The sequence below is a fragment of the Talpa europaea genome, assembly GCF_964194135.1.
Source record: "Talpa europaea genome assembly, chromosome: 14".
NCBI lineage: Eukaryota > Metazoa > Chordata > Mammalia > Eulipotyphla > Talpidae > Talpa > Talpa europaea.
Window position 1 is genome coordinate 6,868,565 of NC_140082.1, and position 69,775 is coordinate 6,938,339.

Consider the following 69,775-nt stretch of genomic DNA (forward strand, 5'->3'; position numbering starts at 1 on the left):
GGTCGACCCCAGAGCCTCCAGGCAGTGCTGATTCTGTACTGCTAGTCGACCTGCTCATCCTCCAGGCAGAGCTGCGGTCGGCCTGCAGGTTGACCTCTCATGCTCCAAGCTGACCGGGGCTGGCCTGCAAGTTGACCCCTGAAACCCCAGGCAGGGCTGGGGTTTGATTTGAGGCTGCAGGTCGACCCCTAAGATCCCAGGAAGGGCTGAGGCCGGCCTGCTCATCTACCTGCTTATCTTCCAGGCAGCGCTAGGCCCATCCTGCAGGTGGACCCCTCAAACTCCAGGCTGGGCAGGGCGGGGCCGGCCTGCAGGTCAACACCTGAGCCTCCAGGCAGGGCTGAGGCCACTTTGCAGAACGACCCCTGTGCCCCCAGTAGGGTTGAGGCCAGCCTACAAATCAATGCCTCATATTCCAGGTAGGACTGATGCCGGCCTGCTGGTCAACCCCTCAGCCTCCAGGCTGCACACAGGCCAGCCTGCAGATCGGCCACCTCCGCCTCCAGCAGGGCTGGGCCCGGCCTGCTGGTCGACCCCATGATCCTCCAGAAAGAGGAGTGGCTGGCCTGTAGGTTGACCCTCAAACTGCATGCTGAGCAGGGTCAGCCTGCAAGTCAATCCCTGAGCCTCCAGGCAGGGCTGATTCTGTAACTGCTGGTCGACTCGCGCATCCTCCAGGCAGAGCTAGGGTGGCCTGCAGGATGACACCTCATGTTCCAAGCTGAGCAGGGCCAGCCGGTCGGTAGACCCCTGAGACCCCACAGGGCTGAGGCCGGTCTACCAGTATACCTGCTTATCCTCCAGGCAGAGCTAGGTGGACCACTGACACTACAGGTTTGGCACAGCCAGCCAGCTCATTGACCACTGAACCTGCAGGCAGGGCAGATTCTGGACTACTGGTCAACCTGCTAATCCTCCAAGCAGAGCTGGAGCCAACCTCCAGATCTACCCCTGGGAACCAGGGAGGACTGAGGCCGGCCTGCTGGTCAACCAGCTTATCCTCCAGGCAGAGCAAGGGCCGGCCTGCAGGTGGACTTCTCACAGGCCGGGGTGGGTGGGGCCAGCCTGTAGAGCAACCCCTGAGCCTCCAGGTAGGGCAGATTCCGTACTGCTGGTTGACCCGCTCATGCTCCAGGCAGAGCTGGGGCTGGCCTGCAAGCAGACCTATCACGCTCCAAACTGAGCGGGGCCTGCCAGCAGGTCAACAACTGAAAACCTAGGCAAGGCTGGGCAGGCCAGTGTGTCGACCCGCTGATCATACAGGAAAGGCGGGGCGGGCCTGCAGGTCAACCTCCTCAGCCCCCAGGCTGGGCTGGGGAAGGCCTGCAGGTCCACCTTCTCAGCCCCCATCCTGGGCTGGAGCCAGCCTGCTGGTCGACCTCCTCAGAACACCCCCCCACCACCACCACCAGGCTGGCCTGGGGCCGGCCTACAGGTAGACCTCCTCAGACCCCAGCCTGGGCTGGGACCAGCATGCAGGTCGACCCCCTCAGCCCCAGACTGTGCTGGGGCCAGCCTGCATGTCGATCTCCTCAGCCCCCAGGCTGTGTTTGGGAAGGCCTTCAGATCAACCTCCTCAGCCCCCTGGACAGGCTGGGTCCGGCTTGCTTGTTGACCTCCTCATCCCTCAGGGAGGGCTGTGGCCAGCCTGCAGGTCAAATTCCTCAGTTTACAGGCTGGGCTGGTGCCAGCCTCTAGGTTGACCTCCTCGGCCCCCAAGGTGGGCTGGGGCTGGCCTGCAGATCGATCTCCTCAGCCCCAGGCCTAGTCTGGGACCGGAGTTCAGGTCGACATCCTCAGCCCCCAGGCTGGGTAGTTGCGGGGCTGTTGGTCGACCTCATCAGCCCCCAAGGCTGCCCTGAGTCTAGCCTGCCTGTCGACCTCAGCCCCCAGACTGGGCTGGGACAGGCCTGCAGGTCGACCTCCTCATCAACTAGGCTGTCCTGAGGCCGGCCTGCTGGTCGACCTCCTCAGCCCCCTGGCTGGGCTGGAGCAAGCCTGCAGGTGGAACTCGTCAGGCCCCAGGCTGGGCTGGGGCCAGTCTGCAGGTCCAACTCCTTAGTCCCGAGTCTGGGCTGGGGCCAGCCTGCAGGTCGACCTCTTCAGCCCCAAGGGTGGGCTGGGGCCGGCCTGCAGGTCGACCTCCTCAGCCCCCAGGGTGGGCTGGGGCTGGCCTGCAGGAGGACCTCAACAGCCCCAAGGCTGGTGCAGGGCCAGCCTGCAAGTCGACCTCCTCAGACCCTAGGCTACACTGGGGCCGGCCTGCAGTTCAACCTCCTCAGCACCCATGCTAGCCTGGGGACGGCCTGCAGGTCGACCTCCTTAGTCCCCATGCAGGATCGGGGCCGGCCTGCAGATTGACCACTTCAGCCATGAGGCCGTCCTGAGGCCAGCCTGCTGGTCGACCTCCTCAGCCCACTGGCTGGGCAGTTGTGGGCCTGTTGGTCCACATCATCAGCCCCCAAAGCTGCGCTGGGTCTGGCCTGTCTGTCGACCTCAGCCCCCGGGAGGGCCTCCAGGCCGGGTTGGGGCCAGCCTGCAGGATGACCTCCTCAGCCCCCAGGCCGTGTTGGGGCCGGCCTGCATGTCAACCTCCTCAGCCCACAGGCTGGGCTGGAGCTGGCCTGCAGGTCGACATCCTCAAATCCCAGGTTGTATTTGGGAAGGCCTGCAGGTTGACCCCCTCAGCCCCCAGGCCGGGTTGGGGCCGGCCTGCAGGTCGACCTCCTTAGCCCCCCCCCCCCCCATCCTGGGCTGGAGCCAGCCTGCAGATCAACCACCTCCTGGGGCCGGCCTGCTGGTCGACCTCCTCAGCCCACCCCACCCCCCCTGCCCCTGGCTGGGCTGGGGCCGGCTTGCAGATGGACTCCTCAGCCCCCCAGACTGGGCAGTTGTGGGCCTGTTGGTAGACCTCATGAGCCCCCCCAAGTCTGCGCTGGGTCTGGCCTGCCTGTCAACCTCAGCTTAGGCTGGGCTGGAGCCAACTTGCAGGTTGACCTCCTCATCCCCTAGCAGGGCTGGGGGTCAGCCTGCAGGTCAACCTCCTTAGCCCCAGGCCGGGCTGGGTCTGGACTGCTGGTCGACCTCCTCATCCCCCAGGGTGGGCTGTGGCCGGCCTGCAGGTCAACCTCCATGGCCCCCAGGCTGGCCTGGGGCTGGCCTGTAGGTCGACCTCCTCAGCCCCCTGGCTGGGCTGGGGCTGGCTTGCAGTTTGACCTCCTTAGCCCCCAGGCTGGGCAGTTGCGGGCCTGTTGTAGACCTCATGAGCCCCCAAGTCTGCGCTGGGTCTGGCCTGCCTGTCGAACTCAGCTTAGGCTGGGCTGGGGCCAACCTGCAGGTCGACCTCCTCAGCCCCCAGGCTGGGCAGTTGTGGGCCTGGTGGTCGACCTCATCAGCCCCCAAAGCTGCGCTGGGTCTGGGGTGCCTGTCGACCTCAGCCCCCAGGCTGGGCTGGGGCAGGCCAGCAGGTCGAACTCCTTAACCCCCAGGCTGGGCTGGGGACAGCCTGCAGGTCGACCTCCTCAGCCCCCAGGCTGGGCAGTTGCGGGCCTGTTGCTCGTCCTCATCAGCCCCCAGGTCTGCGCTGGGTCTGGCTTGCCTGTCAACCTCAGCCCTCAGGCTGGGCTGGGGCCGGCCTGCAGGTCGACCTCTTTAGCCCCAGGCTGGACTGGGGCCTGCCTGCAAGTTGACCTCTTCAGCCCCCTGGCTGGGCTGGGTCCACCTTCCAGGTCGACCTCCTCAGCCCCCAGGCTGGGCAGTTGTGGGCCTGTTGGTCGACCTCATCAGCCCTCATGACTGCGCTGGGTCTGGCCTGCCTGTGGATGTCAGCCCCCCGCTGGGTTGAGGCCGGCCTACAGGTCGACCTCCTCAGCCCCTGGTTGGGGCTGGGGCTGGCCTGCAGGTTGACCTCCTCAGCCCCCAGGCTGTGTAGTTGTGGGCCTGTTGGTAGACCTCATCAGCCCCCAAGGCTGTCCTGGGTCTGGCCTGCAGGTTGACCTCCTCAGCCCCCAGGCTGCGTAGTTGTGGGCCTGTTGGTAGACCTCATCAGCCCCCAAGGCTGTGCTGGGTCTGGCCTGCCTGTCGATCTCAACCCCCAGGCTAGGCTGGTGCCAGCCTGCAGGTTGAACTCCTCATCCCCCAGAGGGTGGTATGGGGCCGGCCTGCAGGTAGACCTCCTCAGCCCCCAGGGTGGGCTGGGGCTGGCCTGCAGGTCGACCTCCTTAGCCCCCAGGATTTGCAGGGGCTAACCTGCAGGTCGACCTCCTCATCCCCCAGGCTGGGCTATGGCCGGGTTTCAGGTCGACTTCCTCAGCCCCTAGGCTGGTCTGGGGTCGACTATAGGTGTACCTCCTCAGCCTCCTGGCTGCTCTGGTGCCAGCCTGCCTGTGGACCTCCTCATCCTCTGGTCTGGTCTGGGACCGCCTGCATTTCGAACTCCTTAGCCTGCATGCTGGCTTTGGAGGTCTGATGTTAAACCTCTTCAGTTTCCAGACTGGGCAAAGGCCTGCATTTAAGTTCGAATTTCTAGGCCCCAGGATGGGCAGTGTCCTGGTTGTATTCAAATTCCTATGCTCACAGGCTGGGCTGGGGCGGTCCTTCAGGTCCACCTCCTCAGCCCCCAAATTGGGCTGGGACCAGCGTGCCTGTCAACCTGCTGATCCTCTAGGCAAAGGTGGGGCTTGCCTGCAGGTCAACCCTTCACACTGTAGGCTGAGCAAGTCTGGCCTGCTGGTTGACATGCTGATGCTCCAGGGAGAATTTGGGCCGGCCTGCAGGTGGAACCTTCACAATGCATGTTGACCCTTCACACAGCACAACTGTGGTTGTGCTAGCCTGCATGTCTATTCCCTCACCCTCAGTTCAGACTTGTGATGGCCTGTCTTTCACTTCGACCACTCAATTCTGTTTGGGCTGGTGCCCGGCTGCATGTTTCAGCCTCCAGACTGGGCTGATCCCAGCCTGCAGGTCGACCCCTCAGCCTCCATGTTGTGATGGGGCCATCCTGCTGGTCAACCCCCACAGCCTCTAGGCTGAGTGGGGCCGCATTGCTGGTTGACCCTTCAGCCCGCATGCTGAGGTGAGTTGGCATGCTGGTGGACCTCCTCAGCCTCCTGCTGAGCTATGGTTGGCTTTCATATTGACCCATCATCCTGCAGGCTTAGTATGGTATGGCCTTCTGGTCAACCCCTCAACCTCTAGGCTGAGCTGCGTAGACTGCCACTGGTACTTTTGATGGTGTGATGGATCAAATCAGCCGTGCTAGTACTGGGTTTGCTTCCTCATTTGGCCAAGAAGTGATTCTACCTCCCAACACTGCAGAGAGCCTTTTCACCACTTGCTGAGCTTCTCACCAACCCTCCTAACAGAGGCCCAGAGAGGTTAAGCTACACATCGGAAGTTACGCATTGGAGCCTGTCTGACCCTCCTCTCCTGCCTTGTTCACTTGTACTGAATTAACATGTGAGGCACAGTGCTTGAAAGGGAAACCCACATCCTCTTACTGGTTCTGCCTCAAAGATATGAATTTTCAATAATGAGGAGTCAGTCTCTCCTGTGAGCCCAGGCTCTCTCCTCTGGCCCTGCTACAGAGTCCTGGCCACCCCCATCACTCACATCCAGGGCCTGCCTGTGTCCCAGAACCTTCTTTTCCTCTTCTGTGTGATCAGAGAAAGCATCAAGCTGTCTCTTTGGAGACTGGCTGAGCGATGTGTGTTCTGCGCCTGCCCCTGCTCCCGGCGGGACTCTGGAAAAAAGATCCGGGAACCAGGGGGCATGGGTGTGACCCCTAATCTGCCCCTGGGCAGTTGTGCAGCCTAAGGGAAGTCTCTGTCACTCCTGGCCTCAATTTCCTCATCTTTATGATGGGAGTCCTGGCCCACCTTTTGAAGAGAGCATACACAGGCCCCTCATAAAACCAGTCACTGCCCCAGAACCCAGCTGCCCGAGGCACCAGAGATAAGCCAACAGAGATTAGCTAACAGCAATGAAGGACCCCTGCCCCTGGCAGTAAATAACTCCAGCAGACCCCCATCCAACAGAAAAAACTCTGGAAGTAGCTGGACCCTATAAAGACTCTCTCTTCCATTATGGGGTGCGACTCTTGGCCTACAGAGTAGTCATCTCACAGTCTTTCAATAAAGCCCTCTTTTGATTGATACTCTTGGCCTCCTTTCTTTTCTAACACCTTTTATTTCCTTAAAGCAGGTTCTGGGGGTGAGACTTGTTACTGTGGTTCATGGTCATTTGCATTCCTCAACTTTGTGGAAGCTCACCCTCCATGGAGGAAACTCATGCCAAGGGTCATGTTCCTGAGGGTGCTGGATCCTCATGGGATTGAGATGAGGGGTCTCTGGGCCATGGGATCCTTCATCTGCAAAGTGGGCTCCATGAGGATCTGTGTTTGGGGAGAACTCAATGAGCTGGCTTGTGCAAAGGGCCTGGGGCAGCTTAGCTGACAGAAAACCTCCTCTCTCAGGGATGTCAGGGAAGTGAGCAGGACTTTCACACAGTAGAATTGTTGGTGGGGGGAAGATGCCCTGAACAAATTCTACAAACACAGTTTTTATAGACCCCATTCCCACTCCAGACCAAAGAGATACAACTGAAGGAAGTGTTACAGGGCAGAGAAAGAGGCACCCCAGACCCCACAAACCTGCCTGCTCTAAATAGGTTCTGCCATCCGACGCATCAACACAAAACATGAGATTTTAATGGAAAGGAACTTTAATACAATTAAGAAACAACACAGGAAAGGCAAAGAATATAGCTTCTCAATCAAGTACCCAAAGTTACCCGTCCCCTCGTGGGTAAAAGTCCATCCAAGTAGGATTGGCCCAGAGCAAGTCCCCAAACCTGCCACAAGTCTAAAGCACCTTCCCGGGGAGACCCACAGAAAAGGATCAGAGTCTGGGAGGAAAAAAATCAAAATCAAAATCAAGACCAAAACCGCCATTGTCACCTCCCCACGAGTCTCACCCACATCTGTGTCACCCAGTGCACGACCCAAAGGCAAGCGCAGTTTCTTCACATTTCTCTTGGCTCCACGTGCCTCCTCCAGGTCTCCTGGCTCCACTCTGCTTCCTTCCTTCCTCAGTCTCCTCTGCAGCCTCTTCTCTCTCTGCTCAGCTCCACCCTCCTTTTGGGTGGGGCAGGAAACCCGGGGCCTCCCCCTTTCCTGGGCACCACCCTGTTACAGGAGGACTGCTGGGAACTGAGGGTGGAGTTAAGCAGCCAGCTTTGATATATTCCTAGACATGTGGGCTTTGGGGGTCTCTTGGCTCTTGCTTTTCACCAGCTCTCAGCGTGCTATTGGGGTTCCAGCTCAGCGGAACTGGTAGGACACATTCACCAACTAATCTTCCTTTCTCCCTGAGTTATTCATTTCTTCATTTCCCCCTCTGTTGTAAATAAACTCTTTATGTATGCATATAAGAGCTGGGGTGCCGGCGTCCAGCTCCGACTGGGGCCGGGTTTCCGCAAGGACGAGGCGGCGTAGGTGAAGTGGCGGGATGAGGGGAGGGGAAATGAGGAGACCCAGACCCTTGACAGGGTGCAAGTATCTCCTGCTGCGGGTCTCAGCGGGCCCTTATTTATACATCAGAAATTCTTTATGTGATCATTACATCATGCAAGCATGTGATTTCACTTCTGCGTTGTTTTAGAAATCATTAACAACGCACGGTCCTTTTTTCTAATTTTCCTAGTCTATGATTAACTTGGTCACTTGGTTACATTAACTTGGTTACATATTTCCCTAGGTGATGTATGTTCTTCAGAAAATAGAAACAGGTGCCACACTCAACGTGATTTATACATTCAGGCTAGGCAACTAAAGCAAAGCTAAGCAGGCATTGTAAAATCGAGGGCGGCTTCCTATTTCCCATATAGAACCAGGGGGTCCCGGTGCCCTGGGAACAATATGTGGTGTGTTTTTCTCGGACCCCTTTGCCTCCCAGGGCAACTCAGGGGCTTTCTCTTGTGGGGGGACTTTTGCCGGGCTCGATTCCAAGAGCTCTATCAAGCGTGGCTTGCTCAAGAACTCAATGTTACTCATAGTAACAGAATTATAAATTGGAGGACGTGGAGGAATATTGGAAACCGTTTCGCTATCAATCATGTTAGAAGGTGCTTTTCTCAAACGACTGAGGTGTGCCCTCCCGAAACTGGCATTGATGCCAACACTCGTTGTGTTAGCCTAAAACATAGAAAATTTCCATGGTTTCAATAACTGCCACAAATGAAAGGAAGCAGCACCAAGTTTTCTGACTTTTCAGAAATCTTCCCCATGCCCGGACCTTTGTCAGACGGCATGAGCAGCATGGCCCGCGCCATCGGGGTACAGGCCAGAGGTGCGGGGGGGTGAGAGGATTCACCAGAGACAAAGTGGGGAGCAGAACAGGTGGATCTACTGAAATACACTGCTGAGGGGAGCAGCGGGGAGACAGGAGAGGTCTGCTGCGCCCTGTGGGTCAGCTCCCTGGCCAGGGATCGAAATCGTGCTGTAATGGCTGGTGATAGCTTCATAGCACTGAGACTTAACCCCTTGCACCACCGGGGAAGCCCCAATAAACCCTTTGTTAACTTTTCGGTGTGTGCCTGCAGTTGAGTCTTATTATAAGTGCCTTTTAAGTGCGCGGATGAGGTTGCCCCGTAACAGAACGGAGACAGGAAATCTCCGTGTTTCCTTGGTGGGCGCAGATAGTGGAGGCAGCAGCCTCCAAGAGAGCCCCGCACTCCAATCAGTGCTGCCTGATTCCAGGTGTTCAGCTGGGGCAGCTCCTTCATGTTGCGCCAGAGCCAGATTGAGTACCAGGGGCAGAGCGCCTGCCCTGTGCCGTGTCTCTCTGCTCCTTCCTAGGCTCCCACCACTCACTCTGGGGGAAGCAGCTGCCACATCCTGGGGCTCTGAGACAGCCCAAGGAGGGGAGCGTGCAACCCAAGTCTTGGCCTACAGCCAGGAGGAAACCTACCTGTACCCTCCCCAGGAAGGAACCCGAAAGCTGACTCTCCCGCAGCTCCAGCTTAAGGAAAGCCTCAGGAGAGAACTGAAGCCAGAACCGCCCAGCCCAGCCCCTGCCGGATTCCGGACCCTCCCAGCTCAGATAACACGCATGTGTTGTTCTAAACTGCCCTGTTGGTGGTAATTTGTTAACAACAGTAAATAACTCATGTGGTTCCAGTGTGCATGTGTTATGAAATGTCAGGCTAACATTAAAAAGAACGAAGCAGGGCCTCCCCTGGTGGCGCAGCAGTTGAGCGCTGGGCTGCAAGGCTGCCCGCAGCCTCTGCAGTGCCAGTTTGATCCCCGGCCACCGGCAAGGGTCCCACATGGTACGCAGACCTTTCCTGTCGCACCTGTTGCTCCCCTCAGCAGTGTACTTCGTCAGTCTGCCTATTCTGCTCCCCGCTCTGGCTCTGGTGGATTCTCTCACCCTCCACGCTTCTGACTGTACCCAGTGCTTGTATAAATAAATAAATCTTAAAAAAAAAAAAAAAACAGAAACAGAAAGGAAACCTTTCAGAGCATGCACTGTGTGATAACTTTGTCCACAGATATGTGTGGTTAGCTCCAGGCAGAGGCGAGGATCTTCATGTCTGTGATGCTTGAAGTGTTTATGATATAGGGGTCTTAGTTTGGTTAATGAATAGGGGAGTACAATATTCCAATATTTGCCTAACATGAGCCTGGTAGAAAAAAAAATACATTGACTTCCATAACCGATAACCCTTGAAATCTCATTGTTTATCAGATTAACAGTTAATTTCTCTGTCTTGGGACTTTGATCAGCACCAGGAAGGGGTGGGTGGAGGGTTGTTTCTCCTTGGATGTGTCCAGGGTCAGGCTACTGGGGGGTGTTATTTCCCTTGTGGCTTCCCACACAGCCTTGGCCAGAGCAGTCAGCTGGTACCACGAGGGTCGGGGTGGGGAAGATGGCAGAGGATGCAGAGGCAGAGCTTCTTCATGGGTCAGGTCTGAAAATGATGCCCAGTCACTTCTGCCCATACTCCATTCATCAGGGACCCACCCCATCTAGCCACGGCTCCCACCAGGCCACTTATCCCTCAGCCCCCCAGGATGACAGGCCGCTGTGCTTGCTAATCCCAGAACCTCAGCTACAGAACATTAGCTCAGGACCCTCCTGCTGCCCCCAGATGCTGCCAGCCACCCAGAGGAAGGAAGAGCTGATGTGGCACATTCTAGAAGTATTAACCGAGGGTGGTCCAGCTTGTCCAGTGAGGCCTGTGTCAGGAACACAGCCTCTGACCTGGAACCCTCTCCTGCCTCCCCCTCTCAGGGGCAGGGCTCACTACTATAGGCAGGGCCACCTGAGGATGAACCCTGCCCAGGTCATGGAGCCCCAAGAGATGTCTGCAACTTGGATGTTCTCGCCCTCTAGTCTGCAAGTCGACAGTGCCAGACTCACTGAGGCCAAGAAGCATGATGGCTGCTGTGCCCTGTGCCTGCCCACGTACCCTGCACTGTGCTGAGGGCCCCAGAAGGGGAAACTGAGGCCTAGAGAAGTCACAAAGTCACAGTTCCTAAGGGGTAAGACAAGGAGACTGTGCAAGCAGGTCTGCCAGGTCCCATAGCCAGCGTTCCTAGCACCTATTCTGCTTGCTTCATTCATTCATTCGTTCATCCATTCATTCAGCAAGTGTTTATTGACCTTTAACCGTGAACCAAGCTCTGTGCTGAGCATAGAATAGTGAGCAAAAGCCAAAGTGGGCTTGGGTTCAGGGACAATGGGAGTCAGAATAGTAGAGTTAATAACAGCAAACATAATTGCAGCGGACGTGCCAGACGTAGGCTAGGCATTTTGTTTATTCTTATTTTTAAAAGATTTATTTTTATTTATGCATAAATAAAGGAACTGGGGTGAAAGGCTAAATAACCTGTTTGGGAGCAGGGCTAGGAGGTGATAGAGACAGGATTGCAAGCAGAGTCCAAGACTCTTAACCATCACACACAACTACCTGTCTGAGTAATGTAAAACCAAACTAAACACACACACACACGCACACACAAACTTCAGTTAGTGTTCAATGCTATGAGGAAATAGCACACAGGGGGCCAGGATGAGGCATGAAGGCCAGTCTCACCCAGTGGGTGACTTTTTTTTTTTATACAAGCACTGGGTACAGTCAGAAGCGCGGGAGGGTGAGAGAATTCACCAGAGCCAGAGCGGGGAACAGAACAGGCAGACTGATGAAATACACTGCTGAGGGGAGCAGCGGACACACCAGGAGAGGTCTGCACCCTCCCACGCATCTAGCCTGTACATCGGTTCCTGTATAAAAAATAAATAAATCTTTAAAAAATAAATAAATGAATAAAAGTAGCCCACTTTTTGTTAAGATTCAGTTACTAGAGACACATGCATAGCTGTGAAATCTTGTGGTTACATTGTTTAAGAAGAGTTCTTTGTGGGGGGCCTCCTCGTTGGCCTAGGGGTTAAGTTTCAGTACTGTCACCACCATGGCCTGAGTTCAATCCCCAGCCAAGGAACTGACCCACATGGCGCAGCAGACCTCTCCTGTCTCCCTGCTGCTCCCCTCAGCAGTGCGTTTCAGTAGATCCTCCTGTTCTGCTCCCCACTCTGTCTCCAGTGAATCCTCTCAGCCCCACACCTCCTGCCTACACTCTGGATCTTCTATGCAAAAAAAAATTTCTTTGTGGTCGAAAGGTAGAAATCCCATTGACAAAAGAAATACGTCCCGAGAGTATCATGGACTAGAACTGATAATATTGTGTCGCATATTTGATAGTTGCTAAGACAGCAAATCTTGAAAGTTCTCATTGCGCAAGAAAAAGAATGCTGTAACTGTGTGTGGTGATGGCTGAGGATTCTGTCTTTCCGTATGGTGCTGGGTCCCACCTAGACTCGCGGCGGTGGCTTTGCAAGAGACACGTGTGGAATCGTGATGCTGAAATGTATGTAATGAGCTGGCAGGGCCCTCAATTCAAAAGTGAAAAGTCAAAGGAAATAAGTAAATCTTACTAGAAAAAAAGGTCTGTAGTTTTCCCTGAAAGCACATGCTGAAATATTTACAGATGAAACAACACAGGAGGAAAACACACCAATCATTATCAGATAACAGCAATACGAGTAAGAGGAGAGAAGTTACATAGGCAGGGGTGTGCAACAGCTGCAAAGCTCCTTTCACAGTCCTCCATGCTTTCCTATCTTGAAAGTTTCCATAATCAAAGTTTTTAAAAAGTCTCGAGAGAGGTCTTTCTTGACTCTCCTTGCTAAAATAAACCCTCTCAAGTCAGGCCTGTAGGAAATGCTGTGACTCTGTCTCCCCAACCAAATATCAGCTCTTAGGAAGCAGGGCCCCCCTTCTGATATGTCATCCCTGGGTTCCCAAATTGGGAACTGCCTGGCATCTAATCAGTGCTCAATAAATGTTTTTTGAATGAATGAATGAATGAATGAATGATGAGTGAATTCTTCCACTTAGCACTCCGTATTGGCCATTTCTACATCCCCACCACTGTGGTCAGCCGCAGTTACAGAGTGAAAGGCCCTTAGTCCAAACCTTCTTGGCCAGATGGGGAAACTGAGGCTCAGAGAGGCATAGATCCACACCTGGAGTCTCATGGCCTGGCAGCCAGCTAGGGCCAAGCTGAGCGGTTTTTCACCTTCCTCTTCCTCTTCCTCATCCTGGTGAAGGGACTTGGCTGGAGCCGCCTGGGCTGCAACACCGTGTCCTCTTGCAGGTCGTCTGGGTGCTGTCGGAATGGAGGCCTCCATGAGTGAGCACTTCCACGTGGTCACACCGCTGCTGGAGAGCTGGGCGCTGTCCCAGGTGGCAGGTGTGCCTGTCTACCTCAAGTACGAGAATGTGCAGCCGGCTGGCTCCTTCAAGATCCGGGGCATCGGGCATTTCTGCCAGGAGGTGAGGATGTGTGGGCAGGAGGGGAGATGTGAGGTTGTATAGGAAAGGGGAGCGATAAGAGGTGCAGGCTGGATGGGATGAGGGCAGAGGGGGGTGCGAACTTGCACAGATGAGAGGAGGGAACTGGGCAGGATGAGGGAGAGGTGGAGAGAGATGGGGAGCAGCCATCTCCATCCCACACAGTCCTCCATGACTTCTTCTTGATTAACGCCCAGTGCCATTTCTTCTCGTCCCAGGTGGCCAAGAAGGGATGTAAACACCTCGTGTGCTCCTCAGGTGACCCTTTTACTTCATGAGGGATCTCAGGGCTGGGTGCGGGGGAGGAAGAGATGGCTGGAGCAGCAGTAGATGGCTAGGACCGGACCTCTCCTTAAAGATCCAGTCTCATTGAGGCCATGGTCAGATGGCCACTTTGTATGTCTTCTCCCAACCCTCTTTTCATCATGAGGACTTGTGGTACAAGTGACAGAACTTCAGTTCATACAGGTTTAGGCTACAGGTTCTAAGAATGGAAGATCCCTAGGATGTGGCTTTCAGGCACAGTTGGATCCAGCAGCTCTCCTCTGTAGCTCTCCTCTTGACTTTTCTTTCCTCTATAATAGATTTATTTTCATACTGGCATCATGACACAAGATGGTTGCCAGGAGCCCCAGGCTTGCCTCCTACTGTCCTACCAATCCTAGTGAAAGGGGAGCACCCCTTCCCTGGTGCTCCTCAGTGCATGCATAGATTTTTTGGACCCAGCTTGGGTCATGTACTCCTTTGTGAACCAATCGCGGGTCAGGCAATTCAGCTCTTTGATTGGCTCAATCGAGATCACATGTCCATCTCTGGGGCCAGGGGGAGGACACAGAGAAGGGGTACATGCATGTGGGGAAGGAGGGACTCCCATGGGGAACTGGAGGGGGAGGGGAAGGGTGTGTCCACTGGAAAATAACACTGCCCACTGCACCCCCTTCTCCTGCCTCCACAGGGGGCAATGCGGGCATCGCTGCTGCCTACTCTGCCCGGAAACTGGGCATCCCTGCCACCATCGTGCTCCCAGAAGGCCCCTCCCAGCAGGTGGTGAGGCGGCTGCAGGGGGAGGGAGCCGAGGTTCAGATGGCTGGAAAGGTAATGTCCCCAGGAAGGGGAAACCAGCTGGAAGGGCTGTTTCTCCTTCATCCCTACTTCACGCCAAAGACATTGTCTCCTTTTCCTTTTGCTGACCTTAGACGAGAACTCCACCTTCTCCAGGGTGGTGGAGCTGACAGGTGTGAGGAAGGGGAGGTGTGTGGAGGGCAAAGACCTCCTACTTTCCCTTCTCCACCCTGAAAAGAACTCCCTTGGGAGAAACAAGAAGTTGGGGGTACCAGGAGCGGGTCTGGCTCCCTGCACCCCACTATCCATCAGCACTGCCTTCTTCAACACTTTGCAACATCTTTTCCTCTAAAGGGAGAGGATGCAACCTCAGTCCTCATTCTGCGCCCCCACCTAGGACAGGGGCCCTGGTGGGGATGTTGCTCACCTTCGGCTCCTGAAGAAGCAGAGACGCAAATTCCTAGTTTGTTCCCCTCCTGGGAAGAGGAAAAAAAATCATCCCTGGAAAGCAGATTTTTAAAAACCATCAAAATTAAAACTAAAAGTCATCCCATGCCCATCGTACCCAAGAGCCGCCCCCGACACTTCATGTCTCTAGCGCCCCTCCCTCTCCCTCCCTTCCCCTCCCCCCTCCCCTCCCCCCCTCCCCCCTCCTGGGCGCCTGCCTTCTGTTACACAGAACTAGGAACACAGCGGAAATTAGACATGGACTTTACTCTCACGAAGCTCAGAGGACTGTTGGGGAGACACACTGATCTCTATGATGGGAGAACAGATGACCTGGGGAGCCCAGGGCCCCAGAGCAGAGCAGGGGAGCCTGTTTCACCCAGTGATGGTTCCCCGATGGTGCTGCCCAGCCAGCGGCCCCCATAGCTGGGCCTTCTAGACACGGGACCCGCTTGGTCCCGGCTTCCTGATGGCCCAGGGGCTCCGGGCTGGTGGCAGGCAGGGTTCCGGTCTGGCCCTCATCTCCCTTGTCCAAAGGCCTCCTGGGGTGCGATCTTCTCAGGGGGGACAAGGGGCTTCTATGCAGGGAACATGAGTGGGGGTGCATAGAGGTAGAGCCTGGGTCTTCTGAGGCTGCTGGTATCTCTTCAGATCTGGGACGAGGCCAACCTGAGGGCACAAGAGCTGGCCAAGAGGGACGGCTGGGTGAACGTGCCCCCCTTTGACCACCCCCTGATATGGTAAGGCCGGGCCCCCACCCCTGGGGCTCAGAGCCAGAGAATCAGCGTTCTCCCATTGAGTGTGGGGGACACAGGGGCCAGAGGAGGAGGGGCTTCCGGGCCAGAAACACTGGGGTTCAGACCCCACATCTGCCACTGGGGAGCCATGTGACTTGAGCACAGCATCTTACCCCCGCTGCCTCAGTTTCCAGGGTGTGAAATGGGAACGCTAGACACAAAGCCTCTTTCTTGAGTGTTGCTTTAGGTAACATGTAACCCACTGACTCTCCCCAAAGCCCTGGAGGTAGATGCTTTAAGCCCATTTTGCAGGCAAGGAAACTGAGCCACGGAGGGGACAAGCCACTTGCCCAAAATCACCCTGTCAACAGGTGCCAGAGACACAGGGTCCCAGAGGTCCTAGAGTCAGGCTGGCCCGTGGTATGTGGGTGACTTGCGGGTCCCCCGAGCCGCGTGTGCCAGCTGCTGTCTGCCGGAGCAGAGTACGTGGATAAAGTCTGAGAAAGCTCCTGGCGCTTGTGGAGGGAGGAATGGATGACAGCTGCAGGAACGAGCTGCTGGGGCCCCTCTCCCCTCACCCTGGCTTTTGGTGGGGGCTGAGCCTTTGGGCTACCCTGCTCCTCCCCTGCTCCCCTCTTCCCCTCGCTCCCTCCCTTCCAGGGAAGGCCACGCCAGCTTGGTGCAGGAGCTGAAGGCGGTGCTGCGGACCCCTCCAGGGGCCCTGGTGCTGGCGGTGGGGGGCGGGGGCCTCCTGGCTGGGGTGGCTGCCGGCCTGGCCCGGGTGGGCTGGCAGCACGTGCCCATCATCGCTATGGAGACCCGAGGGGCCAACTGTTTCAATGCGGCTGTTGAGGCGGGCAGGCTGGTCACGCTGCCGGACATCACCAGGTGGGCACAGGTGGGGACTTCGCGGGGCCTGGAGGGTGGGGGTGGTGCTGCTCTGGGGCCTCCCAGTCCTAACTGGTGGGGGCAGGGGCTGCCCAAGAAGGTCCCCTTCACCCCAGACTGCAGCCCCAGCACCCTGCTCTGCTTTGGGCTGGTTTCTCTCCTGCAGGCCTGTGCCAGGGAGGGTCCCTGCCCACGTCCTCCTCATGCAGGTGGTTATTTATTTCTTCCCTTGTTTCCTTATCTGCTGCTGCTTGTCCCCGAGACTGAGCTTTGTAGTAAGGAGATAATAATAACCACAGCCCACTTCGACTCCAGTCTAAGCATTTACAGTTTTAACTCAGTCAATCCCATGACAACCTCATGAGCCAAGTGCTGCCATTATCCCCATTTTTCAGGTGAGGAAATGGGATCAAAGAGGTGAAGTGACTTTCCTAAGGTCACACAGTGCGGAGCCAAGGTTTGAAACCACAGCCTGGTTCCAGACTGTGCTCCCTACTGGGCCTGGAACACTGCCCACCTCAGGGGGCTCCAGCACCGAGGTAAAGAGCACAGACCCGGTGCCAGACTGCCTGGGTTTGAATCCACACTCTGGTACTGACTGGCCGCATGTCCCTGAGTCAATTATTAACCTTTCTGAGCTCCAGTTTCCTCACCTGTAAAATGGAGCTCCTAGGTGTCTAGCTCAAAGGGCGAGTGTAAGGATTAAAACAGAAAATCCATGCATCCAGTGCCTGGTGAAGCTTCAATAAACACCAACTACAGTATAGACGTGCTAAATAGTTATTAATGAATAAAATGGAAAAAAAAAGTCTTTTTCTCTGTTTGGCTTTCTGGAATCTGCAGGAATGGCCCAATCAGGGTAGTAGAGTCTGAGGGATGATGCCCATTTGTCAATCATTCACAGATATGTGATTTCTGAAACCCCTCCCGGGCCAGGCTGTGTGCTAGGCTCTTGTAATGCTGAGCCCTGGCCCAGGCAGGATGGGGGAGGGGCCCCGGGTCTGTGTGGGCAGGACACCTGCTTCTTCCCTGCTCCCCTGCACTCACTCCCCTGCCTGCCGCTTCTCGCAGTGTGGCCAAGTGCCTGGGGGCCAAGACGGTGGCTGTGGGGGCCCTGGCGTGCGTGAAGGAGTTCAAGATCTTTTCTGAGGTGGTGGAGGATGTGGAGGCTGTGAACGCGGTGCAGCAGTTCCTAGGTGGGTGAGAACTGCCTCTGGCTGGGCTTGGAGGGCCCCCCCCCAATCTGATCCCCTAGGGAGAGCTTGTTCTTGCTTATTTGTGTCCTTGGCGCCTATCACAGAGCTGGGTGGCAGAAAATGCCCAGTAAGAGCACGCTGAGTAGCTGCGAGGGGTGGGGGTGAAGTACTGTGCTGTCTCTAGTCCCAGACTTCTGCATGCTCTTCCTTTCTCTGGCTGCCAGCCCTGGCCCTGCTCTCTGTCAGTTTCACATATTGGAGGGCTACTCAGCCATCATGGCACCTCCTCCAGGTAGCCTTCCCAGATCTCCACCTGGATTGGAGACTTCCTACACACCAGTCATGATCTAAATTGTGAACACTGTGAGGGTGGGGCTGATGTATCTTGTTCGCTATTGTGTCCCCAGGGTCTTCCTAGTACAGGGAGTTGGGTACCTAGCAAATGTGTATTGAATGAATAGATGAATGTATGAGTGAACGCAAAGGTGAACAATGGATGGATGGATGGGTAGGTAGATGGATAGATGGATGGACAGATGGGGCAATGGATTGATGACTAATATAGAAATGGATGGATGGGCACAATGATTAATGGACACATTGACGGATGGACAGAAAGACAGTCACATGATGGATGGGGGACGTATGGATGGCTGTGTGGATGAATGGATGCATGGCTAGATGGATGGATGGATCTGTTGATTGGCAGACACACTGATGGATGGACAGACAGACAATCCAATGATGGATAGAGGAAACTGAGGGATGAATAGATGGATGAAAGGCAGATGGATGGAGGGGTGGATGGTCAGATTGATGGATGGAGAGTCAGACAAATGATGGATGAGTGCATGGATGGATGGATGGATGGATGGATGGATGGATGGATGGATGGATGGTTGGTTGGATGGGTCAATGAATGGTTGGAGGATGGGTGGATGGATGGCTCAAAGCCTGTCCAGCACTAACTGGTTCCTTCTCCACCTCCATGCTCTTCTCCCCACAGATGATGAGCGGATGCTGGTGGAGCCTGCCTGTGGGGCAGCCTTGGCTGCCATCTACTCAGGCCTCCTGGGGACGCTCCAGGCTGAGGGTCGCCTGCCCCCCTCCCTGGCCTCAGTTGTGGTCATCGTGTGTGGGGGCAACAGCATTAACAGCCAAGAACTGCAGGCTCTGAAAGCCCAGCTGAGCCAGAACTAAGGGCTCCTGGTTGGGGAGTGCTGGCCTGACAACAAAAACTCCCACATGGCTCATGGACCCCCCTGTAGCTGTGGGGACTCTATGCTGTCCTGTGCTTTTGTGCTGACTGCCTCCTACAGGAAGCCCTCCTGAACTGCTCTCTTGGATCCCCTGCATTCTTGGCCAATAAACCCTTTTTGAGTTGAGTCAGTAACTCCAGTGGGTCTATGGTTTCCACCTCCATGAGCTCTTAGAGTGCACACAGCCACTCTCTGAAAGTCACACAGCTGGGACAACAGAGTCAAAGATTGAGAGCTCAGGTGTCTGAGGAGGTCCGGCCATGCTGAGCTTCTAACTGGGCTTCCTTTGCATGGGAACCTGCTCAGGAAGGAGCGGGGGAGGTGTTCTGTCCCTTCTCATGCTTGGGAGGGCGAGGCCAACATCTCCGGTCTTTATCAGGTGCAGTAATTCTTCTAGCCATTGTCTTCTTTAATGGGCATGAAGGCTCTGAGAAGCAGAAACCATCCCTCTTCAACATGTGGGGAAACTGAGGCCCAGAAAGTCTGCCTAATCTGCCTACGGTCATAGCTGCCAGGAGGCCCAAACTGATTTTTGATATGGCTCTGAGTGGAAGTTGGTGGTGGGGGGACTTTGGAGAAGGAGGTAGAGCCTCCCGGTGGGTCTGGACACACGGAGGGTGGTGGGAGGGTGGGTGCTGGTATCCTCTTGGCCCCCTCCAGCTCCCGGGAAAGTGCTCCCAGGAAGGTGCTCCCAGGAAGGTGCTCTCAGGAAGCTGGAGGGGAAATGAGCAATTTTTGCTGCCACCAGGGGGCAGCAAAGCGTCTCCATTGGGGAAGCCTGGCTCTGGGCTGGGGAAGTTCCCCGCTTTTCCCAACTGGGGGTTGCTGAGGTCCCCCGGATGGCTGGGGCCCTCAGGTGTTGGCATGGGGGGCCCGATCCAACCCCCGACAGCTCTGTAGGAAACAAGACTGAGCGTGGGGTACATCCAGCTCCATAGCCCTTGGCAGACCCAGCTCCCGGGGCCCCTGGAGCGCCCCTTTCCTGCCTGGCGAAGGGCAAGTGCGAAGGGCAAGTGCGCGCCCTCTCGGGGGCCCAGGGCGCACCTCTGCACTGGAGGCACCCATTGCCACTGCCCATTTCCACTCTTTGCCAGGGCTGTTCCCTCCGCCAGGCGGGAAGGGCTTTGAGAGCCGCGGTGACCTCTTTCTGCTTCTCCCGCTGCCTGGGCTCATTCTCTCTTTGACCCCAGACATAGCCCCCAGATTGTGGGGTTGCCTCCAGAGGCCACCAGGACCCAGCCCTGTTTCTTGGGAGTTACACTACCTGTACCCCAGAATAGGAGAGACACGAGGAGCCCGGAGTGGACTCAGCAGACTGCTCCCCATGACTAGCCGAGCCCAGGACCTCCAGCGCATGCAGTGCCCCCAGCACCTTCCTGTGCTTGTCTGTAAAATGGGTTGTCTGTGGCGGGCGTGTGTCATCTATCTAAGTGCTCCTTCTTACTCCCTCCTGAGCACCCCGCCCCCAGCTACCTGGAATGGGGAGGAACCAGTGCAGAGTCCTGCAGTGAGCACCTGCTGCATGCTGTGCGTCTCGGCGTCACTTCTTCTAATCTCATAATAACCCACATGGCCCCTGCTATGATTGCTTTCATTTTTGCAAGTGAGGAAACTGAGGCACAGACTAGTTTGAGCCACTAAGTCACACAACTGGACTGGAACCCAGGTATGTGGAAGTCAGAGCCTCTTGAGTTACACACATCCATTCCTCACTTAAGCTGTGTCTCCTGCCTGCTGTGCCCTCAACACTTTTAAAACCTGCACATTCTCCAAAGCCCAGCATAGGCAGCCTCCTCCTGGAAGCCTCCTAGGATTGTTTCAGCCAGCAGCAACCTTTCCCGCCCCTCGCCTCCAGGCGGGCGGTGGAGCCCACATACATCGCAGGTGCTTTCGCTCCCAGTCAGGCCTCTTCCCCCGGCTGTGCTCCTGGGAGACTTGTCAGCTGCTGTTTGTTCCTCTCCTGGTCTCCGCAAGCTGGAGATAAGGAACTGAGGGACCTGGCAACCCCATCCAGATAACGCATGTCAATTATCTTAGTTCAGTCCTTCCTGGTTGACACCCAAGGAACGCCAAGGGCAGAGAGGAGGCCCAGGGAGACAGCAGGACTTGGAGCGAAGCTGAGCCTGTGGACGAGACGTGGGGGGATGGGCATGGGGAAGAGAGTTTCTTGCTGCCTGTCTCACCCTTCTTGGCTCTCTCATGGGGGGGCCTGGGGAGCCTGCAGGGAGGTGCTGGAACAGGAGCTTCTCTGTTGGGACAGGGCTGCGGCAGGTAAATGGGGCTGCCAGGTGCGTGGACCTGCCAAGACATACCCAGTCTCCATCCCAGCCGAACCCCTCTCCAGGCAGGACCCCCCCTTGGCTCCCTGTGGGTCCTAGTGGCCGAGGCTCCTCCTTGCCCTCTATGGCTCCTCCTCTGCCCCCATCTAGGCCTCCAGCCTTCAGCCAGGGCGACATGGAAGCTGGGGGTCAGTCTTCCACAGCCAAAGGGGTGTTCTTGCTGCCCAGCTGGCCCCAGGCAAGGCAGTTGCTTGGGAAAGGCGACCAGGGTGATGCCTGCCGCTGCTCCCCCTCCCGGCCTGGGCAAGAGTCTGGTAGACAGCAGGTGTGTGCCCCAGTACCTGCAGAGGAGGATCTGGCCCTCATTTTGGGGATGTGATGGCTGTGCATTGAATGCACACATGCAAGTCTGTGTCACGTGTGCGTGTGGAAGTGCGCACATGCGCAGGTATTGAGGAGGAGGTGCTTGCAATGAATTTAGTGCTTCACATTTTTGTATCTGGGACTTAGAATGTAATCACTAGCCCAGCATCAAAGGCATCAATGTAGGTGTCTATAGCGAAGCAGGTTGGGACTAGACATTAGGGCTTGGTGGGGATTGGAGCAAAATGGAGAACTCATGCTCTGTAGAAAGGAGGTATCCTTGGCTTCGGCCCATCCGATTGCAGGCCCAGCTTGACAGATCTCTCAATTTCATACTGTTTGCTCAAATTCAAAGCAATTTGGGGAACTGCATGCTCTGTTTGTCCACACGGTCACGGTGAGATACTGATGGGTCCTGCAGGAAAGACACTTGCTGAATCCAAGCATTGCATTTCCTCTGGCTGTGGTGATGGGTTCAAGGATGGGCACAGGAGCCACGCTGGCCACTCAGAGTCCTCTTAGGAGGCCCCCATTCCTCCAGACCCCTCTGTGTGTGAGCCTGGGATTTCTGCCATTTGAAGCTGGAAGGCTCCTGACTAATGGCACAGGCACCGAAAACACCTTTCTTTCTCTCTCTCTCTCTCTTTCTCTCTCTCTTTCTCTCTTTCTTTCTTCTTTCTTAGAAAAACTGGGGTGTAGGCCAGAGGTGTGGAGGGTGAGAGGATCCACCAGAGACAGAGTGGGGAACAGAACAGGCAGACTGACTGAAGTACACTGCTGAGGGGAGCAGCGGGGAGACAGGAGAGGTCTGCTGCGCCATGTGGGTCACCTCCCTGGCTGGGGATCAAACTCAGACTGTGGCAGTGACGGTGCTGAGTCTTAGCCCCAAGACCACCAGGGAAGTTCAAGACACATCTCTTGACTTGAACGGACTTGCTCGGAGCCGCTAGGTCTGAGCCTCACCGGGTTGGCCCCTCAAATATGGGGGCAGTGGGGCGGTCTATTCTTCATTCCCTTGGCCTCTCTCAGGATCCACCTTTTGTTCTTGTCCCCGGCCTGAGAGGTCACGCCTTCTGCATTTACAAGAGCAAAACATAACCCAAACATAAGAGCAAAACATAAGGTGCCAGAACGGTTGAGCAGGGCAGTATTTCATGAAGTTGGAGGACCTTCTTCTAGAAGTGACTGCGGCTGGCACTGGGCAAATGCAGAGACCTGGGACACTTGAGCTCAAGTCCCCACAGAGGAGAGTGGCTTAATTTTCCACCCACTTGTAGGGGTCCAGGGCCAGCCTCGCCCTGATGTCGAGCCTCAGGCCCAGCCTTCCTGGAGGCCTGGCCGCTGTCACTGATGGTGATGGGGCTGCTGAGACCCAGCAAGGGGAAATGGCCTGTCCAGGGCAGGTGGGGTGAGGACCCGGCAGTGGGGTGCTTCTATCTCCTGAGGATACAGACCCCACCTATTGGAGACTTCGAGTCCTGCTCTCCCAGAACTCTCTAGGGCAGAGTGGGTGTCCACACAGAAGGGTTCAGAAGGATTCAGCTGCTGAGGCTATTGGTAATGGCCCCATTGTGTCCTTCTCCAACAACTTGACAATAAGCCCTGCTATGTGCCCCCAGGTGGCCTACAGCTCACGAGGTCACCCCGTGCAGTGTCCTTGCTAAATGAACAAGGCCTGTTCCCTCTGCCTGGCTAAATGAGCTCTTTGCTTCCTCCCAGGCCCCCATCCCAAATGTTCCCTCCTTTTAGATCTGCCAGATGGTCACCCAAGTCCCAAGCCTGGTGGCCATGCTCACCGCTGCCCCCCACTCCAAATCAAGGGGGTCGCCTCCGGGGGAGGCAGCTCTGTGGGACCATCCGCTGTTCCCCTGGGATCAGGCTGAAGCCAGACTCAACCCTCCCCTGTTCAGCTCTCACCCCCTTCTCCTTGCAGCCTCCCTTCATAAATCTCATGCCAAGATGGCCCCCTCAGGCGCTGCCTGCGGGAGGCCCAGCGAAAGGGGCCTCCCCCGCTCCCGTCCCATCGGCCTCGCCCTTCCCCACTGTTTGTGCTTTTTAAACTCCACCAAAAATGTCACGGCAGCTTCTCGCCTGGCTTCCACACTCACTGATAAATTCCACTGGCTGGGCAACCCCAGGAGAGGTTTTCTGGAGCAAGGAACCCCATAAATCACCCCGCTGCCACTCCGGCGTGGGCAATATCTTATGTAAAAAGGTGTTTCCTGGGAGCGCCACGGGCAGGAGAATCCTATTACAAGCCGCCCCATTAATTATAAAGAGTCAAGTCGACCCTTCGCTGCGATTTTTTATCTTAAGTCCGAAAACTGATTACCTTCACCAAGCCTTTCCCTTCCAAAAAAAAAGAAAAAAAAAGAAAAAACTTAAAGAATAAAATAAATGTTTGAAGAACAAATACCAAAGTTTCTCCTTTTAGGGGAGAACCAGCAGAGAGAGAGAGAAGTGGGTGGGAAAGAACCTTTTTCCTTCCTTTTAAGGTAAAAGTTGAGCGCCTAGCGGCCCATGGCCTACTGAATCTCCTTAACTCGGTGCAGGGAAGTGGGTGCTGTGATTGTCCCATATTACAGATGAGGGAAACTGAGGCTCACCTGAAGTCAAACGACCTAGCCCTTTCTTTGCAGATGGCAAAGTGGGCAGGAAATGGGCCATGCTGGGTATTTGAAGACCAGACCTCAAACCCCATCTCTGCTTCTTACTAGGGAGACCCTCCAGAGGGTGAGTTCACCTCTCTGGGCCTCAGTTTCCTCTCCTGCAAAATGAGGAATAAAGGCATCCCTGGAAGGCTTCCAGGGGGAAGACCTGCCATAGACAACCCAGAGAGCAGGCATGCCGCAGTCTCCTGCCCATAAGTCCCACCCCATAAACCCTTCCCCCATAAGCTCCAGCCCCTCGAGTCCCACCTCCCTCCCTTTAAACCATTTGGGTCCCAGGCTGCATTTAGGATGAAGAGCCCAGGCCTCACCCTGGGGCTCTGGCTTCAGTCACCCTTGGGTCTCAGCCCCTCCCCCTCTCTTTGGACTCCCTGCCACGCAGCTACACTGGATCCTCTTTCTAGAGCTCCCCAGCCTGACCCTGCCTTGGGGCTCCTGTCTGCTCTGTTCCCTTTGCCTAGGACATGCTTCCTGCAGATCCCACAGCTCCTCCTGGCTCAGGTCTTGGCTCCAGTGGCCTCCTCTGGGGACCCTCCTCAGCACAACGCACCCCCTGGGGTACTCACCTTGAGAGCAAAATGTAAGGGGGTGACCCAAACTCAGAAATCCAGGTAATATTGCAATTGAATATTTTTTTTAAAGTAAAATTAATGAAAAAGAAGCTCCCGGTGAATAAGCAGCAGCAGTTTAATGAAGCTGGGTCCCACCTTGTGCTTGCTTGTCTCACCTCACCTGGACCAGACCTGTCGGATTCTGATGCTGTTTCAAATGTTACCACTTATGGGGTACTCTGCTTTAATTTTGCGTTTTCAAAATACTAAAGTGTCATAGTTTTGATTGCTGAGTCTGGGGTACACCCCCTTAAACTTTGTACCCCGGGGTGAGTACCCTACTCACTCTGCCTGGCTTTTCCTAACACCTCTGAGGTGGTTGCTGAGTCGGGGTTGCTGTCTGTGTCCCCCAGGGGAGCATCAACTCCGTGGGGGCTGGGTGGGCACCCCAAACCCCTGGGGCTCTTCTTCCGGGCCTGAGATTCTGCCTTCTCTGCGGCTCTCAGGGGTCACGGCTCTGCTGGCCCGCCCCCCGACTCCGCTTTGAGCAGGAAGGGCTAGAAGATCTGAATTCTGCTCCCAACTTCCTCAGAAACTCTGTGGGAGTTGATGCTAGTCCCAACCTTCCCTGAACCCCACTTTCTCTCCCTGGTCAGTAGACCATTGTCCTCCATCTGGAACATCCTCTGAAGGGCAGAAGCGAAGAGCTGTGCCAGACAGCCCGGGGCCTCTGCCGGGTTAGGGATTTCCTCCGGAAGCCCCCAGGGGCCCCTCAGCAGGTGCTGGGGGGACAGGGAGGTGGGCTGAGCCCTGGCATGAAGGCGGCGAGGAGGCCAGAGGCGGAGCGGCCGGGAGAAGAGGCGTAGAGGTTTCCGTTCATCACAGAAATGGCCCATTTGCCATGATCGGTTGCCCAGGTGTTAATAACGCTAATGGCATAGGAAGGGTAAACTCGGTCACTTGGCTGAACAGGAGAAATATGCAGAGAAGCGCCCCGGTTTCCATAAATCAGCCGTGTGCGGCGCTACGAGGGAGGCAGGATTTAAAATTCCGGTCAGGAGATGGGTATTCTCATAATCCGAGCTGGAGAGGTAATTTATTCTGTTTATATCTTTTTACTGCACGACAAGGTTTGGGAGCAGGGACCCTCCGCAGCCATTCTGCATTTTAAGTATCAGTTCCAGGCACCGAGGGTCAGCGCTCCTGCTTGGGGGGTGTTTATTTGGGGACAGGTTTCAGGATGGGGGGAATAGGCCCCGGGGGGCCCTGGAAGATTGGGGTTTACTGTCGGGCTTGGGCCAGAATTAGGGGCAGCGAGGGGGAGATGCCCCCCATGCCCCAGAACTGGAGGGCGCGCCAGGGGCTGGTCAGCGCCTCACCCGGGTGCCTCCCTCCGGGTATTTCTTACTTCCTCTTGGAAGTCTCTTATTTTTCAATGATAATAAATACAGGCGAGAGGAGGTGGGAGACGAACAGACGGGCTAATGGAGAGAGGACAGGGAGGGGCGGGGCGAGGGGGGGCAGGGTCCAGGAGGGGCAGGAAGTGCCCTCGTCTTTTTGACCTTGGCAATTTTTACTGTGCCCTTTGCCCTTCCAGGGGCTTGGCCTTTCACGGGGGCCTTTCAGTAAAATCCAGGGAGGCCTCTGCCAGTGAGGGTTGGGATTCAGGGGTCTGCTTCTGCGAGAACGTCTTTCTGGCTGTGGGCAGGCACTCCCTGCCCTTCCCTCCTCCCATCCTGGCAGTGACTAGGCTGTCCTGGTGCTGGGTCCACGCGGTCCTTTCCTTTTTAAAAAAAAAAAAAGATTTATTTTATTTATCTATGTATACAAGAGCTGGAGTGCAGGCCGGAGGGGCGGGCTCGGGGGCAGGCGGAATGAGAGGAACCACCAGACAGAGTGGGGAGCAGAACAGGCAGACTGACTGAAATACACTGCTGAGGGGAGCAGCGGGTGAGACAGGAGAGGTCTGCCCCGCCATGTGGGTAGCTCCCTGCCCGGGGATCGAACTCGCGCTGCAGTGGCTGCGGACAGCTTCATAGGGCTGAGCCTTAACCCCTGTGCCACCAGGGAGGCCCCCGCGTGGTCCTTACAGGCAGAAGTTCTTACCCTGAAACCTGGCCCTGCCCCTCCCTAGCAGGGCGGTCCTGGCTTCCCCTTCTGGGCCTCAGTGTCCTCATCTGCAAAGTGGGGGTAGCGGCACTCACCCTGTAGGGGCACAGTGAGCTTGAATTATCAGGACAAGGGCTCCCGAGGCAGGACGGGCACTGGTCCTGCAAATTTAGGGGACATCCACATCCGCTGGGGAGCTTGACAGAGGGGAAGCCAGGGGGCCCTGTGCCAGGAGCACGCCCAGTGTGGCTGTGGGCTGGGATGAGCATCCGCCGTCAGCACCTGCACTATCACACCTGGACAAATGGCTGCCCAGGGACAGGTACCCCTGCAAGTCCCCCCTTTCTCCTCCTTAAGTGGAGGAGGAAAGTAGGAACTGCCTTCTTAAGTCGGTCACCCCGCACCGTGAATACACAGAGCCCTGGGGCTGGGGTGTGGATTTCCCCGACCTGGGTTCAGTGGGCACTTGGGGTGGTGACATGTGTCCAGTGGAACAGGGGGTGGATTGAGCTGATTTTGACAAGGCCCCGCTCTCTCCCCTTATCATTCTTCAAGGCAGCTGGTGTGCATGCGTGTGTGTGTGTGTGTGTGTGTGTGTGTGTGTCTGGGGAACAGAGGGGTGGGTGCTGAACCCCGACCTAGACTTCTCTGCCTTGACTGTGGGTTGAATGACATCTCGCCAATGTGGGTAAAGTGCCATCAAGGGCTCATTTCACAGTGGAGCCAGCTGAGGCTCAGGACAGGGATGCGGGAACGTCAGGCCGAGTCCTCACCCCTGCACCCTTGCTCTGTTCGGCCCCTGGGACTTCTGCTTCCATCACTCCTTGCTTGGAAATACACAGACCGTGGGGATGGACCGTGACCCCAGAGATCCACACCCCTCCTGGGACCTAGCTCTGAAGCCTCCCTCGGGGAACTGACAGGGCTCCCTGGGGTGTCCCAGCAGCCCCTGACCCAGGGCGGGCTTCTCCCACTCTTGGTGCGTCCAGGCTGAGCTGTGGGCATGCGCATGGCTCTGTAGACACACGCACACGCATGCGCACAGGCTATGACGAGGGTGGGGGTATGTGGCCACAGGGGCTAGCCAGGTGGGCTCAAAGCAGGTATGTTGACACGCATGTGTGCTTGTGTGCACGTGCATATCTGTGCCAGGGCATCCTGTGGCCAGTCCATGCATGTGTGAGTGCTAATGTGCATGTGTGTGCATGTGCCCAGCTGTGCACAGGAGGGTGGAGTGTGTCATTACGCACCGCCACCAGTGTGTGCAGGCGCAGGTGTGTCCATGTGGCTGATGAGTGTCCATGTGCCTGTGCACACGTCTGCACGGGCTGATGTTTCTGTGTGTGCATGTATTTGCATGTGTGAACATGCACGCGTGTGAGCACCTCTGTCTGCCTGTGTGAGTGTGTGCGCACCTGGAAGAGGGTGTTGGGGTGTAGCCTAGTGAGCTCTCCTCCTGCAGCCCCCCCACTGCCCCCATGACGCACGGAGTCCTGACACCTCTGGCTTTAAGCTTCTCTCCTGGGCAGGTGGCAGGGGGTGCTGAGCTGTGGGTGACCTGGTACACGGATGAGGGGGTTCTCCCATGTCTTTCATGTCCCCTCCTCCTTCTCCCAGTTCCCCTGCCTCCCTCCTCTCTTTCTTCCCCTCCTCCCCTCCCTCTGCTTCTCCCCCTGCTCCTGTCTGGGCTCCTGGGGGATCCTCCTTTCTTCCCTCCTCCTGGCCTCGCTCCAGGCCGTGTTCTAAGTGAGACTTTCTATAAAAATCACAAGTGCCCAGAAAACATTTGGGGACCTGGCAGAGACGGGCATCTGGCAAATTCTCTTCTGGCCTCTAACCCCTGATGGTCGGGGCTCCGTGGGGCCAGAACACACCCCGTACATCTGCAGGCTCCAGTCCCGGCTCTGCCAGCCCTCAGCTCAGCGACCTTGGGACAGTCCCTTGACCTCTGCGAACATCCTAACGGGGCACTAATACCCGCCCTGATACAAATCCAGGGGCTTAGCTGCAAGGTGGCCAAAGGCACAGCAGTAGATTGGTGAGAGAAGAAAACACCCAAAAGATGTCCCTCCAATCAAAGGAAACTTCAGCCATCAGCACCGCGGCTCGCAGCCCCGGCTCTGATCCATTCGCGAATCTGGAAGGTGCTGCGGAGTGAACCAGAACCAGTGCCCACAGGGGTTAGCGGGGGGGGGGAGGAAAGTCTGGAAGGAAATGCACCAACTACGCGAGCACAGTGCCTGAGATTCTGGGCGATGACGCCTTATTCCTTTTGTTTATCTGAAATTTCTACATTTTCCACAACGAGCAAGACACATTTGTCTGAGGAGGATAAATGTGCTGTAAGGGAGGAAAAAAATAAAGGCAAGCCACCTTGCGTCATTCTTGTGAAGTTCACACAAAAGAGGGACAGATGAGGAGACTCAGTGCGTGCCTTTCCACGGCGGGCTGCTCCCTCCTCTCAGCCTCCCCACCCCTCCTTCCCCTGTGAGCACTGAACTGGGCAAGCCCCCCCCCCAACTAAGCAGGGGTAAACAGGGGCTCAGCTGCATTCCAGGGGTTCTTCTATTTATTTTTATCTCCCACATCTGCTTTTCTAATCCAGATGCGACTGAGCTGGAAGAGCATGTAGGAGACAGACCCTTCAATTCTCACCTTTGTGAGTAGGGAACCTGAGGCAGCGAGGAGGCCCTATCTTCAGGTGGTGGCCTTAGGTCTCTGAAGGACCTGAGGGCTCTTGCCGGGTGCTGACTTACCCAGTGACAGCGAGCACCCCCTAAGGATTGCAGGGCACAGCAGCCCTGCTCCCCAGGGTACTTCCGCCCCAATACAGCCTCGCAGATATTAGCACAGCTTACTGGCCTGGGCTTCTTTTCTGATTTTTGCTACCTGGAACGTGATACAGAGAGAAGCTGTAATAGACCCCACCCCGACATACTGAGGACAAACAAATCACGCATCCATTCACTCATCTGATATCTTGAAGGCCTACTATGGGCCAGGAAGGCTGGGGCTAGATAGAGTTTTTACAGAATGAGTGACCCCTGCCATGGCCTGGGAGTAATCCAGAGAGCGCCCCCTCTTGAGAGGAGAGGTCTGTGCACCCATCAAGTCTGCCTCACATCAGAGACAAGAGCCAGGGGATGCTCAGCTCTTATTGCCAGAGAAATGTAAATCAAACCCACATCCAGGTGTCATCTGACTCCTGGGAGGATGGTTCATGTCAGGAAGACTGGAAATGAGTGTTGGTGAGGGAGTGGAGACAAAGCAACTCCTGTATGCTGTTGGTGAGCATATAAATGGATGCTGCCTCTATGGAAAATGGTATGGAGACTCCTAAAAAAACAGAAAAATGGAAATACCCTCTGATACAGCTATCCCATGTTGAGAACACGGGCACACTAGCATGAAAAGATTTGCACACCCCACGTTCACAGCAGCCTTATTAACAATGGCCAAGATGTGGAACCAACCTAAATGCCATTGACAGACACCTGGATAAAGAAATGGTGCTGTATATACTCTGTGGAATATTACTCAGCTGTTAAAAATGATAAATGGTACCTTTTGGGACAAAAATGGATGGATTTTGAGGTGATGATGTTCAGTGAAATGTCAGGAAGTGAAAGACCTTACAGGACGCTTTCACTCATATGTGGAACATAAATAACCAAAGAAAACAAACTGGTAAAACCAACAAAAATAACTCTTAGGCTCTGTGAATGCGATGGGGGTTCCGTGGGAAGGGAGGTGAACTGGGGAGTAAGGGGGTGGGGCGGTGGCCCTGGAGCTCTGGTGGGTGAGTGAAGCACGGGTCCATGTTAAGGTGTGAACCTGTACTCCCACAATGGTGTGCTCCCCCAATGGTGTGCTCCCCCAATGGTGTACTCCCCCAATGGTGTGCTTTTGTAAGAAGATGACCAATAAATAAAATCTCAATTAAAAAAAAGAGAGCTAAGAAAAAGTTTGTCCACCCTTGAGTGACTATGAAGGCAGGGACAAAAAATGAAACCACACAGCGCAGAGGGAAAAAGAATTTTTTTATTAATCTTTTCTTTTTTAAAAAAGTTGATTTTTTGTTTTTTGTTTTTTTTAGGTAAACCTCTTTCTGCCTCCCCCTCACTCTGCCCACCCACCTCTTAAAAATATAAAAATGTCCAACCCCAGATAACTAGAGTACAATAAATAAACAGTAAACACAAAAACATACTTTATTTGTTTCTTCTTTATACAAAATAAGGAAACTAGAAGCGTTCAACTTCCAAAAAAGTATAATACTGTACACCTGACTGCCTGGCGGCCAGGCCCAGGCCGGGAGTGGGATCTGGGGGACCAGAGCCCAGACACCTTGGCGCCTTGCCCGGGGGGGAGCAGGGTGGGCGAGTGTTCGAGTCTGGCCTGGATCCCCTAGCTCCAAGTAAATGTCAACGTAAGAAAGGGGGGTCTGGCCCTGGCCAAGTCCTGCAGGAACCCCTGTTCCTGGAAAAGCTGACCTTGAGCCTCAAGATTGGCCACCAGGGGGCGCCAACGCGCAGGTGGCTCCGTCCTCCCCGGGCCCCCTGGTGAAGCGTGTCCTGGGCGCGCTCCATCTTCTCTCCCCCACATCCTGCTCCCTCTCCTCGCTCCCCTTCAATCTGTTTTTCTTATCACCTTTTTCTTTTAAGATGGGGAAAGCAGAGTGGGAAATAAGATTACAAAATACCACTCGGATTGCAGAGAGGGGAGGAAAAAGATGGCCTTCCCCGCCCCCCTGGGCCTCCACCCTCTGTGGGTCCAAAGAGGGGGCGCTGGGCGGGGGGCTGGGGAAGTCTAGAGCGGGCTCGAAATTGCTTGACCCTCGGAGGATTGACTTTGGTCCCAATAAATTGCTCGCGGCGGCCGGGAGAGCGCGGGCCGCGGGCTGGGCGTCTGCAGAGCCTGCGGGTGGAGGTGGCGCGCGGGCCCCCTCCGTGCCCAGCCGAGGAGCCGCCGCCGGTTGAGTGCGGACCCGAGAGGGAACCCCTGAGGGAGCCCAGGGCCGCGTCCACCTCGGGCGTTTTGGTTTCGGGAGGCTGCGTCCAGGAGGCGGCCGGGCCGGGGCCTTACCACACGGCGGCCTCGTTGAGCTCGGGGTTGGGGTGCGCCAGGGGTCCGCTGTAGCCGCTGGAGCCGCCCATGGGGAAGGGCGGGCTGGGTCCGCCGCTGAACACCTCTCCGGGCAGGGGGTGCAGCGCGCCGGGCAGGCCCGGCTCGGGGCTCGGCGTGTCTGGGTGCGAGATCATGTCGGTGAAGCGCGGGTTGTCGGCGGCGTGCGGGCCGGCGAGCGGCGGCTCCAGCGCGCCCAGCGGCGTCGAGCCGGGCCCGGACGCCGCCAGGAAGCTCGAGTCGGCGGGGGACTGCGCCTGCGACGGCGGGCCGTGCGCGAAGAAGTCGTAGTTCCCTCCCGGCGCGTAGTAGTCGCCCTGGTAGTCTGCGGGAGGGCGGGGGGAGACGCACAGGTGAGCGGGGCGCGGCCGAGGGGCGCGCGGGGCTGGGGCGCGGCCCGGGGACCCGGGCCCGAGGGGCCGGCGCGGCCGGCGGGGCGCAGAGACCGCGCGGCGCCGGCCCGGCGACTCCAGGCCAGGGAGGGGCCCGGAGAGGCGGTCCCCCGAGCCGAGGGGTCTCCGCAGCGGTAGAGGGCGCGGGGCGCGTCGGGGAGCGAGACAATGAGGCGGGCGGACGCGGGAGAGACTCGGCCCCGGGCCCCGCGAGAGACAATAAGGGGCAGAGAAAGGTGCCAGGATGTCAGAGGCCGCCCGGGACAGAGGTGCGGCCGGGCAGGGACGCAGAGACACGGCGCCCCCGCGCCTGTGGGGGACGGAGAGCAGAGACCGCCCAACGGGGAGAGACCGGCCCGTGCGGGCGCAGCAGAAAACCGTCCAAGGGGCGTCCCCAGGCCGGGAGACACGCAGAGGAGGGACACCCTTGGCTGCGGGACAGACAGTCTGGGAGACGCGAGCAGAGCGCGCTGGGCGGCCGCGCCGGAGGACCCCGGGCCGGCCTGCGGGGGACCCGGGAAGGACGCAGGGAGGGCGACGCGCGCGGAGGCCGCCGGGTGAGGCCGAGGCCCGGCCAGAGCCCGCGAGCCGGACGCGCGCGACCAGACCCGGGCGCGGAGTGGGGAGCCCCGCGATCGCGCGCCGGAGGAGCCCGGCTCCCGCGCAGCCCCAGCGCAGGGAACGCGGCCGCGCGCGCAAGGTGGCCTCAGCGCCCACGCGCGCTCCCCGCCCCGCGGACACCAGCCGCGGCTCCCCGCTCCGCTGAGCGCAGCCGCGCGCCCCCCAGGGTGGAAGCCGGGGGTCCCGCCGCGGGTGCCGCCGCCCGCTGGGCTGCAACGGGTGAAGCTGAGCCCCAGCGACTGGGGCGTGCGGGAGGAGGTCCCCGACATCAGCAGGGGCGCGCCCCGAGTTCCACCGGCACGTCGGGGTCAAGGCTGATTCGCGGGTCTCACCGGGAAGGGAGGGGGGTTTGCCGGACCCTCCGGTTCTCAAGCATTTGGGTGCTTTGAACCTTTTTGAGAAATCCGGTGAAAGTTCCGGGGCTCTCCAGAGACAGGCACAGGCGCGCGTCCGGCCCACGAAAGGGGGAGCAGGTGAGGGAGGGACTCTGTGGGCTCCAGACTTCGCTCTCCACAAATTGTGTTTCCCCGCCACCCCCGGCTTCCTCCCCTGGCCGCCTCCCCTAGGTTTTCGGACAAGCTGCTCCCTCTCCACGCTCCTTGGACTCTGGAGGATTGGGGTGTGGGACCCCACAAAAGCAGCATGCTGGGGCTGGCACCGCTGACAATACCCGCTTTATAAGGCGGAAAACCAGCGCTCCCCAGGCCCGATTTCCTCTGCGAATCTACGCGCCCTGCTCAGTCTCGGGCTGTCACCCGGCGAGTTGCGGGGACCCCCTGCCGCGGCGGCTCTTCCCTCTCCAAATCCTGAAATTAGTCCCAATGGGGGTGTCTGGGGGCGCGGCTTGGAGACAGTTTATGCGGGCAGGTGAAAATACCGCCGGATGTTAAAAGCCACTCATTCCTTTCTCCCCGAAAATGAAGGGCAGGATTGCAAGTGGCAAATTCGGGGCCCCTGAGGGCTCGGGGTGGGGGCCGGTCGCGGGCCGCCGCGAGCCGACCAGCCAGCGAGGGCCGCGGCCCCCGCGCGCAGCGCGCCGCCTCCGCCCATATGGCGGCCAGGCCGGAGGTAATTGGAACAAACGCCGTCTGAAAAGGGCACAAAAGCCGCAGCTGGGGCTTTGTCCGCGCTCCCATGGGGAGCCGCCGGCCCCGCCGCCCGGCCCCTTTCTCGCCCGCCGCCGGCCGCCGACGCCGGGGTCTCCCAGCGCGGATTAGGCGGGGCTGCCTCGCAGGGATTGGGGGTCCTGCCCCCCCATTCCGGGAAAAGAGGGACCGGCGTGTCCAGACCCCCACCCCATCCAGCAGACGTGAGGGTAGAGAAGGCAGCGGCCGGGTGGGGGCCCCCAGGTCTTGGGGAAACCTGGTTGATGACCCAGGCGGGGAAAACTCCGGAGCAGCAGCGCGGGCCGAGCAGACCCGGTGCCGGCGGCGCAGAGAGGGGTGGAGAGCGTCGTGGGTGCAGATGGCAGCCCCCGGCCACCCTCCGTGCTGTCTGTAGCCGCCAACCTGGGCCCGGCCATCACAGGGTCTGTGCCCCCAAAGCGCACAAGCACTTTTAGTACGCAGTTTCTGGGGGTCCGCCTGAAGCCCCGGCCTCCCAGGCCTGAGCTGAGCTGACACCAGCTGCCGGGCCTTCCTCCTGGTCCGCCTGGGCGCGGGCTCCTGGCCCAGACCCGCCTCTCACGGACAAGTCACCAGTTCCCAGCTGGGTTGCTTTCTCCCCACCGGCAGGTGGACAGGTTCCCCCTCTCGGGGCACTTCCCAAATCCAGAAGCTCAGGAATGAAGTTGGTGGTGATGGGGGGGGGGGGCGGGTGTTTCTCTGAGCCTGAAGCTTTGGGAAGCGTCCGTCGTCGGAGGTGCCCGCAAGTGAGGGCCTCAGGGCTCCCTCCAGAGCAATGAGATCCCACATAAATAAAAATTTAAAAGCCAGGAAACCAAACAACCATCCAACCAACCAAGCAACCGGGTGGTGCTTGTGCCATCAGCAAGTGCGGGGGAAATGGCGGGTGCAGGCAGGGAGGGAAAGAGCGGGGAAGGGGCTCGTGATCAAGAGGGCAGTGCAGCCCAGGCCTGAGCCTGGTCACCCCAAATGTGAAATTCCTTTTCGCAAGCCACTGATCATTTTAAAAACCACTCATTCCACACCACGGTTCTCCAGCCCCGTGCAGAAAACAGGCGCCACCCATCCCGCACTCCAGCCCCAGCAGCCCCGACGTGCTTGGGCTGAAGGGTGGGCAGGAGTCCTGTGCTGTGCGGAGCTAGTGCTGGCATCAGCCGAGTAGTGCCAGGGCTGGGGCATTGCCCCTGCTGAGGAGCAGAGTTGCTGGCTTGGAAGCAGGCTGCCCACGGGGCTGCCCCTCCACCCCCACCTCCTGCATTCTGGGGCCAGAGTTCCTGTTGGGCGGCAAGCAGTGTGTCCATTTGGGGCCCTGTGTGCGAGGATTTAAACCTTGGCCTGTCGCGCAGGAGTGTGTGCTGGTGAACCCCTGTTTCTGCAGGTATGTGGGTCAGTGCGTACATAGCCGGGGTGGAGTAGCCCTTGAGTGGTGGTGTGTGATCATGTGCGCAGAGCTGTCCCTGAGGCCTCTGGACTCAAGCGAGTGTGGGAGCGGGCCCGGGTGTCCCCCAGGGGTGCTCCTGTGCCCCTGTGCGTCGGGCGCGTGTATCACTGCAAGCAGGACTCGACCTGTGTGTGTGATTTTGCGTCCAGGGGGTCCCCCTGGGTTGGAGTGCGTGTTGATGTGTGTCCCTGACTGTGCACGTCCAGGGTGAGGAAAAGGGAGGAAGCGCGCGCGGGGGTCCCTCAGCCGCCTGGAGGCGCGATCAAGGCACGGACGCCCCGTCTGGCGACCCCTTACCTCCGTAGTAGGTGTACGGGGTGGACCCCAGCATCTCGGACTCGTCCAAGCGGCCGCCCAGCGGACGCATGCGCCGTGGACTCCGGAAGAAGGCGTGTCTCCGGGCGCCCAGCGCGCTCAGCTGCTTCATCCGGCGCTCTTTGGACCGTCGGTTCTGGAACCACACCTGGGACAGAGGAGGGGGCAGTGAGCCCGGTTCCGAGGCGCCCTCCCTTCCCCGCGCGGGCCGCCCTCTGGGTCCTAGCGCCTCCTCGCGCCGACACCGCCCCGAGGCGGGGGCCGGCCCGGATTAGGCCCGGAGGGGCGGAGGGGGGCGCGCGAAGCAGCCAAGGGTGAAGGATTTCGCGGACCCGTGGGGCGACTCATAAAGACTTGGGGCTTCCTGGCCCTCGGCCCTCCCGCGCCTGACGGCTTCATAAAGGCCTCCCGCCCGGCCTGGCTCTCGCCTCGGCCCCTCGGACCCCAGCCCGGCTCTGCCCGCTTTTCTGTGTCCGCGGCGCCGGGCACCGCGCAGGGGGAGGCGCGGGAAGAGCCGCCTCTTTCAGTGCTCGGGGGATGGAGGGAGGGTCCTGTGTCCCGGCGGCTTAACACCCTCCTTGGACGGGGCGGGATCCAGAGAGGGGAGGCCCCGGGCCGAGCTCTCCAGCTCTCCAGCCCGAAGCTCTGCGCGCGGAGTCGGGCCCCGATCCCGGGCGCGCCACGGCCTCCCGAGCTGCGCTCCCCCGCGCCTCGGCCGGGAGGCGGCCTGGGCGGCCCGGGCGCGGGCTGCGGGCGGGGAGGGGTGCCCCGGGGCCGCCCCGCACCTGGATGACGCGCATGTTGAGGCCGGTCTCTTGCGCCAGCTGCTCGCGGATGTGGCGCGTGGGCTTGGGCGTGGCGGCGAAGGCGGCCTTGAGCGTCTCCAGCTGCTTGGCCTTGATGGTGGTGCGCGGCCCGCGCCGCTTCGTGCCCGAGTTCTGCTCCTCATTCTCGTTGTTGGCCGTCTCCTTGTCCGACGACGTCGAGTTGTCCGTCTCCTTGGGGTCGTCCTGGAGCGGGTCCTGGAGGTCCGGGGACAAACTGCGGTCGGTGCAGGAGGACACTGCGGGCGGACGGAGCGGGAAGGGGACAGCGGCGTCAGCGGCAGCCGTGGGGGGCCTCTCCAATCCGGGAGCCGGTTTCCACCGGCCCAGGGCACCTCCACCCCCTCGGGATTCCCTCCCAGACCCGGCGACAGCCCCTCCCCCGGGGGCCCGGCGCCCGCCCACTCCCTCCAGGCGGGGCTGGGCTTTTGGAGGGGCTCTGAGCCCTCTCAGCGCTTCTCAGCGACTGCCCGGGTGAGGGGGAGGCAGGATCCTTGGAGAGCCCGGCCTTCTTGGAGAGGGGCAGGAGAGGACTGACACCCTCCGGGCTGTGCATGTTCTCCCTTCTCTGAATTCCGGGAACTCGAGAGAAGGAGAATTTGCGACGGCCCGCATGGGGGGCACTTGGAAAAGGCTCTTGAATGGAAGGAGCGTGTGCAAGAGCTGGCAGTGGGGAAAGCGGTGTGACTGGCCTCGGGGCCATCGGTCTTCCCAGCCCTTGGCCGGCTTTGCCCTAGGACTGCCCAACGGCAGCGCAGGGTGGACAGGGCCCTCTGGCCAGGGCGGCAGAGCACTGGGGCCGGGGCTGGAGAGGGCTGAGACCTCCATACCTGAGTTGAGGCTCCCTTCCTTGAGGCTGGACGAGCTCAGGTAGTCGTCCTTGCACACGAACTTGTTCTCGTCAATGACGTAGAGCTCCTCGCCCGTGGACAGCTGCTTGTTGCACACCATGCAGGTGAAGCAGTTGAGATGGAAGACTTTACTGCGGGCCTTGCGCACCAGGTCGCTGGGCGAGATGCCCTGTGCACAGCCCGCGCACTTCGTGCCAAAGCGCCTGCAGACACAACACGGCCAGTCACCTTGGGGCAGCCTGGCGTCGCATCCCTCTTGAGCCCCTGACCTCTTTCCTCCTGCCCTAGCTTCTGAGACGCCCCCATTTCCACATCTGTCAAGGGAGCCCCCAGTCCTGTTCTCCCAGGTCAGGGCGCAAGAGGCCAGTGTGTGGGGCCGTTCTTGGGACCTGGACCTTCATGCTTTATTTGTTTGTTTGTTTGTTTTGACTCTGCCAATCTTCTAGCAACTGGCATAGCCTTCAGACAAGCAGAGGGCCTAGAGCACCCCCAGAGAGGCTCCCCACACCCCTACATCCCTGCCAGATGTGCCTGGGCCCTTGGCGCTCCGGGTCACAAAGGACTGTAAGCCAGGGAGGTGGATCTGGGCCACTTCTTGGTTCTGCCTCCTGGGTCCTTTCCAGGCTTCTGGGGCCCAGGTAGGGTCAGTTGGCCTGGTTGGCTGGTCCTAGCAATGGAGCAGGGAGCCCCTCATCCTGTACAGGGCTTGGGAGGGAAGGAGGGACCTTTTTGTTCACTCCAGCCCCCACAGCCACCAGGAGGGATTTCCAGTCCCCTTCACTCCGGGACCCCCTGGAGCTAGTCAGCAGGCAGTGGACAGTAGCATCTCAGAGCTGGGACTCTGGACAGCAGGGACTGAGTCTGCAGCACCCCAGAATCCCTGGCTCTTGCAGGCAGCAGGAGAATGTGAGCACAAGGCAACCCTAACCCCAGTACTGCCAGGACACGGGATCTCCGGATCTCGCAAATCCTCCCTTCCCTGAATTCCTGCTCTAATTCCTTCTCTTCTCTTCCTTGAATGCTGGCGAAGGCTGGCCTCCCCCAGATGGGTGATGCAGACTGGCACCAGGAGGGCCGAGGCACGGGCTGGTGGGGGGCAGAGATTGAGGGCCCAGGACTTGGAGGGGGGCCACATCTACTTACACCCACATGTCTAAACAGGGTGAATTTGGGTGACGTTGATGTAGTGAGGGCATTAGAAGCCATAAGTCACTTTTGGCCTTATCCGGCAGCGTAATTGCCATATGCACCTTATCAAAAATCATTAGGCACTTTGCAAGCCCCGCCACATTAGGTGCCGAGGGCCTCCCGGGCCGGGGAGTTTACACGTGTAAAGGCGAGGCTGACATTTTCTCCTATTCAAATTCCCTGGTGCCAAGCCTCTGGGGCGGGCGAGCCGCCTTTCTCTCCCTGGTGTTAATCACACCCCCTTCCTCTGAGCCGTTATTCGCACTCACAAAGCCGGCCCTGGGCGACCGGCACTGCTGGCAGGGCTGAGCTTTGGAAAGCCATCCCCGGCCTTTCCCAGCTGGGGAAACTGAGGCCCAGAGGAGTGATTTGCCTTAGCCCACCTGAGGGGCCCCTGAGAGCAGCCTGAGGGAGGCACCACCGCTCAGGCCAGACCCGGGAGGTCCTGGTTCTGAGTTCTGATTTCATTTGCACTTTTCAACCCGGGAGGAAATGTTCTAAGAAGTTGGGGGTGGTGAGCAGGAGAAGGACCCTGCCCGTCATCACTAGAGGAAACCTTCCTGGACCAACTCCCTATGGAGCTGGGAAGTTTCTGTCTGTCCAGGAGGATTCTGGGGCAAGCCTGGGAGAGCCTCCAGCCACCCCGAACTTTGGCAAAATTCCTTCATCTCAGAACCAGGCTTGCAGCTTCCACTCTGGGGGCCGAGCCGAGATGGGTGGAGAGCAAGTTTGTCCGCGCTTTCTCCTGGGCCTCACCGCCGCTCCAGGCCGACCCGGAGGAACCGACGTGAGCCCGGGAACCGCGTCCTTCTGACTCCGCCGGGGCTCGAGCCCTTTTCCGGGGGCGAGGAGGGAAGAGAGCAGGGGCCTGGCCCGCTCCCCATTCATGCTTGCGGGCCCGAGGGGCCGGGGGTGGGTTTCGTGGTGCGCCCAGCCCTGGCACCCTGCGGGGCGCGCAGCGGGCCGGCGCGCCGCGGCCTCTTACCTGAAGAAGTCATTCTTGCAGTAGAGCTTGCCCTCGCGCGAGAAGCACTTCTCCGAGAGGTTGGTCTTGCACTCGCAGCACTGCACGCATTTGATGTGCCACGCGCGGTCCAGCACGTTCAGCAGGAAGCGGTCGAGGATGGGCCGCTCGCAGCCGGCACAGTGCACCATCATAGCCCCGCGTCCCGGCGGCTCCGGCCGCCCGGCCCTCCCTTCGGGCCCCCGGCCCTCGGGCCCCCGGGCCGCGCCGCCGCGCCCCGCCTCGTGTCTCGGCCGCCGCCGGGCGAGTCCGGCGCGCACCCAGACCCAGCCGGTCAAGTCCTCGGGCGATCGCGGGCCTGGCGCGGGGTGCCCGGGGCGGGGTGCTGGGGTGGCGGCGTTCACAGCTTCATGCCCGGGACCGCGCGCCCCAGCGCTCGCTCCGGGCTCCCCCAGGGGTCTCGGGTGGCCGCCGGCCTCGGCGCTGCGGAGCGGCTCTCCCCGGTGGCGGAGGCGCCGGCACTTTCCCCCACTTTCAAGCGGTCCCGATCCTCATCTTTGTCTGGCCGCCGCCTAATTCGCGCATCCTTATTCAGATTTGGTGACGTGGCGCGGCACGTAGGGGGCCCGGCGGCCAATGGGCGCGCGGTGGCCATGGCAACCTCTTAAATTTATAGCATATCTAAATTGGCTACAGCGTTGCGGTCCGGACAGAGCAAAAAAAACAAGGCATCAGTATTGTTGAGTATTAGCCCGTACCTGGTTCCGAGGCTAAGTAAGTATTTACCTTCCAGGCTGGGGGCAGGGGCTGCGGGCCGCGCGACCCGAAACCGGCGTCTCTCGTCTCTCTCCTGCTCGCAAATATTGGGGGTCAGGGTTCCAAGGCCTGGTGGGGGGAGGGTCCCCTGCCCCCGGCGCCATCCCCGGAACTTGCAGAAGTTGCCGGAGGCGCGGAGCGTGCTCCACCTCCGCCTCTTCCCCAGCCCAGCCGGTCCAGATCGGTTCCCCCACCCGGGCGCCCCTGGGGTCTGCGCCCCCCGAGCCGCGGCAGCGCTGTTCTCAGGGCTCCCGGCGGAGCCAGCCCCGCTTCTTTTGTCATACACGAGGCTGGGGCCCCGGCCGGGCCTTTCTCATGGAGAGAGAGTGTGAAGGCCACGGCTTGGGGGTTTCCGCGTGCAGGCCCCAGCCGGCTTGGGGGCGGTGTCATCTGGCCAGTTCTGGGACCCAGAGTTTCAGGCCTGTGCTGCGCACTGCCCCAGAGGCTCTGGGGGAGATCTGGGGAAAGGAAGGTCGGGGATGGGATCCACCGGGCTTCACTGAGCCAGCTCGGAGGTGGCGCTCAGCACACCTCTCCTGGCAGTGCCCCTTCCAGTGCCGGGGTCTGCCAGTTGGGACCCGGCAGGGCGCGGAATGCTGCAGTTGGCCTGGGCACTGTTTGCACACGGGGTGGAGGGGTGCGGGCTGTGAAGGCAAGTTCCATCCCTCCCTGCCACCCCACGGGGAAGCAGGGCATAGGGGGAGCAGCTCTGTGAGGCCGGAGGGGGTGGGGGGTGGGGGGTGCTGGCAGGTGTGTGTGTGGAGAGAGGGGGATGAACTGGGGGAGGAGGGAGCAGTCAGGCCTCCCTTCCCAAGGGGCAATCCTTTGACTCCAGCTGGGCGCTCCCTGTTCTGGAGCTGGGGAGGCGCAGGCAGTGGAGGTTTCCCTTCCCGCTGCAGGAGGGCTGGCGGGGCCCTGGGATCGGGAGGCAGAGCGGGAGCAGCCTGGGGTGTTGGTGCCCGTGGACGTGTGTTTCGTGCATTTACTGAGCTTGGCAGTGCCTGTCTGTTGTTTGAGAATTGAGTTTTGGTCCCTTAATAGCAATCAACCCTTGAGTGCATTTTGCTGTTTTTTTTTTTTTTTGCGTGTGCATTTGTGTGTTTGTGTGTAGCTCTGCTAACGTCTGTGTATCAGTCTGTGTTCTCTGGGTTTTGTTGGTCTGTGTACGTGTGTGCCTGTGCTTGCTTGCAGCCGTGTGGCTATGAGGTGTAATGTGTGCGTGTGCATCGGTGTGAGATTATTTGTGTGTGCATGCCCTAACATCGATTGCAAGTGGACTTTTAAAAATCCAAAATGTGTGATTGTGTTTAGGGGAGCGTGTGGATGTGAGTTCTCTGGGCTGGGTGTGTTTGTAGGTGCAGGATTTTGTGGATCTGTTATTTGTGTGCTAGTCACTCTGCGTGCCTGTCTGTGTGTGTGTATTTGTGAGGATTGAGGTACTTTTGTTTATGTTTATCTTGCAGGGATTTTTTTGGGGGGGATGTTTGTGTGTGTACTCCCAGTGGCACTTACTTTTATGGATTTGAGGGGGAGATGGGCTTGCGGATGCCTGTGTTGGGACATTTGCTGGAGGCTCGGAGCTGCTCCCTTCTGTCCAGGCCTAGGAGACCCCCAAAAGTCTTTAGGGGTGGCGATTTGAGTGGGGACTGGAAATGGACAGGTGCGGGTCAGTGGTGGGGCAGTGACCCACAACTGGGTCTCTGAAAAGGAGTCCCCATGTCGGGTGGCTTTTGCCTAAAGGTGCTTCACCCTCTAGCCGAGGCACAGGTGTCCACAGCAGTGATGCGGCTGCCGAGACTGGCTCAGCCCGGGCCAAGCAGGATGGAGCTCACCTGGCCTCCCAGGCTATCCTGGAGATCCAGCACCCTGCACGCACCAGTTTCGGGCAGTAGCCAGGCCCCCCCACCCCCAGGGCAGGAAGGGCTCTTGAGCCCCAGAGACTGACAGACCTGGACCCGAGGAGCCACTCCGGCTGCCTGCGCAGGGGAATTGCTGCCTACTCAGCCTTTGTCTCCCTGGGGGTTCTCTCTCCCCGCATCCTCATCCTCCTCACATTTGTTTGGCTTTCTGTCTCCCCCTCTCCTATGCTCAGCTGCTGCTTTCCCCGTTTGCCACCACTTTCTTCCTCTAGTTCCCTCTTTGTTTTTATCCCCCTCCCCCTTGTCTGGGCTTCCAAAGTCAACATTTGGCCCAACGCTGCCATGAATGAACGCCATCGGGCACTGTACAGATTTTGGGGTAATGGGGGACTCATACACAGTCACCCCCCACCCCCATGGATGTCCTTCTCCCTGCTCTGCTTTAGGAACACCGAAGTCACTCTCGCCCCACCCCGCGGGCACCCGAAGAGCCTTTCCTCTGCCTCTTCCCAGCCAGGGGTTTACCCCGCTGGCTGCTACCTGGTCCCTGCATGTCGGGGTCCATCTGGGGCAAATCCATCTTCCCTCACCTCCAGAATGTGCATCGCTACCGGTGCACAATGCATGGGTGACCAGGCGCCTGCAGCTGTGGGGCCTGGGCAGGGAAGCAGCCGGAGCCAGGGGCAGTCTCCACGACCCAGAGGTGTGGGAAAGCTGGGGTGAGAGCTCCTTCCAGAAGCCCTGGCCTGGCCTTCAGGTTCCTGCCACTGAATGTGCCCGTCCAGTCCAGCCACAGCCCTGAAGTGGCCTGAAGGCCTGCGTGCAGCCCGGCCCCGCACCAGAAATCCCTCACCCCAGCCTGGCTGCAGGACCCTCCCTGGCTTTTGCCAGCCCTCCACTTTCCAAGGCACACAGCAACCGAAAAGCAACGCCAGCAGACCAACTATTAGACGAATTTCCCCGCCCTAACAGCGCTAACAGATGGTGACCAGGCAGCGAAATCCCCTCCTATATGTAACTAATAAACCGCTTGTGTCTTAACAGGGTAATGCATGGAGATGCAATGTCACTTATACAAGATGTTGATGGAATTTACTATATAAAAATCTTCCTCCTAGAGTAAAGAGTATCAACATAACAACTCGACAGACGGCGGCGGGATAAGTAAAACAGACAAAAGACAAACAAGATAATAATCTGTTTCCAATCACTTAAGCCCTGTAGAGTTAGTAATACGCGGTTTGCATATTCCCCCTTGAATTCGGTAATTAATTACCGACGAGGAGGCACACAACGCCCCGGGTGGGAGTTTCCTTCCGCGCCGAGCTGGAGTTTGGGGGGAGCCTTCTGGACGTCTTCAGCCCGGGCCTCGAGGCAGCGGTCGGCCTGGGGACTCCGCCGCGCCTTTGGAGCGGACCTTCCGGGGAACATTTCAGTGTCTCTCTCGCCTCCTCGCCCCGAAACGCTCCTGCTTGGGGTGCTCTGGACAGCCAGGAAGGGGGGCTTTTCTGGCGGGTCTCTTGCCTCTCTGACGGCCCCCCTTCTTTTCGAGTGGCCTGCTTTCTCCGGGAGCGCGCGCGCCGGGGCCCCGGGAGGTGCTCGCTTCGTCCTCTTCTTCCTAGGAATCTTGGGCCGCGCAGCCGGTCCTCTCCCGACTTCGATCATTACCTCCCCTCCTCCAAACACGCATACTCCGCACCCCCCCACAGCCCCCCAAGAGCCGGCGCGGCTTTAACATTAAACAAACGCAGCGAGCGCCTCAGAGCTGAGCTCTCGGCCGGCCTGCGCGCGGCGGCGGCGTTACAAATTGTAAATTTAAATTGCTCGCCGGATTCATTACCTCCCCTCTTTGATTTCAGCCAGCCGTGAAAAATTATACTGGTGTACCACTGAGAAACTGTTTTGCCGCAAAGAACCCGCGTCTAATCACTGGCTTTCTCCCTCCGACAAAAGTGTAATTATTTTGTTTGGGGTGTAAATATAGGCCGCGCCGCGCACACACACTCAGCGCCCCGCCGCGCCCCCGCGCACTGCCCGCCGCCGCGAGGGAGCAGGGGCCGGGCGGAGGCTGGGCGGTGCAGCCCGGAGGCCCGCGGAGAGCGAGACCCCGCGAGCAGAGCGGCAAGCCTGGCGCCCAGTCCCTGCTCGCAGGAGCTCGGGGTCGCCAGAGCGCACCTCCGCGCCCCTCGCCCGCCTCCCCGCGCGCGCCCTGGCTGGGCTGGGTGGACAGCGGCCAGGTGCGGCGCGAGGGTGAGTGCGCGCGCGCCCGCCGGGGACGCCGAAGGGTTAGCCGAGGGGGGCCGTGGAGGGGGGCGTGGAGAGCGGTCGGCGGTCGCCAGCTGGGGGTAGCCCCGAGTGCAGGCGGGGCGCGTGTCGGGGCCTGGGCGTCCCGAGACTGCCGAGGCCCAGGGGAAACCTGGAAGGTAGGGGTAACTAATCGGCGGTGCCCCTCGCGCTTTTCCGTGGACTGCTTGCTTTCCAGAACCATCTCTGCGGGGCGTCGGGCCCTCCTGTCAGTTGAATCGTGCTGAGTAATTAACGGTCTTGTTAACTGGGCAGGGCGACCTGGAACGTTTAATCAAAACAGAAGGGAATCATCTTCCTTCCTTCCTTCCTTTCATTCAATAACCCCCCGGCCCCCCAAACTTCCCCCCCCCCTTAAGTCCTCCTGCCAGTACTTGAGAGGGACACTGAATCTGAACTCAACACTATTCCAATACCTGGGTGAACTTTAAGAGGGCTTCTGGGCAGGGGTGGCAGAGTAAGGCGACACTGTCCAGTCGTGGGGCTTTGGAAGCCTGTGTCACAAAGCAGTGGTCACCTTTAGCGGGTGGCACTGGGGGCTGGTGACAGTCTGCAGGGTCGCCGAGGAACAGCCCAGGACAGGCCCCACAGATGTGGGACGGGGAAGGTGGGCAGGGAAGTGGCTTTGGGACTTCAGGTTCTGGGAGGTTTGGCTGCAAATGAGTGTTTGCGCTTGCGAGCTGCTGGCCAGCTTAGACACCCAGAGCTGGGCGGAGCTTGGTGTCCTCTCTCTCTTTCTTGCAAACCCCCTTCCAGGAATGTGCTCCCAGAGGCCCCACTGGCGGGGCTGCCAGGCCCACTCCTGCAAGCTGCATTCCAGCGTTGGGTGCTCCAACTCAGGGCTGAACTCAGGGTCTGGTGGCCGGGAGGGTACAGGCTGCAGTTGGTCCCTGGAGTCCAGGGGAAGACCTGGGGCGAACAGACGGGAAGATACAAGCCAATCCCCAAAGTTGTGAGGGAAACACTGACACTTTCGTTGTGAAAGGGAAAGCCTTAGCTTTCTGCTCCCCACCCTCCAGCTGCCCGGTGAGGCTCAGATCCCAGGAGGCCAGACGAGTCCAGGAGGCCAGACGAGCCCAGGCTGAGCTGGGAACTGCTGGCTTCCTCCTCCTCCTGGCCCTAGCATTTGCGTCTGGAGGCCCCGCATCTGCCCTGGGGTCCAATGGGTCTCTGGTCCCTGCCCTTGGGCCTCCTTGAGCTCAGAGCATGCTGGAGGCCACTGGCAGGCCAGGAGCTGTGTCCGGCGGCCCCTCTCCATCTCTGGAGCCCAAGCAGGCAGAGCTTTCCAGGGACCCTAGACTTTCCAATGACGCTCCCTCTGCCCAGCTAGTGTGCGTTGGACTCAGTCTCTCGCTTCCTTTTTCTTTTCTCTTCGCCTTTTTCGGAGTCTGCAAGGCATTCCCCTCCTTTTTCCCTCTCTCCTCTCCTCTCCCGGTTCTCTCCTGCCTCCTCTCCCCGCCCCGCCCTATCCCACCTCCTTTTTGTTAGCCTAATATGGGCTCCTTTAGAATTCGCCCGACTTTGGCAATCCCTGCGCTCTGTGTGTGTGTGTGTGTGTGTGTGTGTCTGCGCGCGCGTGCGCGCGTGTGTGTATATTTCTCGGCTGCTAATGATTGTGTGTTGATAGAGTAAAGCAGTGGCCTCATTAGCCTTTGTTTAGGAGGTGTTAAAAGGGAAATCTGCATCGGAAAGCGGCGCTTTACGCCGCAGCCTGGCTGAACCGCGCGCCGAGGTGGGGGGCGGTGGCTCCCAGCCGCCCCGGGCGCTCTCGCCTCGGACTCCGGGAGGGGGGAGGGGCCCAGGGAAGGCGACCCCCCAGCTCCTTGCTTCTAAGGCGAGTATGTTTACCCCGCTGCGCGCCCTTCGGCTCCGCGGGGACCACCGTGGGGATGGCGCTTTCTGCAAAACTCCTTTGAGCTGCCCCAGAGTCTGCGGTGGCCTTTCTCCTCCAGGTTTCTCTGAGGAGGAACAGGGCAAGAGCAGATTGCTCTCCCCCCAAATAATTCCAGGGATTTTTTCGAGGGGTGGTGGCCACGTATTATGTTGGAGGCGAACACCAACCGGCCCGCTGCGGCTGGGTCTCCCGGCTGGGTGGGTCACAGCGATCTTCCTGCGCCCCGGACGCCGGGGTGGGACCCCTAAGCTTTAGGAGGTCGCAGGAGCTCTCCCAACGTGTTCGTGAAGATCAAGGGAAAAGTCTTGCCTACCCGGGAAGCTCATTTTTAAACTTGCTTTCCCGGGTACCTTCCCAAGCCAGGGCTGCACTTTTGGAACGAATTCCGTGAGAACAAATCGTAGTTGGACCGGTGGACTTCTTAGAAGCTTAGCAGCTGCCACTACTTTATTGATCTTGGGCGTGTGTGTGTGTGTGTGTGTGTGTGTGTGTGTGTACGGGGGGCTGTAGGATTTGGAGAATGAACTTCACACGTTCGCACGTGTGCGGATCTGGGGCAGCAAGCTTTCAGATGGAGGGGAGCCCGGGTAGAATCCTTTCTATCTTGGATCCTGCGAAAGGAGGGGGATACTTGGAGAAGGCTCTTTGGGTAAAAAGTGTGGCACTCGGAGCCACCCGCTTTTCCTGGCGAAAGGGAGAAAAAACACTGCGGAATTCGCGCGGCGGGCTGCACCGCCTCCGATGGTGACATAATTTATGGCTTTTTGCGGGCCTCGGTTGCACGGGAAAAAGCGCTTTCTTAGCTCTCTGGTTTCCCTCTCCGAATTTCGGTTCCCCCTCGCCTGGATTTGATGCTGCGAGTCTGGGGCGAAGTTCAGCTGGTCCGCGCGTCCTCGCGTGTCCACGGCCTTGGGTTCCTGGATCAACCCCGCGAGAGGGTCCACGTCGCCCGTTTTGTCCTTTCTTTCTTTCCTTTTTCATCTCAGGCTCAGCGTGGTCTGAGGACAAATCGCGGGCGGCTGGGGCCCGGGGCGATGACAGAGAAACGAATTCCAAACCCAATTTGACCCCACCGGGGCGACTCCCCGCCTCCCAGCCCCAGTGGGTCGCCGCGAGCTTCCACTTGAAATCAAGTTAAAATCGGCCGCCGCGATGCGGTGGGCTAGGACCTGGGCCGAGTTCGGGCGATGCGGGGAGAGGATGGAAAGCCGGCCCCTCTGCTCTGCTCTCTCTCTTTCTCCCCAAAGCAGGTGAGGCGCAGGAGGCCTTGGGGGCGCCGGCGGTCGCCGCCCCGCTTTGCGCGGGCCCGGGAGTTCGGACCAAGACAAAGGCGGGAGCTGTCCGCGGTGCTGAAGCTGCCGCGCCGCCGGGGGCGGGGGCGCCTGGGCTCCTGCGACTCCTCTCTTCTCCTTTACCCCCTCCTGTCTCTTTTTCTCTCTGTGATTCTTCTCTGTGTGCCTTATTCTGCATTTATTTTCCCCCTTTGTCTTTCCTTAGAACCCGCGTCCTGTACACAGATATATATATATATTTCAAAGAACAAAATGATTGATTAAAACGGTGTCTTTTTTCTTCCCAAATAAATGATGTAAGGTTTCTTTTAAATGCACTCTAAAGCAGATACGAATAAGTACCCCTAGCACCAAAGAAGAGGACATACATGCTTAAAACAATACACTAAGCAGCGACAAATTCCATGAATCTGCCTTTTGATTTATATTGAAGAAGTGGCAATATATAGAGAAATTTTAGTTTTAGGAGTATCATATGCTTGACATCTTAACTTTTTGGGTAGGAAACTGTAACGGCTGGGGAGGCTCGGTGGTCAAATAGGAAGGTGAACAGACTAAGGTACTTGCTTATATGTCGATACATGACTTGTTAGGGCCAAAGCGATGGACATTAAGTTGACTTTACTCTTTGAAGCAGAGAAGAGATCTGCGAGGATAATAGCCTGTGGGATTATTAAGAGGGAAATGATTTCTTTTGATAGTTTGGGTACAAAAGGGTTAATCTGGTGCTTTATTTTCTAAATGTGCACTGTGTTATCTAGATGCCTGGCGTGGTGTATAACCAAGCATCGATTGCTCTGTTCAAATTTGTATGCAGCACTTGTCTAAAGAAGTTTGTGCAGGGGAGGGGAAAAAGCCACATACTTCTTGGGAAGGAGGGGTGCACCCATTTTAGTGCACACAGATCTGTACGCATTTCCGCTGGCATCTCATATATACACTGCCTCCCAGAGAGCCCACATGCCCGGGGGCCACCTCTTCATTTGATCTACTCAGCACCCTTCAAGCTTACCCACCGCAGGGGTGTCAGTTGTTAGCAGTACCAATACATATGGAGAGGGGTCCCTGTGAATTCAGTGGAATAGATTCACTCTGGCTCCCCACCTGCACATTCTGGAGCTAATTTTCCCATAAAGACAGAGAAACTTGAATTCTAAAACTGGAACAGTTTGTAACAAGAGCTTGCATCTTTGCGTTGGGGTGACAACATCCCACTTTCTCTAGACCCTGACTGTTATCTTCTCCCAAAACACCTTGAGGTCTTTCATTAAGATCAAAGAGGTCATCCCTTTGGATCTTATACCTTCCAGTCTCTCAGAATGCAGGACCCACAGTGCCAAGAGAGAAGCCCTGACCTTGGACCTGGGAAAGAGAAATAGGGGAATAACCATTCATTGAGTGATTATTATGTGCATTTGATGCAATGATTTCACTGTGACTCTGAAAAGCAGTACACATTTATTATGGCCCCATTTTGCAGATGAGGAGATTGAGACTCAGAGGTGTTCATTAAGTTCTTTACAGTTACACAGTGATTCAAATTCAGTTCTCAACTGTCCTGGAGCCTGTGCTTGCTCTACCACTCCTTGCTTTTCTGGGGCCACACTGGTGGTTACACTGGGGCTAACCCACTGGTTACATTGCTCATTTTCTTTAGTACAGTCCCTTTGGAACCCTGATCATCATATGTTCTGGATTTGGAAGCTGGTTGAAGCCCTGAATCTGAAAGCAAGAAATAAGAGTGGCGAGGTCAGAGGTCTCTCCCTTCTTGTGCGTTGAGTGGGTGTTTTACAGAATGGTTCCATTTTAATGTGAAAAGGTCCTGAGCCATTGCCTACACCCACACCTAGAGTTGTCCTTGATCCCTGCTGTATCTCCTGCCTTTTAGCCAATCTATCAGTGACTTCAGTTAGCACTACCTCCCCAATATATTTCAACCCACCTACTTCTCATCTTTATCTCCTTATTGCCCTAGTCTAAGCCACCACCATTTCATCTGGTTTATAGCAGTAGCCTCCTGACTGGTCTTCCTGTTTCTTCAATTCCTACCCCTCCTTTGTAAGCCAATCTCTACACTATAACTAAAGCATATTTTAAAATCATAAATCAGATCTTGTCATTCTGTTGCTTTTTAACTCTCTGAGGTCTCCCTGATGCATTTAGAATAAAATCCATACACCCCACCCTGTGCACAGAGCGCTTGGTGATCAGCTCCTGCCCACCTCTTCTCACATGCTGCCCTTCATTGCCTCCCCCCCCCACTGTGCCTCACGCACACCTCGTTTTTCTCACCTCAAGACCTTTGCTTGCCCCTTTTCCTCTCAGCTACTTACAAGATTGGCTCCCTTCGGTCACTTAATTCTCAGCTCAAATGTTAACTCCTTTCCTCACCACCTTATCTAAGCACCCCATCCCCATGCACTTCAAAGTCCACCGCCTTATTTCCTTTGTGGCTTTATCATGATCCAGGATTATCCTATTTATATGTTTAGGTGTATATTGTTTGTCTTCCTTAATAAAATATCAGTTCCATGAGGGCAGAGACTTTGTCTTGTTTTCTGCTGAATTCCCAGTGCCTTATTCAATACCTGGAACATAGCTGTTCAATATGTGTTTGTTGACTGAAAGAAGAATGAATGAATGAATACACAGATGATGAGCCAGCTAGAGAAGTGGATGGAGCTGGATGGGCAAAGCAGAGCAGGGACTGAAGTATATTTTCCCACCTTTTGGGTCCTGCAAATGGAGCAGCTGCCTGGGTGGCTTCCTACTTTGGAAAAGGGAAGAAAGGCAAGTTTGCCCAAGGACCCAACGAAGGTGAAATCTTTGGGTGAATTCTGTAGACCAGACACAGGATCAAATTGGGGTAGAGAAATGGGTCTATGTCCTTGGAGAGTGATTTTTTTTTTTAAATCTCAGCATGATTTTTTTTTTTAAGATTTGTTTATTTATTTATACAAGCACTGGGTACAGTCAGAAGCGTGGGAGGGTGAGAGAATTCACCAGAGCCAGAGCGGGGAACAGAACAGGCGGACTGATGATACACTGCTGATGGGAGCAGCGGGTGGCAGGAGAGGTCTGCGCGCCATGTGGGACCCTGGCCCAGCGGCCGGGGATCGAACGGGCTGCAGAGGCTCCAGGCAGCTTTGCAACCCAGCGCTCAACCGCTGCGCCACCGGGGAAGCCCAAGGGTAATTATTGATTGGCCACAGGGGACTGTTTTAGCTGGTTCTGTTTGCGTCAGAACTTGGTATAGCAGAGGAAAAGGGGAGCAGAGTATTTTAGGGGATGGGGAAGCAATGGCACAAAGAGACTGAGATGCAAAGGGAAGAAGATGAGACTTTCCAGATCACATTTTCCCCTTCAAGAGCACTTCTCTCACCTGCTGAGGTAGAAGAAGGCTCTGAAGTCCGAGGCCCTGGCTTAGTGGGCCAGCCCCAGGGCTGACCGGCTCTGTCATGGCAGGGCTGGGATATGCTCAGCCTCTCTGGGCCTCATTCTCCTCATCTGTAAAAGGGGATGATCTCTGTGCCCACCCCATAGTGTTGCCTAGAGCTCTGAGGGAGATGATGTCTGGGGAATTGGAGAGCACCCTGCTTTCCGGCAGCTCCTTCCAGTATTTGGGTGCTAACTTCTGTACTATTTCATGAAGGACATTGTCTCCTTGAGCAGGTGAAGATGGGTGGTTCATTTCCTTGGGCCCTGGACTAGATATAGAAGGAAGGTTAGGGTCATCTTCCTGGAGAAAGGGTAGGTAGAGAGCTATGCATCTGGAGTTACTGAAGGGTCTTTGAACATCCTGTGGGGGTGGCTGGCCCAGTTCCAGACAGAACTGGTTCCAGAGGCCTTACTGAGGTCACTGTGGTCACCATCACCCTCTAGGTGAAGCCCCTTTACATAATAGAAATGTTCTCCACCCTACAGTGGTCAAGGTCACCAGGTGTTAAGTGCACGACTGGGACATGGCCCTGAAATCATCCTTCCTGGAAAATCCTTTCGTTAATCTCATGATCCCCCCCTAATCTGGAGGCATGGAAGAAGCCATTCAGTCTTTTTAGGTGCCTGAGATTGTGACATGCAGTGAGACGATTCCTGCGAATCACATCGTCATATTGCATTCTCAGGACTGGGCTACAAGTCAAGGGCTATTATTAGGCCCATTTTACAGATGCAGAAATTAAGGGAAGGGAAGTCACACAGCTGGTAAGTGTCAGAGTCTGCCCAGATTTTTGCCTACCTCTTCCTCCCTTTTCTTATCTTTCTGCTAGAATTTTATTTATTTTTTTTAGAGTTATTCTTATTTATATGTATAAGAGCTGGGGTGCAGGCCACAGATAAAGGGGGTGTGTGTGTGAGAGGATTCACCAGAGACAGAGTGAGGAGCAGAACAGGCAGAATGACTGAAATACACTGCTGAGGGGAGCAGGGGGTGAGACAGGAGAGCTCTGCTGCGCCCTGTGGGTCAGCTCCTTGGCTGGGGATCGAACTCGCGCTGCAGTGGCTGCTGATATCTTGATAGCGCTGACTTTAACCCCTGAGCCACCAGGAAGGACCGCTGCTAGGATTTTAAACAGAAATGTTCACAGTACAAGGCAGACTGTCTACGAAAGCCCTCTGTAAAGTGGTGCACACGTTAGTTGTGAGCAGAGCAGAAATACTTCAAACAGGGTCAGCCCTTGAGCCTCTCACTTCCCTCAACGTGGATCCCCATGATGGAGCCTCACCCCACATAGAGCTGGAAAAAAACCACAACGATGAAACCGACGAGGAGTGCTGTCTCCCCTGGCGTGAGTGACTCCAACGGTGGTTTCCCGTCCCTCTCTTCTCGCTGTCTCTGCAGCTGACGGCACACGCCACCAGCTCCCCGCCCGGCATGGCACTGCCTGTCTTCCTGGAGACCCCAGAGTGGATGCGGCTGGTGCAGGGGAGAGGGCAACCGTATCCATGTCTGCTCTCCCTTACCCACCCCTCCTTGCAACTGCCTGTGAGCAGGAGGCTTTGAATGAGTGAATGGAACAGCGAGGTGACCCCATAGCATTTTGTCCCCAAATCTTACTACAACCCCTGGCTGTAATTCCTCTACTTGTTTGTTCATCTAGATCAGAGGTTTGCTATCTTGGCACTATTGACATTCAGGGCTTGATGATTCTTTTTTGTGGGAGACTGGGCATGTAGGAAGTTTAACATTACCCCTGGACTCCACCCCCAGATCCCAGCAGCACCCCCTCTCCAGGCATGACAACCGAAATTGTCTCTAGTTATTGCCACAGTCCCCTGGGGGTACAAAATCACCCCCACTTGAGAACCAGGTCTGCCAAACGGTCTCAAGTCCAGGCAGCCCCAGATTCTAGAATTTACATTTTGCCCCTTGAACAAAACTCAGTAACATGGAGATCCTATGAGAGGGCAGGGCCTGGGCTGGGCCTGGGGTTTGTGTTTACGAAGCTCAACTAACCTTATGCAAAGCACCTTCCTTTATTTGCACATTCAGTAAACATGTGTTTGCTGCCTACTGTGTGCCAAGTGTAGGACCAGAAGTTACAGAGGCTACTGTGACGTAGAACACCCACATTCCCGCCCCCCAAGCTTCTCATGTTCTAGCAGGGAAACCCACCAGCAGCCTAAATTTCCGCACATCTACATGTCACTCTGGACACCATCAGAGGAGCTGTGGGCTGCTGGGCCATTCATTCATTCATTCATTCATTCTCCCCGCCCACTGCCCCCACCCCTCCCTCCAAGTGTATATAGCCAAGCTGGTGATTTTGGCTGAGTTACTTAATCTCTTCGAGTTACTAATCACTTTCCCCATTTGTCAACCAGGGAAAAAATAATAAAAGAAATGAATAAGTTCATGCAGTTACTGTGAGGATAGATGAGATGACAAAGGTAACGCGCTTAGCACAGTGCCTGGCACAAAGTAAGTGCCCAGTTAACGATGCTGCTATTAATTATTAGTGATGAGATATTAAGTAATAACAAGAATCATACATATTTGTTGAATAATTGTTGGGAACGAGTGCATGAAACTGCCTTGTCTACAAAAAGCAACTGGTAAGTATTTCTAGAACAGAATTGTACCCGTATTAAGCCAAGCAGGCAGGAAGGAGCTCTCCGAACGAAGGAGGAAGGAGTGGGGTTTCGTAGCTGGACCAGATTGCAGGGCTGAGCTGTTGGATCAGTCTTATCATTTTTCCAAATCCACCAGCCACTTCCCCTCTCTCCTTTCTCCTCCCCTCCGCCCACCAGGGTTAACCCGGGTATTTGTCCTCCCTCCAGGGCACGCCCCCCCCCCAAGCTCCCTTTACATCAGTGGTTTCAATGGGGGGTGATTTTGTCTCCCGAGAGACATTCGGCAATATCTGCACACACGTGTGGCAGACACAGGCGGCGGGAGTGTGCTCTGGGCACTGAGCAGGTAGAACCCAGGGCTACTCCGCGTCCTGAAGGCTCAGCCCATCTTCTCCCACGCAGGATCATTCCACTCAAAAAGCCAAGAGTGGGCGGGTGGAGACACCCTGCTCGACATTGGTGGTGGCTGCAGCAGCCTGTTCCCCTGCCAGGGTCCAGTCCCTGCTCGGAAAGTCCCCACTGGGAGGTGGGAGGTATCACACCCAGTCAGGCGTCACCCCTCATCCTGAGCCAGTGGGGAGCCCTGTGGGTGGGGGCCAGGATCAGTGCTTGGCCTTGTGGGGAGGAGGCCTCCGGTGGTCAGGGGTCTGCGAGCCCCTCTGGGAGCCTCTTTGCCTTTCTCCTTCTTTCCAGGATGCTTTGGCACTTGGGGGCTCAGGAAACCAGACCAGAAAAGACTTTGATTTTCCAGGTGCTCCTGGGTCCCTGGAGGAAGAGGCTCAGCGGAGACACAGAGTTCTCAGCGGAGTCACGGCCAGGTCCTCTGCGGGCGGGGTCAGGGCTGCCTGGCGGGTGGTCTGGCAGATGCCAGTGAGCTTTGAGGCTCCAGAGTCCTCGCGTTCTAAAAGGTCTGTCTGAGCACAGACATGTCCACCAGAGCCCTCTCAGGGGCCCCTGGAAAACAAACAGTGCACATCGCCCAACCCCGAGACTTGAGACTTGGCTCGCGTGTGCTGGGGGGGTGTGGGGGGGCTATGCAAACCAGCTCGGGGTGGTTATTCCACCCACTTCAGAGCTGGAGGGGGGAGTCAGGAGCACAGAGGGTGAGCAACTGCCCCAGGATGTCACAACCTGAAACTTGCAAAGCCAAGAGCGAATCTGGAGCTGTCTGATGCCAGCTCACCAGGCTGCCCTTCCAACAGGGAAGCTTTTATTTGCCTGACCTCAAGTCGCCCAGCCCTGCCTCTCCCTGGCTGTGTGCGTGCGGGGGAGTCACGCTGCGGCTCCGGGCGCGGGTCTGAAGTGGTGCTGGTGGATCCGCCACTGTGCCCCTGCACGGGCTTGACCAGGGTGTGATTTTATTTGAACTGACTCTCCACTGTACAGTGGTGACCTTTTTCTCCACTCTGATCTCAGCGATGTTCAGAGACAAGAGAGGAGAGAGCGGCAGTGCGCTCCACCCCGTACCTGAGGACGGGGCGGCTCCTTTACCGTGAATTCTTACTGCCTGAATCTCCAGCCCGGCCTTCTAGCCTCACCCCCACCTGACAGACACCCAGGGGCAGCAGACACCAAGGGGCAGAGGGCGGCCTTGGTCTCTCGCCGACGATGGCACAGAGGGCAGGAAGAGGAGCCCAGATGTCCGCGGGGCAGTTCTGGGCCCTGGACACTATGCGGTTAATGACTTGTCCTTTTCCTCCCCCAGCGCTTTCTCCTCCCCACCTCATGGCAAGATCAGAATGAATCAGCAGATGCTTCCCGGGCGTCCTCTGTGATGAAGGTGTTTGGCAAGGGGCTGGGGCCAGGCAGATGGATCAGACCTGGTACTTGTCCCAGGAGTTTAGTGGAGAAGATCAAATATGAAACCAGGAAAGACATGAAACGCCCGGGGAAGGAAGGTTTTGCAGTGCCCAGGCTCACGGGGGTGGACAAAGAGTGACTGCTGGTTGCACTAGTTCCCTGGAGAAGCCAGAAGCTGGGAAGGCAGGAGCTCCAGTTTCGCTCTAAGGAAGAAGCACCTGCCACTTCCTGTCGTGAGACTGTGGGCAGGTCACTGTCCCTTCTCTGTTCCTCAGGTCATTTCCAGTCGGAGGCCCTCAGGGTCCTCCGAAGCAAAGTCTGGGGAGCATAGGCAGAGGGGAGATTGGTGGGCATTGGGGCCTAGCCACACTTGGCATGAGGATGTCTGGTTCTGCTTTTGGGTTTGCTCTGTGGCCCTGGGCAAATTACCAAACCTCTCTGTTGCACCTCTTGGTCTTTGAATGGGAATTGTGTCTACTCCGCCTCACTTACATTGGCCAGAACTTCCTGAAGAACTACGTTGGAGCTTCCCAAGGTACAATGATTACTATTTGGCAGATAGAGAGTTCTGCTTCCTTCTGAGACCAAACTGATGCTAAGAGGTAAGGTCAACCAGAGATGTGTTCCTCTCCAAAGAATGGGGAGTCAAGGGGTTGGAGGGCCAGAGGGGGGTTGGGTGGGGTTGGCCCATGGGAATTTAGAGTCATCCTCACTTGGGGCTTGGACCAAGGAGAGATGAAAAGCTTACCAACAATGAGTAGATGTCCTCCAAGTCTTAGCTTTGTGCGCAAGTCTGGAGCGAGAACTTAGCAATGGCTCAATCAACAAACAACTATTAGGAGAAAAATATACGTCAGGCTTTGAGTGGAGTTTGCTGAGGATGCAAAGATCTTGCAGGATCTGGCCTGAGTTTAGGCCAGAGCCAGCTCTTGCCAGGATCCTCTGCTCTGTCCCTTTTCCAATTCATTCTCCGTGTCTTGGCAGCGGCAATCGTGTTACAGAACAAGACTGACTAGGTTATTCCATGTGGAAAGCTTCCTAGGTGCTCCCCATTGCTGCCTCCCAGGTGCTCCCCACTGCTGGCAAGACAGAGTCCAAACCACTGGTCCCCAAGCCTCTGTCCCCTTCTGTGGCCTCTTGCCGCCTCCTTTCCTCCAGCCCAACTGCCCTGGGCTTTGGCTGCATTTGTCTTTTCTGTTGCTCTTCACTCCACCTGCCTCTCCTGCACTTCAGGTCACCTCTCAGACCTGCTTCCCCCGTGTTCCCATGACCCCCTGCGCATTTCCCCACAGGACTGAGCTCACTGGGGGTGGGGCTCGTCCAAAGCATCCTGCGCAGGTGTGGCTCATAGTAGGTGCTCAGTGAACAGCCCCTGCATGATCGAATTCAAGAGCACACGAGTGATGGAGGCATTTAGGGGAGGTGGGGCCTGGAGATTGTGCGGAGGATTGCTTTTGTTGGTCGAGCTCTACGGGAAAATAACTGATGTGCATGAACTGCACTTACTGCAAGTATTTAAAGTGCGCGGTTTGGTGAGTGCTGACCTCCGGGTGCGCCTGCGACACCATCGCCGCCATGAAGTTAGTGCACATGCCCCCCCCCCCACCGCCTTGGGAGCCCCCGCCTCGGTCATATCCTCTCCCCTCCCCCTCCCTGGCTGCCACCCAGCCGCTCGCTGTCACTCTGGAGGGGCCTGCCTGTCCCACAGGTCTATATAAACCATTCACACTGTGTCTTCTTTTGTGTCTGGCTTCGGTCATTCAGCATGAGGCAGGGGTTGCTTTCTAGTTACCCCATGGAGGATGGACATGACTTAGAGAGGCGGGGGGTGGTGGACAAAGGTTCAAAGGCAGAGAATGCCCCCCCTCCCTGGATCCATGGCTCTTGAGAACGACCTTCTCCTTGCCTGACAAGCCATCATTCCAGTGGCGTCCCGGGGGCTTGGACCCACATGGGTGTTCGCCTCAGGATCCCTTCATCAGGAGTCCGTGGCAGTATGGGTGACTTTCTGGAGCGCTTTCCTGTTAGCACCTGGGTGGGGACTGTGTGAGAGTAGCCAGTCTCCTGGGTGACACCAGGGCCTCGTGGCCCCCGGGGAAGACCTTCATGCAGCTCCCCACCCAGCTCCCACCCGGGCGCCATGCTCCCACCGAAGGGCGGCTCTCCAGGCTTCCTGGGCCCGGGGTCTTATAAGGCCCCCTCCTGCAGGAGCAGCTCCCAGAGGGGATTCTAGATGCACACCCAGGCCTGCTCGCATCAATGCTCTTCTCCCAACAGCACGATAGGAGCAGCTGCTGGAAATCCCCGAACCCAAGGGAAGCGTGTCTCTGTGTGTCATGCGCCCTGCGCTGGGTTGGCCTCACGCATATGGGTTTGTCAAGAAAACAGCCCCATGGACCCTGTGACCCCCATGGGGGCCTCCAGGCCCAGGATGCACCTTTGATTTCTTCCTCGGAACTCAGCTGTCACCTCCTGAAGGAAGACCCTCACCCCCCAGCACGTCCTGTGACCTTCATGTGGCGCTGCCTAATATCTTTCTAGACCATGAAAAAACTTATTAGTTTTGGGGGGCGGTGTGGCACGACGAGAGGGGGCCCACCCATACATGGCCGTCGCTTTGAAGAGGCTGATTAGATCGCCTCTTCTGCAGAGCCATGTTCTCCCCGAATATGGAAGGAGTCGAGTCCCTGGGGCAACGTGTTGGAGATCAAGCCCAGATGTCCGGGACTAAAATGGGGGGTGTCTAACCTAGGATGGGCTCACATCAGCAAACCTTCCCGGGAGAAGTGGAATTTACTTGTGGAGCTGGGGGGGGGGGAGACCCTGGGCGGTGTGGTGACCCCGAAGGCTTTGGAGGGGCGCTGTTCGATGGAAGAGTCAGGTCTGCACAGAAGGGCATGGAGGGTGGAGTGAGGGCCAGGGCGGCACCTGGGAGAGGCGAATGTGGCCTCCAGAGAAGATCAGTCTTGCCAGCTGCCAGGGCTGTGGCACAGGGGATGTCCTTCCATGACCGGGGTGAGCAGGAAAAGGTGGATGTGGCGCAGACAATGTCCCCACCGCAACTAGACCACCGCCAGCCCCGGACACCCACAGACTGGGTGCAGCTGAGTCTCCAGGGAGCACACGTCTCTAGGACACAATTTCACTTGCTGAAAATCCAGCTTCTCTCATTCTTACGGGCAGTTGATGCCCATGGGCACCTGCCATGTACCAGGCCCTGGGCGAGGCCACCACGGTCTGAGCTAGATGGAGGCCCTGCTCTCACTCCACCTGGTGCCAGGCAGGGAGACAGACACCAGCCAGACATAACAAGGCCCCTCTCTGGTGCCATCAGTGCTTCAACGATGGGAGTGACAGGCTGGGGCCCTCTCTAGGTGACAGCCAAGCTGAGCCCAACGAGCCAGATGTGGAAATGGAGCGAGAGCGTGTTCCTGCTGGGGGGGAAGTGGGGGAGCTCTGAGCAGAGTTGACTGCAGTGGGAGAACCTGAGGTCAGAAAGATGGGTGGCTACATGGAAGGGGTCCCGGAGGGGTCTGGATCTTACCCCCTGCAGCGCAGTCACCTAAAACCCTGTGGAGGGAGGGGTGTGCGGAGAGGCCAGAGAATTCACTTTTTCTTCTGTTTCCTGGGATTCTGATTTGCACCCAGTGTAGAGACCCTGAGACTAGAGGATCTTTTAGGGGCCCCCTCACGCCTGCTGTCTATCTCCTCCTCCCTCTCCCATCTCCCCAGGGTGACCAGGCATCTCTGGAATGGCCTGGGGTGAGGGGGAGAGGAGGGGTGAGGAGAAAGCTACAGGAGTCTGGAGCATTTTCCCTGTCCTGGCTTTGCTGTTCTTCTTGGCAAGAGTTTTAAAATAGGGAGAGCCATGAAGTTAGGCATGAGCAGGGTCTGCCTTGAGTCCCTGGTCCAGCTCCTTCTGGTGGGGAGTGCAGAAATATGTCCCTACAAACCAGAAATGGGCAGTGGTTCTCTTTGTGGTGAGAGTCTCAACAAGGGGGTGGCAGGCTCAGCCAGTACAAAATGAAAGCGAGGGGGTCTCCCTGGTGGCACAATGAGTTAAGACGCAACCTAAGCTGTCCGCGGCCTCTGCAGCATGAATGTGATTCCCCGGCTGGCCAGGGAGCAACCCACATGGCGAGCAGACCTCGCCTGTCACCCCGCTGCTCCCCTCAGCAGTGTACTTTGGTCCGTCTGCCTGTTCTGTTCCCCACTCTGTCTCTGGTGAATCCTCTTACCCCACCCTCCACCACCTCTGGCCTGTACCCCAGCTCTTCTATGCATAAATAAATCTTTCAAAAAACAAACAAACAAAAAACCAAAATGAAAGCGAGGGCCCCCTTGTCAACAGTGATTAAGAGTTTCAAGATGGCAGCAGCAGAGCTTTCAACCAAGTGCAGGCCCTGTGGGATTTCAGGCCCCCAAAACCCATCCTGGAGGGAAAGAAAAAGGAGGAGGCAATGGGAAAAGAAGAAAAAGGGGGAAAGGCGGGAAAGAGGAGAGTGTGGAAGCAGAGGAGAGGAGAGAGGAGGGCTCCTGGGCTGCACACGCGGAGACTCACACCTTGGCTAAAGGGTGGGTGTGAAAGGCTTTGTTCTGAGGGCACTGGAAAAAGCCCCTTATTGACCTTGTGCCAATGAATCCCCCCACGGTGCTTGAGTAGGGGCTATTACGACTCCCACTCGACACCAGAGGGGTGAGGTCACCGCCCCAACGTCACACAGCCAGGAGGAGCAGACTTGGCATCTGAACGCAGATCCCACACCTGGAGCCTCCCTCTCAGCCGCTGGCCTAATCCCCGAACCCCCAACCTCGATGTTTCTGTGTCTGGCACAGGGAAGGGACGGGGTGGGGGGGGGGGTTGGTGCAAAGTCCTGTGTCTGTCACCAGGACACCTTGGGTGAAGTGTTGTAGCCACTATAGTCTGGACAAAGATGGTGACCCTCACCTTGGTCATCCCGTCTCTTCCATTTTCCACCCAGCAGTGATTTTTTTCCTTATTGTGGTCAAATGACTCTAACATAAGACGGACCATTTTTCAGTGGACCATTTGCAATAGTGTGCAGCCCTCAGCACCATCAATTTCCATCGTGTCCTCATCTTTCTGAATAGAAGCAGTTCCCTCTAGGTGATCCCCCTGGAACCTCCATTCTACTCTGTCTCCATGGACTTGGGTAGCTGTTTCAGATGTTTCACGAAAGTGATCATACATTTGTCCTTTTGTGTCTGGCTTCTCACTTCATGGCACATTTTTGAGTTTTCTCCATGTTGTCACTTGGGCTAGAACACCGTCCCTTTTCACGACTGAATAGTATTCCACTGCACACATGGACCATGTCTGTTTATTCATATGTTGATGGACGTGCAGGCTGTTCCATCTTGGGGCTGTCGTGACTAGTGCTGCATGGAGCATTTACATTCAGCTTCCTTTGAGAGCCCCTGTTTTCAGTTCTTTGAACACACACCTAGGAACTGGAGATGGTTTTATTCGAAATCAGATCCATCACGTTCCTTCTGCTAGCTCTCGCTTGGTGACTGCCATCATACTTGAAAAGTATGGATCCCACCCTACCAAGCTCCTTCTTGCCCCTTATTCCCCTCTCCTCTTAGTCCTGCTCCGGCCACCCCACATCCCTGCTTCTCTTCACCCCTCACCCCTGAATATTCCCTACTCCGGGCCTCTGCTCAGCTGGCCCCTCTGCTTGTAAGCCCTCTGGCCCCAGCCACCTGCAGGACTCAGTTCCTCCTTTCCCTCGTGCTCAGCTGTCCCCTTCCCAGAGAGGTCCTCCCTGGCTCCCTGTCCAGGGCAGTGCCTGCCTGCTCCGTTCTGCTGCACCCCACGCCTGGTCTCAGCCCGCACCACCACTTACACAGCTGTCATTGCTGATCCCCTTCCCTGTGAATTTCTGTCTCACCCACTGGCAGGTCAGCTTCAGGTCACTCTCCAGGCCTAGCCTGTGCCCGGCACAGGGGATCTACCCATTAAATGACAGGACGGAACGTTTGAATTTGCTGATCATTGACTTTCAAAAACAGCGATTCCCAGTGAGGCAACCTGACCTGGAGTGAATGAATGAACAAATGCATCCCTCCTCTCTGGGCCTCTACTTTCTCATCTGTGGGGTGGGGGCAGGAACCGCTGTGGAGACCTGGGATTTGGAGGCAGCCCCTCTCCCCGCACCCCCAGTGGCTGCTGCGGTCCCTCTGCGAGGGAGGCGTCCGTGGGAGGCCCTGCGGCTGGAGATACGGGCATGATGAATGATCAGGGAATCGGTCCTAGGAGGAGACCAGGAAGGATGGGAATGACACTATTTAGCTGAGGAATGACCTCCTGACACTCTTCAAATAAATGCAGTCTTGTTATAGAGGTGGGGAGGCAGCTGCTGCCGCGGCGGCTCCTCTGATTCTGGCACAAGAGAACAAAATGTCCTGGCGTCGTGCGCGCGCGTGTGAGCCCGGGAGAACGTATCTGTCTCTTTGTGCGCGTGTGAGCCCGACTGTGCATCTGTCTGTGTCTGTCTATCTGTGACTGTCTTTGTTTCTGTCTGTCTTTGTGCTCATGGGGCTCTTTCTTTGTGTGTGTCTCGGGGTGTCTGTCTCCGTGTGTGTCTGGATACACGATGAAGCTTCCCCACACCCCCAAGCTGTTCACTTCTCATTTTAATGAAACATCTCCTGGCCAAGCACCTACTGTGTGCAGGCACTGCCCTCTGAAATCCAAGCCCAAGCCCCTGGTCTGCAGAGAGCCCCCAGCGCCCCTTGGCTTCTGACCAGCAGGTTTGACCAGCCTGTTGTTAACCACAACTGCCGGCAGTAATCGACCGTGAACTGGGTGTCTCAAGTACTTGCTGTGGATGATTTAAAATCACGTTTCCACTTCTGTGAAGTGTGTGCTATCATTATTCCTTCTTTGCATGTGGAGAAGCTGTGGCCCAGCCTGGGGGAGTCACTCCCCTAAGGTCACACAGCAAGTGGGGGCGAGATGGGAAGTGCCAGACCTGGAAAGTTGGATTCTAGAAGTCACGTTCTTAGTCATTCACACTCAGAATCTTTATGGTCTGACAGTAAGAGCAACCGTTTGGGAGAATCTTTTTCCCCCAAATTTCCAAACACCGCCTGGCTTGGAAAGACGTAAAAAATACTCAAAGCTCCCTTGCACCAGCCCATCAGGCAATTGTCCCAAGGGCTGGGCGGGCACTTGCTCACAGCCAGAGAGCAAGGAGAGGACCCGAAGGGTTGGGTGTCCTGGAGAAGGACTCCTGCTCTCTCCTGTTCAGGCAGCACCCCACCAGGGGACGGCGGAAGGAGTGCCAGGCAGGCATGCCCAGGCGCCCTTGTGGAATTCTGCAGGGCTAAGTACAAGCCTGGCAAGGAGGTTGCATCAGGTGGGGGTGAGAGGGAACCTCAGCTTAGAGGATGTTGAGCAAAGTGCCTTGGCTCTCACTGCATGCCTTCAGGATGCTCGCTGGAATGCAGGTTCCTGGGCCCACCCCAGCCCTCCAGAAGCAGGGGGCATGGCCAGGAAACTGTATTTTAACAAAGGCTTTTGTTAAAAAGAGATTCTCACACGCGTGGAGGGTGCTAGGAGACCTGAGGCAGCTTAGGTGGTGCCAGATTGCCATGGCCTTAGACTACTTTTGGACTTTGTCCTGGCAGCCACAGGGAGTCTTGGAAGGTGTTCGAGCAGGGGAGGGACCTGGTTTATCTTTCTGCTGGCACAGAGAAAGCTGGCTGGAAGAAAATAAGACAGCAAATAGGGTGAACCGATATAGGCTATGGTCGCAATAATTCACGTGAGAAATAATAATAGGGCCCGAACTTGAACAGGGACATCGGGGGAGGGGAAGGAAGCTACTAGGCAGCTAGCTCATCAGAGCTGTTGTTCGTGGAGAAGTTCCTTCTCGGGTGGAGGTCGGGGCATGGCAGGGGGGTGGCAAATGTTCGATCTTCCACCACAGGGCCCCCTTCCAGGTTTTGATCCATCCACCAAATTTCACTAAAGCAGAGAAGGCTTCCTGGAGGAGGTGATACCACCCCCAGGCTTCAGTAAGGAGCAGACCTGGGGGCGAGTCGAAAGGGGTAGAAGGCGATATGATCCAATGGTCAGTGTCTCTCCCTCCTAAGGGACTCCCTGCATCCAGGGCATTTCCAACTTCTCCACCCAGAGTTTCAGAACCCCTCCTGGGTGTGCGTCTTCCATCAAAACGTGGAGAAAGTTGATTAGTGTGGGCGGCCGCCAGGACTGGCGTTTCTAATTAACACGCAGGCAGGGAGAATGCCTCTTCTTCCAGAGCCTGTATTCAGCTGATTGAATATCAGGGCTGGGGCTAAACTATGAATCGTGTGTCAAAAATAAAGACTGTGCGCGCCTCTCGTTAAAGGAACAGCGTCCCCATTTCCAGCCCTCTGCCTTCCCCTCGCTTGCACGCCTCTAGGTCTCTGGAGCTGTGCGGAGCTGGGACCGGGGCAGTTGGGGTGAGAAAGGAGAGGTATGGGAGGCCCAGGGGACCCCAGGTTCAGACCTGAGCCTGTGGATGCCAGAGGAAGGTGAAGAGGAACCCCAGGTGGGTTTCGGGAGCTACCAGGTTCCGGGGGGAGAAGGCAGAGAAACGGGCCATGAAAACAGAAAGGCGGCTGGCGGTGGCAGGGGAGAGAGAGAGGGGCGAGCAAACACAGGTTCATTAATCTGTAGTTCGTCTGCCTTTTCTGTTAGGAGGATGAACTTGATGAGTTAATTAAGTCGCAGCCTGTAAAACCAGTTTATTTGCATAGCAAACTCCTGGGCCAGTGTGCTGTGAGTTGAGTGTGTACGAGCAGACAATTCGGGGGAAATTACAGCCTCATTAATATGCTAATCTGGTTGCAGGCCTGGAACGGAGTTTTGGGTTGGTGGTGCTCCGGGGTGGTGGGTGTTTGGTTGCTTAGCAACCCTTTTCTCCAGGTAACCCTTCTCTGGCTTGCCCTTGATATCCCCCAAAGGATTGCAATGTGGAAGAGGAGGTAAGCGGGGAAAGCATTCTGTTGTCACAGAACAGTGAGCAAAATAAAAGGCCAACACACACACATTCACACACACGCACACACACATTCACACACACACACATCCACATTATGCCGGGTGTCTTTGCAAACAGGCTTGGGGAGGGGGCAGGGGAGGCTGTGTGGGTGCAACAAACAGACACCGACATGCAAATGCAGCGTGGGGTCTGTGGAAATAGACATCGGGGTGAAAACCTCCCACACGCGTACGCGCGCACACATGTGTGTGCACAAACACATTCGGTGCGTGGGTTTTGTTTAACAAATAAACCTACATAATGAGGTCCTCAGATCATGTAATAATGCATGCTCTGTGGAATAACCTTCCAGCACACACATGCGCCCCATCCTGCTTGCGGTCTTTACCAATCACACAATAGATACAAATGCATCAAATACAAAGTGATGCAAGTGGTAAATGATGATCAGCTGCAAAATGCACACCCCCAGGCTCCACAGAGCTTGTCCACAAAGGCCTGTGAAAGTGACAGGTAGGTGTGCGCCAAGTGCAGCTTTGGGGACATAAATGCGCCGTGTGTCATCTGCACGCATGTCCATTAGGTGATATACATGGGCACATACACCAGGGGTGTGTGCAAGCAGACCAAGATCCTGAGGGATACCCCCAGCACACACATGCAGCACCCGCCTCCAGCTCTGGGCCCCGTGTCTGGTCTTTTCCCCAAGCCTCCGCCTCCTTCCCTCTACCACCCTTCCCCCGCCCCTTCCCTCTACCACCATTTTCCCTCCCTCTATCACCCTTTCTCCTCCCCTCCCCACCCCGCCCCCTCCTCACCCCTCCCCTGCTGAACTGCAGAAGTATCTCATATGGCCCATGTGTGTCTAGGTAGTACTGAAGACACCCAGACACTGAAGACATCTTCCTTGGAAAGAGAAAACATGGGATATATTTACTTAATTTCTTTTTTCTTTTTCTATTTTTCAAGTGAAGCCATTGTTTTACATCCTCGATAAGATTTGGACAGTATAGGATTTCTCCCCTCAGTTGTGGTCCCCAATCTCCCCCCTCCCTCCTCTCCAAGATGCCTCAGACCTATGGTCAGATTTCAAGGATTGGTTTTAAAATTTGTCTTTGACCCTTTATTTGGTTTCTCTGTATTCCACATAGAAGTGACACCACCTGGTATTTATCTTTCTCCTTGTGGCTTATTTCACTTAGCATCATGCCTTTCAGCTCTATCCAAGTTGCCACAAATGATATGAGTTTACCTTTTTTGATGGCTGAGTAGTATTCCATTGTGTATATCTACCACATCGTCTTGCTCCACTCACCTGTTTTGGGGCACTTAGTTTTTTCCAAAATATGGGATGTAGTCATGTCTCATCCTGGGATGAGAAAAACAGCACTGCACTCAGGTGGTCTCATAGGTGAGTTCTACAAATGTTAAGAAACAGACAGTTCTCATATGAGTTATTCCAGAAAAAAAGAAAAAAGAAAGCTACCCAACTCATAACATTGACAGAAAATCTGGATAAGAAAGCTAGAAAGGAATCACTAGAAATCTGAGAAATACATGCTAAAACCCAAATGACAGGAATGGTATTTCTGCCCCACAAGTAAGAACCAGAAAGTTGGGAAAGATCCAGAGCTGGTAGCAAGTGGGAAATGAAAGCCCCAGTGCAGGTTGGGCAGCTGGTTTGAGGAGCAGTTTGTTACTATTTCGTGATGTGAGGTATTTGCATATGTCATGCCGCAGGGCTCCACTTCTTGGAATAAACTCAAGTGAGCTGCTTACAAGAATAGTGGAAGGAATAGGTAACAAAAGGGGGCAAACTAAATGTCCTTCATTAGGTAGATGGATCGAGAAAACGAGGGCAAGGAAGGTATGGACAACTGCGTAGCAAACAGGAAAGCAAACAAGACATCCACACAGCAACCTGAGGCACCAAAGAGTTGATGGGAAAAAGTCAGAGAGTAAGATGTGTAAAAACATATTGTTTATGTAAATAAAACAAAATACTATAATCTGTCAACAGCTGAGGGATTAATAAAGGGTTCCACATCCATGCAGTGGAGTACTACTCAGCAGTGTAGAGGAACAGACTGCTGATTCAAGCTACAGCACAGATGAATCTCAAAAGCATCTTGCTGGGTGAAAGAATCCAGCATGCATCTGGATAGACTCCAGAACATTGGGGATAGGTAAAACTAACCGGTGGGGGTAGGAAGTTGGGGGCAGGGGCAATGGAATTGATTCCAGAGAGGTCCAAGGGGTTTCCTGCTGGAAATGTTCTGTCTTGATTGTGGAGGTTATGTGAAGGTATACAGTCATCGACACTTATGAAACTAGACACTTAAAACAGGTGTATGATTTTACTGAATATAAATTAGCCTTCATAACATTTATTTAAAATGATATTTTAAGTAACAAAATATGCTTAAAATACTAAAATACTTAACAAAGTATAAAATACACTGTAAATGTGTACATCTCTTGATGTGTCTATGTATCCATGTGTAGGAATGTGTGCATGTATGTATTTATTTAGTAGACATACATAGAGTAGGCGCCTATCGTGGGAAGAAAAGGGAATTTGTGAGTGGGGAGTTGTGGCAGAATAAATCGTTGCTCCCAGTTCCTTACTCCCTCCTGTTAGAGAATTACAATTCTCCTACTTTGCCATATCTTCAATGTGGAGGAGTGAACTTCTCTGTCCTTCAGCTTTGACCTTGGCCATGTGATTTGAACAAGGAAATGTGACATAAGGAGTTTACCTTTCTCTTTTGCACCTTTATGATTCACCATGATAAACTCAGGCTCCTGGCAGCTGCTGCCTTCAGTCTGGCCCGGGGAGCACACTCATGCCCTCAGGATGCTGGAGCCTGATGCAACTGAGCTCAGCCTGCCAACGTGCAGACACACACGTGTGTAGAGAAAACTGTAAATCTGTTGTCATAAGCCTTTGGGATGGTGGGGCTGTTTGTCACATGGTGTTACTATAGCAGTACCTGGCTAATACAGGAAAACCATAAACAAAGCGTAAAATCAAAGGGTGGCCCTGCCCCTGAGTATTCATCATATCCTGCTGAGTGACATCATATCCTGTTGTTACTGACCAGGTGAGTACGTTTTCCCATCCAGCACCGAACAAGCCCAGGAAGACATTTGAAACAGAGGTGCAAGCAGTGGAGGGCTTTATTCGCTCCACGGCATGGAGAAGGGAACTTGTGCTCTAGAAGCCATCTCCCTGAACTGGGGAGCAGTAGGGACTCATAATGGGGAGTACTGAGGAAGGGGAGCGGCTAAAGGGTCTGCACGGGCAGGATTTCAGAGGAATAAGCAGGGGATAACAGGACCTGCAATCACTCCCCTTTTCTTCCAAGTGTGGTCTTGAGCACATCTGTCCTGGCACTGGCGGGTGTGCTGTTTACTGTGGTCACAAGGCTGGGGCTTCACCCTTGTCTTGCTTCGACTTCCATCTTGGCTCAACAGGTCTTGGCTACTTTTCTGGCGTTTAGTCTTCAGGGAAAGACAAGCAAGGGAGAAATTCTGCAAGAAAAGATAAACAAAAACAGAGCAAAGATGAAAAACAAATTGTTATTGGTGCCAGTGACACTGTGAATTGAGAACAATTGTCTTAATTTCAGTCCCTGAGGTTAAGAGGAAACCACCCCCACCCCCCCCCACACACTGTCTAAATCTGTATGGTGTTTTGTCCTTCCTGTATCCTGGGACGCCTAATCTTACAGTTTCCCCTGGGAGGGGAGGAATTTTCCTACAACTGTCTGTTCTCCCCTACCAGGCAGCTCCTTCAGGGCCTCAGGGCCCTTTGCCTAGGCTGTTCCTTCTGGCTGACATGCAGTTCCCATGGCTGAATCCTACTAACCCATCTAGATGCCCATCTGGTGGGTACCTGGCCACACTTAGTCGCTGTACTCAGTGCTCAGGGCCTCATGGACATTGTCTCACTTTATCATCAGAATGAGCTCATGAGGTAGGCAGGAAACTGAGGCTGGAGAGGGTAAGTAGCCTCTGGTCCCACAGTGAGCTGGTGATGGAGATCTGAGTTTGATCAGATCTCCAAAGTCTAGTCCGATACTGAAGACCGCGGCTTCCAGGTGGCCAGTGTCTTATCTGTGGGGCAGCTGGACGTGCTTTCCAGATGCCTTTTTTTTTTTTTTCAAAGTGGTTTGTGTCTTAATACTGAATTTTTTTTTTTTTAATTTATACAAGCAGTGGGTACAGTCAGAAGCGTGGGAGGGTGAGAGAATTCACCAGAGCCAGAGCAGGGAACAGAACAGGCAGAGTGACGAAGTACACTGCTGAGGGGAGCAGCGGGTGGCAGGAGAGGTCTGTGCGCCATGTGGGACCCTCACCCCATGGCCGGGGATCGAACCGGCGCTGCAGAGGCTGCGGGCAGCTTTGCAACCCAGCTCTCAACCGCTGCACCACCGTCCGGGAAGCCCTCCAGATGCCTTTAGGTCTCCTCCTTCCCTCGGGAGTTTCTGCCCTTCCGACGTGGACGTGGACGTCGGGGAGACTGTTTCGCGACGGAAATCTTAATGTGCTTGAGACTGAGAACATCACCTTGGGGAAGGGCTTCGTCCCTTAAGAAATTATAAATATTTCATTTTCCTCTCTCCTCTCCCGCCTTGTCAGCCCCGAGATGGAGTTATCGACGGGAGCCGGTGACGGACAGATTGGCGGGCTTCTGTATTGATGAGTTAATAGATTGTTGGCTTTTTTTTTTTCTTGCTCAGAAAGAAAGAAGTCTTGACAGCTGTTTTCACTGTTGTGAGGACGGGTGGGGGCTGATGGAAAGGGAGGCTGGGGTCAGGGTGGCGTCTGTCACACGGTGCTGTCAGTTCGACCTTCAGCATTTATCCTGATTTCGACCCCCTCCCACCCTCACCTCTGCTGCGCCTGGGCCACGACCCCCTCACTGTGGCGGTGTTCCCACTGCGCTGCTGGTGCCTTGCGCTTCAGTCCATTCTGCACCCACTAGCATGGGCGGTTGCAAAGAACAAGCCTGGTCCTGTCACGCCTCTGCCCCCAACCCTCAGATCGCCCCCTGGAAGCTGAAGTCCCCCAAAGAGCCTCCACAGTGCTTCCGTGTCCTCTGTGTCTCTGTCCTCATGTCCTACCTCTTCCTCACCGCTTTAGCCTCAGCCTCCTCCTGTTTGTCAAACTTCCCAGGAATGGTCCCAGGGCTTGGCACCCCCTGTTTCCTCTGCCTGGTTTGCTCTTCCTGCCTCTGCCCAGCTGAGGCTGCCCCTCTCCCTTCAGGTCTCTGAGCCCCTGCTCAGAGCCTTCCTTGACCACCCCACACTCACACCCCCGCTCCTCATCCAGTTTCACTTTTCTTCACTGCACTTACAACCTCTCGACATCCTCCACACAGTTATGTATTTGCT

At 56.4% G+C, this 69,775-nt stretch overlaps 2 protein-coding genes across 2 annotated transcripts; one reads left to right on the top strand and one right to left on the bottom strand.

Moving 5' to 3' along the window:
- Positions 1 to 12,741: 12,741 nt before the first annotated feature.
- Positions 12,742 to 18,448, top strand: SDSL (serine dehydratase like; the record flags this gene model as incomplete). The annotated part of the gene is made up of 7 exons (XM_084253198.1): positions 12,742 to 12,900; positions 13,137 to 13,176; positions 13,874 to 14,013; positions 15,079 to 15,167; positions 15,825 to 16,052; positions 17,124 to 17,248; positions 18,255 to 18,448. The coding sequence occupies 7 exons, from the start codon at positions 12,742 to 12,744 to the stop codon at positions 18,446 to 18,448; spliced, it is 975 nt and encodes a 324-aa protein (XP_084109324.1).
- Positions 18,449 to 31,559: 13,111 nt separating this feature from the next.
- On the bottom strand, positions 31,560 to 39,516 carry LHX5 (LIM homeobox 5; the record flags this gene model as incomplete). The annotated part of the gene is made up of 5 exons (XM_084253249.1): positions 31,560 to 31,927; positions 35,478 to 35,643; positions 36,281 to 36,558; positions 37,150 to 37,373; positions 39,344 to 39,516. The coding sequence occupies 5 exons, from the start codon at positions 39,514 to 39,516 to the stop codon at positions 31,560 to 31,562; spliced, it is 1,209 nt and encodes a 402-aa protein (XP_084109375.1).
- Positions 39,517 to 69,775: the final 30,259 nt, after the last annotated feature.